The 72,089-nt window shown below is 39.8% G+C and overlaps 1 long non-coding RNA gene and 6 other non-coding genes across 7 annotated transcripts; 3 read left to right on the forward strand and 4 right to left on the reverse strand.

The window, feature by feature from the left end:
- Window positions 1-9,304: 9,304 nt before the first annotated feature.
- Window positions 9,305-9,394, reverse strand: trnar-ucu (transfer RNA arginine (anticodon UCU)). Its single transcript is given in 2 exon segments — window positions 9,305-9,340; window positions 9,358-9,394. It is a non-coding gene; the product is annotated as a tRNA-Arg (tRNA).
- A 4,647-nt stretch (window positions 9,395-14,041) lies between these two features.
- Window positions 14,042-17,109, reverse strand: LOC114659574 (uncharacterized). Its single transcript, XR_003717567.2, has 4 exons — window positions 16,957-17,109; window positions 14,911-14,962; window positions 14,366-14,492; window positions 14,042-14,271 (listed from the first exon to the last, which is right to left on the reverse strand). It is a non-coding gene; the product is annotated as an uncharacterized LOC114659574 (long non-coding RNA).
- A 68-nt stretch (window positions 17,110-17,177) lies between these two features.
- Window positions 17,178-17,269, forward strand: trnai-uau (transfer RNA isoleucine (anticodon UAU)). Its single transcript is given in 2 exon segments — window positions 17,178-17,215; window positions 17,234-17,269. It is a non-coding gene; the product is annotated as a tRNA-Ile (tRNA).
- A 2,162-nt stretch (window positions 17,270-19,431) lies between these two features.
- On the reverse strand, window positions 19,432-19,521 carry trnar-ucu (transfer RNA arginine (anticodon UCU)). Its single transcript is given in 2 exon segments — window positions 19,432-19,467; window positions 19,485-19,521. It is a non-coding gene; the product is annotated as a tRNA-Arg (tRNA).
- Window positions 19,522-20,724: 1,203 nt separating this feature from the next.
- On the forward strand, window positions 20,725-20,816 carry trnai-uau (transfer RNA isoleucine (anticodon UAU)). Its single transcript is given in 2 exon segments — window positions 20,725-20,762; window positions 20,781-20,816. It is a non-coding gene; the product is annotated as a tRNA-Ile (tRNA).
- A 387-nt stretch (window positions 20,817-21,203) lies between these two features.
- On the reverse strand, window positions 21,204-21,293 carry trnar-ucu (transfer RNA arginine (anticodon UCU)). The gene is given in 2 exon segments: window positions 21,204-21,239; window positions 21,257-21,293. It is a non-coding gene; the product is annotated as a tRNA-Arg (tRNA).
- A 2,322-nt stretch (window positions 21,294-23,615) lies between these two features.
- Window positions 23,616-23,707, forward strand: trnai-uau (transfer RNA isoleucine (anticodon UAU)). The gene is given in 2 exon segments: window positions 23,616-23,653; window positions 23,672-23,707. It is a non-coding gene; the product is annotated as a tRNA-Ile (tRNA).
- The last annotated feature ends 48,382 nt before the right edge of the window (window positions 23,708-72,089 follow it).

Genomic DNA, 72,089 nt, shown 5'->3' on the forward strand with positions numbered 1-72,089 from the left:
GCGGTGAGATTTACCTTTTGGAATATGTCCTGGTGTAGGTCCTTTTACATTAAAAAAAAAAAACACACTTGGATGCAGCTAAGAGCAGAAATTGCTTCCACGCCCAAATTTACTTGTTTTTATGGTAGTTCATTGTCCTATAATTTGGTGACGTTAATTGCAGATTTGGACTGTAGAGCTATAGGCTACGTTAACTTGTGAAATGTGTATCTCACCATCACTTTTTAATGTACTAAACAGTTTGTCCAGTAGAGGGCATATGAAAATCATAAATAGACTTGTACTACTCTGCAGTAAATGTAACTAAAATCTAAGCACACTTTTTATTGCTTGACACATCTCACCTTCTCTTCATTTTTCAATTCAGTGTTTTATTTTTGTCTTTATTTATGGTGTGTTCATTTCACAGAGTACAAAGACAGATATTCCACTGAAACAAGCAGTAATGGATATTTGAGACAATTATGCATATAATCCAAAGGAAAAGAGACTGGGTTTAAAAAAAAAAAAAGCCATTTTTTTTTTTTGTTATGATTGAAATCAGAAACTCTAACACTAATCTTACGTAGCCATTGTTTTGTTTTTTGTCAGTAAACATGCAGTACAGGTTGTGTCACAAACTTGAAAAATTCACACTGAATACAAAAAAAATTCTTTAGTCTGGGGAAAACTTTCATCATTGTTAGAGGATTGCATAATGTCTGAATCGCTGAAAAGCCTTAAACAGTATTTATATATTGAGGTAATTGTGGAAGCCAAGTTTTACCTGTGATTAAGCTGCATGAGGGCTTTAATCACATGGAATGTTTTACTTGTGGAAATGTAAGGGATTTGTTATAGTTTTATATAGTTTAATTTTATATAGCTATTCACACAACACTGTGATTACCAGTTACTGGCATAGAACTGCTAGAAGAGTTTTATGTCCGGACAGCATGACTAGCAACATTATTTTTGATTTCTTCAAACTGTGTTGTCAAGCTCATAGGACTTGATATTACAATCCCAATATACGGCACTGTCTTGAATGGTAATGAGGTAATTGCTTCATTGGGGTCATCAGGTGGGCCCCCTGCTTCATCTGTGTTTTGTTGATATGCCTGTGACACCTTCATAGGGCTCAACAGCGGCACCTAGCAACCCAGGTGCACTCCCCCTCCACTTTTACCCCTTATTCCAGTTGGGATCCTTTCTCTTCAGCCAAATCCATTTGCTGCTTTGTTGGGCAGGTTCTGATAGCGACTTGATGACTTATCGGAAAGCCTGCGCTCATACTCCAATCCCCTTCAGAAGCCTGATTGTTGACGTGGCTTCAAACCCCCTACAGTACACCGAATTTCTACCAGGAGCACCTGGGTAAACCAGCTATGTTGTTCTGCCTCGGCTGCTATGTATACCTAAGAATATTGCATTCATATGCATTATCAGCTGCTGCCTCCCATAGCCTGGTTAACTCCACAATGAACAAGAACTTATGCAAGGTTGACCACAAGACCAGGTCTGGCCTAAGACCGGATGTAATAACTTGTGGTGGAAAAATGAGATTCTGATTTAGATCAACCTTCATCTTCCATTCCCAGAAGGGTCACTTTCTTTCTTGTAGACATTTTCACTGTAGGTTTTCCTGCTCTTATGAATCCGGTGATCAGAGGAGGGAGGGAGTGCATTGGTGGTAGATCTGCTTTCTTCCAGGGTAATCACCAGTTGTTGTAGAATCCTGGTTGTGCATCCAGGTATAGTAGCCTTACGTCAGGTTGGTTTTGCAGCCAGTGAGGATGTGCTGTAATGTTGCTGGGGTTTGGCAGAGATAACATGATGGATCTTCTCCAACCCATTGATGTAGATTCATGGGTGTGGGAAGAACATCATTGGTGGCACTGATGATGAAACTAATTTGGCTTCATTCTATCTCCCACAGATCCTTCCAAAAGAGCTTCCAATGCTCCAGATTTTCCCAGCTAGTCCACTGGCCCAGTTTGGTCTGTGAGACTGCCCTTGCATGTCTCTCTGCCTCCTCTTTCTGCCAGACCTTGCCAGCCACCAACTTTCTTCTCTTGATAGATGTTGCTGTATGCCATTTTAGTTGACTTGTCCCTAACCCAAAGCTACCTCTTCCTTTTTACACCTGTCCAACTCTGCCTGAGAGCAGATATTGCTAACTGTACAGAGTCTGCTTATTCCCTGTTGCCTGTCTAGGAGCAGCTGTGTGTATTGTAGAATCTTGAGACTCCATCAGAGTCATGTCCAACCACTTTGCTGCATCCGTCGTACTCCGTGAGGCTTGAGATGGGCAGCTCCAGCATACCATGTCTATACAAGCTGATGCTACAATGTCACTGCAGTAGACCTAGCCACTTCTTAATGAATGAATTGATTGTCTTGTCCAGCTTCTCAATTTTGGAGATGTGGCTTCTAATGGTCTATGTGGTCTCCATCAGACTGGGGGACATTCCGAACTGCAGATCAATTTGCCAGGAAGCAAGGTTTTGTCTATACTAGTATCTCCTTTGATGATTTTTTTTTCCTTTAGTTGGTTACTGTGGTCTGAGTCTTTGATAATTGTGCTGTACCTCTGCCTCTAGGCTCTTGACTGGAATCTCTGACACTGTTTTTCTCTGGCGATGGATATGCTCCTTGATTTGCCTGTTTTTAACTTCATCCTCTCCCATGTTATTTTTTGCAGCGGTTGAGGTCAGGGTGGTGATGTAGGCATGAATGGGAGGTAATTGTTGTGCAGAACGCAGACACTATCCTCCTACAATCCATTTTGATGCCTGGATGATCACTTCCATTGCCATGGTGAAAGGTAGTGGGGAAATGATGCATTCTGCCATTATTCCAAGTTTCAGTCATTGCCATGATGTTGTAAACTCTATGGTTGTAATACAGAATTGCAAATCTTGGAAGTAGTTCCTGACCAAGTTTGTAATGGTCTTTGGCATATGAAAGGTTGATGGCTGTCCAGAGGAGAGAACGTAGGACTGATCCAAAAGTTTTGGGTAGATTCAGGAATAAGACATGTAGATCTCTTTCTTCCCTTCTTGCAGATTGGTATTGATGCCATATCATGTCTTTGTGTTCTAAACACCCAGGGAAGCCTGGTATGCCAGCTTTCTATACCGCTGTGCTGATCAAATTGTTCTGTTTCGGATAGGTCGTTATCCTTTGAGGAACAATGCTCAAGAATATCTTCCTTTCAACATTCAAGAGACTTGTCAGCATTGGTTGATGTTCAAGGCATCCTTTACCTTGGAGATTACTACTCCCCTTGCTCTTCACCAATTGTTTGGGAAGGTTTGCCTCTTCCATGCCACCTTCATTAACCTCCCCAGGACCTGTAGGGCATTTGGTGCATTTTTGTATAGTTGGTAAGGAACTCCATTTGGTCCTGGAGCTGAAGCTGCTCATGTTTCCTCACCACTTTTTCAACCTTTCTCCACTTAACGGGACTGTCATCCAACTGGTGTTCTGGTTGAGGAATGGGTGGATCTGGAGTTATCCCATTCTGCTCAAATAATCGGTTGTCCGTGTGCATTGTTTTCAAATGGTCCTTTATCTCCTTCTTTGGCACCTTATGTGACCAGCTCTTTTCCCTTGCAAAGAGAGTAATGTAACTCTTCACATTGCTAATGACAGTAGAGTGTTAGATTAACTTAATCAAAGCTAATTTTATATAACATCTTCTACAGTGACCACCAACACATTTTTTTTTTATTAAGCTAACAAAATACTGAACAACTCTGATAATATTGAAATAAAACATACATGTCAAAGCCATATTGATTTTCCTGGGAAGAGCCTGGAAACATCCTGGCAACATGTCAGAATATAAATGAATGACCTGAATGTACTATACAGAGGAAGTGTTGAACAGTCAAAGCTGACAGACAGTAACACAGAGTACATCAATATAGCCATGATAAAATGTGCAGTGATAAAAGAAATAAGTACAGGAAAGACAAATCTAAATCGAAACTGAAACTGGTTTTCAGCTGTGATTGAAAAATTAAAGTCTTGCTCTGCTTCAAAGATAGACTTTGGGAGATGTTGCCAACATAAATGTTAACAACTATTCACTGAGAATCCTGCAAAGGAATTTCAGAAGAGATGTCTAATGCCTCGCTGGCTAGCAGCAGTTTTTTTGATTTGTTGTGCTCTGTGAATACATTGTGAAGATAGGGTATTGAGAAGGAAATTGCATTAAATTGCTCAGGATTCAGTGAAGGCATTACAAAATATTACACATCTGTGAAGAAATGGCAGGGCCATACTCTGGAAATGTTTCTTGGTTAATAAAATGAGTTTTACTGAAACCTCACTAGTACTCATTTTAACTCGGGCAGCAAATGATACTCTCTAGAAGTCACCAATATGACAAGAATCAATAGCAGAGTCCACCTTTTTGACCATTAAGCGCAGGGAAGGCATTTATTTTCGATATTTTCATATTTCGCACATTCCTAATACTCATGGAGAGAATAGAGCTGTATGGAGTAAATACAGAATAAAAAGCATTTCTTTTTAACACAAATACAAACACAGATTAGATAAACACAGCGATTTGAAATGTGGAGAAAAATGAGTCCAAAATATACTCCGGTGGTACTGATACTGGCTGTAGTGTTATCGTTCTGCTTCCTGAAATCAAAACAACCTCACCGTGAAAAGTCCTGGCAATGGCTGGTATGAGTCCGAACCCCGGGGTTTCTTGGCTCTGGCTGTCGTGATGTTCAATCGGATGTTGAAAAAAGCAAGCAGTGGAATGATACAATAAACAGCAGTGAGTTTGTAAATGATCGGGTAAATTGTCTCCTTTCTCCTCCTCTCTCTTTCTCTTGCCTTTCACTCCCCTCGTTTAAATGTAAAATGTCCCGGATGTAACTGGTGGATCCAACAGGTGATTTTCTTCTCAGGGCTGCGGTCTCTCTCCATCATCCTCCCCACCTCTTCACTTGGGACAACATTTACTGACTCACATATAACGGACTGTAAACTGGACGATGAAAGCAAAATGCACTCGGCACAGACGAAAACAACTACTTTTGTATTTTGGAATGATTGTGTTGATCATTGTGATGGCAAGCTATCCCAGAACCACCCAAGAACATGTGATGTGCCATATCATAAAAGTGATATTTAAAGGCTGGTGGGTGCATTCTTGAAGAATCCAATATTTAGTTTTTCCTGGTTATGAGCTAGTTTTTGGTATTGAGGTCTTTGGTGTTTGATTAGCATTTAAAACTTGATGAAAGATCGATTAGAGTTTTGGTAAAGACATTGAGTTTAATTTATGAGTACATTTCAACTGCTGATCATCTTCAACAGTAATTCTCACTGTCTAACTGAGTGAGTTCCCTGGCCATCTGACCATAGCATGTATTATTGAACTAAACTATGACTTTTGCCCTTTGTAACTATTAAGAGACTTAAAAACTGGCTTGGATCAACAATTCTGCTTAATTCCATTTCATTAGGAACTCTCTTGTTTTTTATGTATTTATAGTAAGGTCCATAAGTGTTTGGAACAGTGATAATTTTTATAATTTTGGCTCTGTACGCCACCACAGTGGATTTGAAGCAATCAAGATATGACTGAAGTGTAGACTTTCAACTTTTAATTTTAAGGGGTTTACCAAAAAAATTGTATGAGCCATTTTAGAATGACATTTTATACATGGTCCCCATATTTTCCGGGGCTCATACTCATGAACCTGACTGCATTTGTCTTTGTATATTTTCTTTAGTGTTTGCAAAGCACTTTTAAGTACACCTTTTATATTAAAGTGTGCTATATGAATACACGTTGTTGCAGTCGTATGGACTGTGGCTGCTAGCTTGCTTTCTTCTGGCTGCACTTTACCATGTCCTTCCCATTTCCTTTTGTTTCCATTCAAACATTCAACTACTTTTTGCCTTCCACTTTTGTTCATTAGATTTGTATTGTGCATGGCATACTTACAGTATAAAGAATTAAGAAATTCTGTACAATCAATGGCTTCATTCAATTTCCCATATTTACTTGCTGCCTAGAAAAGAAACCTCAAATGGTTTGCTTGAGCTATATTGGGAAAAGCATAGCCTAGGGCAGGGGTGTACAGTGTCGGTCCTGAAGAGCCGCAGTGGCTGCAGGTTTTTGTTCCAACCCAGTTTCTTAATGAGAAGTCAATTACAGCTGATGAAGTTCTTATTGCTTAAGTGACATTGTAATGCTTCATTTTAGTGGTGTCACTTGCTAAGGTTCCCCACCCTTAATTACTTATTTCAATCTTAAACAGCTGCATTCACTGTTTTATTGGCTCCTTTTTATCAATAAGATGTAAATGATAAAGCAGTCAGCAGTTCACCATCTAGCTTGTTCATCACACACTGTTGGATTTAATAAAACAATTAATAGAAAATGTGACAGACTGAAAATTATCCATTTTAGGATTCAAATCATTTTGATGATATCCTTGGAAAGGAAAAAATCTACGATATAAGAACCTTACTTTGCAGATTAATAGACCATAAAATTAAATAAGGTCTGAGATTGGAAAGGATTGGTTTCTAATTAAGCAATTAGGTTAGAATGAAAACCTGTAGCCACTGCGGCTCTCCAGGACCGACACTGCTCAACCCTGGCCTAGGGTAACATAAAGACACCACATTTGTATAAGGATCATAGTGGTTCTCTTTAGGACGGAAAAGTGTGTGTTTAGCATGGGCTGGTAATTTACCTTAATCCATCCATGGTGATCCTCCCTTGTACAACTGAGGACACATGCACCTTTCCCCCCTCCCAATGTCATTTATCTTTAGGAGGTAATGTTCATATCAGAGATCCAGGCTAGTTCCTTGACTAGCTTAAAGTTTTGACAAGAATATCGTTTCATGAAAACCTTGGAGTGTATAGTACTAGCTATTTTATTCACACTTTTGATTCATTCCCATAATCAAGGAACTTGTTGTCATTTATGTTTTGTTGAAAATCAAATGTCTCATTAAACAGAACAACCACCTCATGCATATAAGTGCCAAGTTAGGTGGTTTCTTTGGTAGATTTTTAATTAAAAAGATCATGTGAAATATCTGTCACTTGTGTGTCATTATGGATAATAGACAATTTCTATCATAAATCTGTTTGTCTTCAAATTAATTTTTCTACTTTTTTTTTGGCTATGTGAAGAACAATATGCAGACTAGAACTGTCGTGTGTGCCATTATTTGAAATCGCAGCTCTCTTTGGAAAATTTCTATATTCAGTTTGCTGTAACTTGCATGACTACTATTTTTTTTTTTTACTGCTATATTTATTTTGAGTGTTAAATATGTGTAATGTTTTGAAATTGCCAAAATGTTGAACACCGTAATCTGTTTTGATGTTCTCCTCTGAATTGCTGCATCATTTTCAGAATCAATTCTTTGCTTTGCTATATCTATTTGAATATTCCAAAGAAAATGTTGGGATAATCGTGGCCTACAAATTAGGTAATATTAGGTCTTCATATAGAAATTGGTTCTTCCTGATCAGGGAAATATTTAGAGCAATATTATCTGATTTGTACTGGGGATTTTTCCAGGGAATGCACATCTATTTTAATTGCTTCATACCATGGAAAATTGTCTCTTCTCTGGTACCTAGCCTGACACACTGGAGTCCACTGTTGAACACTGATATTACAGAAACGTCACTAACCGGTGCTGAAAATGACATCCTGATATCTCCTAATGAAGGAATTTCCTCGATAATTATGCTGTTAGAATGGTCAATGTTATCAACTGCTGCACTCAAATCTATTTTACTACATAGGCTAGAAAACTACCATGGGCTCACAGACACTGAGCTTACCTGATCCTTATTTTGTAAAATCAATACCAGTACATACAGAAATGTGCTGACAGCAGTCCATACCTTTAGACCGAGCATTTCGTTTCATGATGACGAAGTACACCCTCTGAAAATCTTTTGTTTATCTGGGGCTTCATCTCTAAACTTTTCTTACTCTTTCATTACATGCGTTATGCTCATGTTGTGATTGCTCTCTCGCATAGTACCCTCAGACACAAAAGAACTGTAGGCTGGTCGCACAAACGTGCCATTTCTGCTGACGGCACAGCTGTTCTATGCAAACACGCAGCACAAACACTGCACAGTAAACACACTCCCCTTGAATTAAATATACACAGGCTGGTGTCCTGGCCATCGCAAAAGTACCTTTACCAAACGTTAAATGAAAGTAATAGATAACCGAATCTCTAGTGTCTTTAGGAAATGAGAAAATATTGTAGGAAATGCCGAATAAAAAGCAGGAAGAAATACTTGAGGTTTTCAGACATGAATGAAATGCGTGATCACTTTGTTTTCTCACTAAATAGATATGTGGAATTTTTCCTGCCAACACTTACGAGACACTTCCACTCGTACATCCACAGAAGGTTGACTTCAGCTTAAAATCCATAAAATGGAGATTTTGAAAAGTAAACATTTCATTTGCGTTAGATTACATCCAAGATGTTTTGTGCATGGTCTACAGAGAAGCCAATGTCAGTGAACGATTTATGCCAGAAGAGCTTTCTATTGAGATTTATTCTTTTCTTCATGCATTTCACATTGAATGACGAGTATGTAATGCAATGGATTACAAAAAACGTTACCTCCTCGTTGCTGTCTGAAATTTGCATTAAGACAAGTGCTTTCTGCACACACCGACCTCTCGAGAAATGCATATTAGTCCAAGAGCCGGCTTGAGCAAATTGCAATCAGTGCTATATATGTAATTTAGGTTTCAGCGAATGTCGTTCGAAAGATACGCACATTCATAGAGCTATTATTTTTGGCGCTTTTATCGGTGAGCTCCAGTGGCGCAACCGGTTAGCGCGCGGTACTTATACGACAGTGTCTGTGTGTAATGCCGAGGTTCAAGCCTCACCTGGAGCAGCTTGTTTCCAGGCAAGCATGTCTTCTGCTGTCTTGATTAATTCCTTTAGACCGAGCATTTCGTTTCATGATAATGAAGTACACCCTCTGAAGATCTTTTGTTAATCTGGGGCTTCATCTCTAAACTTTTCTTACTCTTTCATTACATGCGTTATGCTCATGTTGTGATTGCTCTCTCGCATAGTACCCTCAGACACAAAAGAACCGTCGGCTGGTCGCACAAACGTGCCATTTCTGCGGACGGCACAGCTGTTCTATGCAAACACGCAGCACAAACACTGCACAGTACACCCGAAGTTGCGGATTCTGAAGGCACATCGCAAGTCGAGGTAAACGTAGCAAGACGCACGAGCTATTGTCTGAAGGAGACGAGGTTCGCTAAAGATGCGACTCTGGTGGGACTCGAACCCACAACCTTTGAATCACTCTTCAGTGAGGACTAGAAGTCCAACGCGCTATCCATTGCGCCACAGAGCCAGCAGTACGATCATCACCCTGCATTGCAGGATTGCAAAGAAAGACCCATTTTTCCTCCGCAGCCAAAAATGCAGAATATAATGAAAAGGATCACAAAGCTGGTTTGCCGATATTTCAATCAGTGACAATCTCCAGTGTATTTTAAGGAGACGGGCTTCAACAGAGATCTTCCTTCAGACTTCGGTATATCAAGAGAAACAGAGCAAGAAAACGACAGCTTTCTACGAGGAGAAAATTAAATGTCATTTTTATACTTGAATTTGAGCTTGTGTTCTGAGTGTAAATGACATAACCAGCGAGAGAACATTCCAGAAACTCCTAGTATTTTCTTTCCATATAAAAAAATAAAGGCTAAAACTAAAAAACGAATTCCATCCAGAGTGTGAGCTGCAGAAAAAACGATAACGGTTAGGAACTTGGGCTCTGAATAAATGTAAGAAAAACCAGTATTCCGAATGAATTAAAGCAACCGGCGGCTTCCAATTTTCAGCACATCCAGACAAAACACACTCCCCTTGAATTAAATATACACAGGCTGGTGTCCTGGCCATCGCAAAAGTACCTTTACCAAACATGTTAATTGAAAGTAATAGATAATCGAATCTCTAGTGTCTTTAGGAAATGAGAAAATATTGTAGGAAATGCCGAATAAAAAGCAGGAAGAAATACTTGAGGTTTTCAGACATGAATGAAATGCGTGATCACTTTGTTTTCTCACTAAATAGATATGTGGAATTTTTCCTGCCAACACTTACGAGACACTTCCACTCGTACATCCACAGAAGGTTGACTTCAGCTTAAAATCCATAAAATGGAGATTTTGAAAAGTAAACATTTCATTTGCGTTAGATTACATCCAAGATGTTTTGTGCATGGTCTACAGAGAAGGCAATGTCAGTGAACGATTTATGCCAGAAGAGCTTTCTATTGAGATTTATTCTTTTCTTCATGCATTTCACATTGAATGACGAGTGTGTAATGCAATGGATTACAAAAAACGTTACCTCCTCGTTGCTGTCTGAAATTTGCATTAAGACAAGTGCTTTCTGCACACACCGACCTCTCGAGAAATGCATATTAGTCCAAGAGCCGGCTTGAGCAAATTCCAATCAGTGCTATATATGTAATTTGGGTTTCAGCGAATGTCGTTCGAAAGATACGCACATTCATAGAGCTATTATTTTTGGCGCTTTTATCCAATACTATCCACTTGCAGAGCCACAGCACCATACGTCACCGCAGTTTCAGACCCGCAGTTGTAGACCCGGAAGTGACGTTTCAGGACTGACTTCGTAACATTACTTTCGGAAGGTTTCGGCCGGTCTCGGCAAGTAAGTCTTCTCCAAGTCAGAACTGACGTCACCGCAGTTTGAGGACGGAGAATCGGAAGATAACTTTTGGAAGGTTTCGGCATGTTTCGGCAAAGCCCGGAAAGTAATGTCGGGTCAAGGACCCGTTCAGAAATTAAAAGATAAAACTGAGAAGGAAAAACAGTACAACAAACTAAATAATACACATCCTTGTGAAGTTCGGAGGGTTTCTGCCATCACCTCGTGTCATACATCAAACTAAACAATACCGATCGTTTCTGTGAAATACACTATTAACATTTACGTTGTGTTCGGGTGTGTAGGAACCATTTAACATATCGACAAAATTAAAATCGTTAAGATTTGTGTTACTTGAAAATAGTTTTTCGTTTACATTCATGAAACGAAATATACAATATAATTACAATGTTTGCACCACGTTAGATTTTAGTAAAACATTAATAATAAAAGTGATTACATTTTTTAAAATGTACTATCCATGCGTGCAATATTGTTCTAAACCAATTTAGAATAAACATTTTAGCCAATCTAATATTTTTAAACATGTATGTGAAGATAACGACAATCCATATTCTATATTATGCTATATATTAATTGCCTTACATAGAACTGCTCTAGTTTTTGTCACTTATTATTATAAGCCACCAAAAAAATACTATTAATAACCCTAATTTATTTATATAGCACCCTTCCTATGCCAAAAATTCAGAAAGAACATCAAGACCTATATAACATTGGCTACAAATATTTCCACTAAATAAAAATAAATACAGGATATACAAAACATTCAAATAGAATAAAAGACAATAATCCAGACTAAAATACAACATATAATACTACAACAAATTTTTGAACAAATAACATAATTTGTGATAATGCAAACCCCGAGTCCCTGGACAGATAGAGGGGGTAAACTGAAAGAAGGGGCAGAATGTCAGGTCTGTTTAATGTCTTCTTAATCAAATGAGTTAAAAACAAATGAATGGAGTCAGCTGATGTCATTAATTTTGGGAGGTCATTCCACAGTCAGGGCGCTATATACAAGTGAAGACCCTGCTGTCACCCACAGAGTGCAGGTTAGTGGGGGGTTCAGAATCGGAGGACCTTAGTGGGCAGGTCAGTAACAGAATTTGATATTCAATCCTGTAAGACATAGGGAGCAGTGAAGGTGCAGCAGGATAATAATAATAATTCATTACATTTATATAGCGCTTTTCCCAGTATGGCTGGGATGTGCTCCCTGTCGGTGGTCCGTGTCAGGACTCTTGCAGTTGAGTTTTGAATCAGCTGGAGCTGTGATATACGATTAGAAGTGGCACCTGCCAACAGTTACTTACAATAATCAATGCTGGATGTGATAACACCAGGGACAAGATTCTCACCATTAGAAAAGGACAGGAATGAGCAAACATAAGAAAGGTGACACAGGTGGAAGTTTAATATGGCTTACATGGGTGAAATAAAAAAGGAGGAATCAAAGTGACACCGAGATTCTTTGCAGTAAAAGAACGTCTGATGAGATCATCACCCAGAATGGCTGAAGAGGAGCTTGTTTTCTTAAGTTGCACTTTAGTGCCACTTTGCAGGAGTTCAGTTTTGTTGCAATTTCATTTTAAAGAGTTTTGCTCTGTTCAGGTTTTAATTTTACTTTAATTTCACTAAGGCAAGTTGTGAGCTGAGAAAGCTGTGATGAAGTGTCACTTTTAACACCGAAATAGATCTAAGCATCATCTGCATTAAAACGATAACCCAGTCCAAAGCTACAAATAACTTGCTCAAGGTGAAGCACAGAGATACAGAAGAGCAGAGGATGTCATTTCATTAACAAAGGGAAGTCAGATGGAGGAACTGCTGTGAGAAATTAAGGCGTGAGGGTTACCCTGGACATGACATAAGCTGCATGGCCACAACGCCATATGCAATAACTTTTACACAAACTGGGACAGGAGCTCCTCAAGATGAAGGTAACAATGCTTAGCACAATAAGGAAAAATAAGCCAGAGCTCCCATCTCAACTGCTGGCCACACAGAACAGGACAGTGAAGACCTTCATGTTTGTCTAAACAAATGACACATCCTTCGTGCACAATGTGACCTGCACAGGGATAGGAGATTCCATGGCCAGAAATGATAATGGACTATAATGCTACAAAAAGAGGAGTGGAGAATTTAGACAAAACATTACACTGGATGCTGGCCACAGGCAATTTTTTCAACATATTGAACATCTCCTAAAAAATACTTTTGTCATCTGGACAACCTTGAACCGAGACTGGAACAGGGAGAAGGAGACAGAGCCATCTTGGAGGAGCAGGGTAAACCATTGGTGACACCTCACATGCTACTGGGACGACATGTGCCAAAGACCCCAGCATGTACAGCCATTGTGTTAATTCAACAGTCCAATCCACAGAGGAACCAATGACGGCACCAGTAGTGTGTATGCATAGTGAGTGTGTTTGTGTGTCTCACTGTGTGAACTGTACAGGTATTACAGTATTGTGTAGAAAATGAAAATATTAAGTTCTGCTTGATAAACACACAGAATGTGATCTGAGAGTAAAGAGTAAACAAGTTATTTACATTGATTGTTAAAATAAAGTGACCATCTGATTTAAAAAAAAAAAAGTCCCTCAATAGTACATATGTAGAAAAAATGTCAACATAAATTGAGATTCAACACAATTACCTTTCATGCTTCTCAAAGAGAAATTAAAATACAATGTTTGTAAACTACTGTATTTGTGAAGGACTGAAGTGTGAGGCTATGTAAAACTATCATTGAGTGTACTTCAGTAATGTGTGTAGTGACGTATAAAACCACAATATTACATTATTGCACAGCAGCATCTTCATAATGTCCAAGACCTCAAATCTTTCACTGCTGTACAAAATTATGTTCTGTCCTCCAAGGAAACCCTCAAAAAAAAAAAACCACTACATTATTATTTCCAAAAGGAGACATTTTTACTAATTTTCGTGTTTGTTCTGTGATGAAATATTTTTAAAAATTATTTTAAAAGAGCCTTTAGATTGCACTAAGTGGGCTTTAAAAATACTAACATAAGTAAGAAGAACTAATATCAATATTTCAAAATGAGCAGCAGACCCAAAAAAAGACTTGCAGTTAAATTGTTTATTTTCAAAAACTATCCACCATCAAAGGAAAACAGAAAAATCAAAGTATTATAAACTGAAATCAATAGAGTATTAATGCACAATAAAATACAAGTAACAATCAATGTAGCAACAGACAATAATTATACTGATTCATTAAATATGCAGTTTACTTTGTTTCATTTTATCCCGACATTCCTGAGTGAAAAGTTCCATATCATCCCTAAACTGAAAAATAAATACAAAGGGTTCTTTTGCCAAAATTAAATCTTCAGTTTCGACTGCATCGATGATGTCCTGGAGAGCTCGGCTTTGGTCCTCCTCCTCCATCTCCAGAAAATGGGGCTCAGACACGGCACCTCTGAACAACCGTCTATGTTGGCGCAACCATTTTACTGCAGTGTGGAGGTCCTTTTTTATTAGTGGTTCCTTTAGATAAAAGACCACAAAGAGAATTAAACAAAACATGTATTTCTACATGCCCATTTAAATCATATTAGATATTAAGTGTATACCTCCTCACCTTTAGTGAACGCCTTTGTCCTGTACGAAATATTCACACGTTAGCCACAGAGAAAGAGATAACTTCCAACAGCAAAGTTCTCCAATAGAATAAAGCACCAGCACCTCCTGATCAAGGGTAAATCACACTGCCATGCAGAGGGAAAAAAACAAAGAACATTAAAACCAGTAACAGATATTAACAAATAATCAGAGACATAAGTGAAAGCTTACAGCTGTGAAGTCAAAGAGCGCATTCAAGACAAGGTGCAGAGCATATTGTGGAGCACACAGAATAATTATTTCAAATTAATATTTAATCTATTTGCATACAGTACAGTGCACTCTACTTACCGCAATTTATTTATAGTGGTTCTAAAGTATTCCCAACCTAAAAAATAAGTTTCTTTGATTGTCTCACCATCAACATGAATACTCCACAATCCACTCACCCAACCAACTGCTGTGGAAGATTCCGAAATTGAAATGGATTCATATCACCTACTGCAAGTTACAAAACAATGACCATTACTTGTAGTCCTCTCAATGACATCCCTATAAACTAACCTTGTTTTTAATTAGTATCCATGTGCCTGAAGATATTCGTTTTGTCTTGTTACTGTAACAAAAACAAATAAGTCTTTCACATACAAATGTAAATATCCAATATGTGCTGATAATTAGGTAGAGTAAGAAAATCTTGATGTAAGCAGAATACAAGCACAACTTCTTAAAGTAGGCATGTGTTGTTTATCAGTAATAGTGTGACTGCATTTTGCATGTGAATAACTTAAATATTTACAATACACACTTGAATTAATTTTAAAAAAATTGCAATGCTTAGAAACTTAAAACGTAATTAATATCAACCTCATTGTTTTAAATATTACATGTACACATAAATTGGTGATCAAAATTAGAGAACATTTATGAACACTTATTTTTTTCAAATATTGTTAATCTTAACTATACAAAATGATACAGGTGATCACCAGTACCTAATAATTCAATACGAAATACAAAATTTGCAGAAAGAAAATAAAAAGAAAGTAAAACAGGGGTGATATATACTGTGCATATTTCCTGGCTCTTGCTCTTGTAAGCTCTTCAGCCACTGTGTTTTGAATTAAATTAAGTCTGTTATCAGCCACAAAGCCTTACGGTGATCCATGTAGAAGTAATAAAAGCACAGATAAGTTATTTAGCATCATGGAATGCTAACATAATTTTTGCAATATTTCTTAAGTAAAATGAAGGCTACTCTAGATACATATTTAGTATGTGTATCAAATGAAAGATCATAATTTTCACTGTAGATATACCCAAGTTTAGAATTAGTGTATCTTGAGTGATAGAGGCAGCTTTCGAACCAATGACTAGCACTTCTGTTTTGTTAGATTTCAACAAATGAAAATTTCAAGGAATCTACTTTCTACTAGGTAAACCTCTATTTTAGAACACTGAGATGGTTCATGTAGTTGATCAGATGAATATCATGGTCTATAGTATCAAATGTGGCACTTACTGTAGATGCTATACTATGGGCCTAAAAATGCAACCATGGTCAGTGGATTGCAAATCATTGAATACTTTGACTAATGCAGTACCTGGGTAAAAATGTTACAAGAGATTACTTTTATTTGCAAAAATATAGAGAACCGCTTACCTACACCTTTCTCTAAATTTTAGAAATACAAGAAAGATTAGAAAATTGGTCTATAATTTGATAGATTACAGTTAAAAAGATTTTTTTTTTACCTTAAGAAGAGGTTATTAGCCAGTATAAATAATGTAGATACATATCCAAGATTTAAAAACTAATTTATAATACTTAAATGTGGCTTACCAGAGAGAAAGTAAAAGATCTTTCACAAATGTAGTAAAAAAATGAAGGAAGATTTAGATTTGTTAACTAATGCACCAAATTCTGAACATTCAATTTGGGCAAAGGGTTTTAATTTCACAGCTTTCTTAAAAACAACATCATTTGACAGTACTTCACTGGCTAAATAAGAAAACATAATTTATTATAAAGTGGTGTAGAATTTTGAAGCTTATCCCTAGATTACTTTCTCATTTAAAGACTTAATGTTCACTTCTTAACCGAACAGGAATATGTTTATTGTTTCATTTTCATTTAAAAAAGTCGCGCTCACCCCCCAAAAAAGAAAAAAATTAAAAGTTAAATAAACACTACGTTAACATTCGTTAGGAAATGAATGGATGGATGGCTGGATGAATACAATTTATAAAATATATAACACACAATAAAACGGAACTTAAAAGATCTTAATTTAAGTTAAATATCGTCTTAAAATACTGGGAATTTTCCGTTCATCAAGAACATAGACTGAACTTTGGGCAAAATGCATTTTTATCGTATTTTGCTGACAATGCAACATTAAGTGTCGATTTCCCCAGTTTTTATGAGGCAAACCACCGTAACCAGTGTTGCAGTCATTAACAATTAACTCGCCTGCCAAAGATTACATACATGTAAACGTAACGTTAACTTTTTAAACTGTTTTGAAAAACGTTTTGCAAAATGTACAGTTTTATAATTATAGTTAAGAATAACAGGAATAATAATAATAATAATAATAATAACAATACCGTGCTGTTTTCTGTCATATTTTGTTTGTGCTCGAAAATGCTGCGCTCGTGCTAAAAACCAAGACTTGTGTTCGATAAATGGAGGTGTTGTTTTCGGCTTGCCTAGAAATGGTAACGTCACTTCCGGGTCTAAAACTGCGGGTCTACAACTGCGGGTCTGAAACTGCGGTGACGTATGGTGCTGTGGCTCTGCCAGTGGATGCTTCTCCTTTTCTCGGTGAGCTCCAGTGGCGCAACCGGTTAGCGCGCGGTACTTATATGACAGTGTCTGCGTGTAATGCCGAGGTTGTGAGTTCAAGCCTCACCTGGAGCAGCTCGTCTCGAGGCAAGCATGTCTTCTGCTGTCTTGATTAATTCCTTTAGACCGAGCATTTCGTTTCATGATAATGAAGTACACCCTCTGAAGATCTTTTGTTAATCTGGGGCTTCATCTCTAAACTTTTCTTACTCTTTCATTACATGCGTTATGCTCATGTTGTGATTGCTCTCTCGCATAGTACCCTCAGACACAAAAGAACCGTCGGCTGGTCGCACAAACGTGCCATTTCTGCGGACGGCACAGCTGTTCTATGCAAACACGCAGCACAAACACTGCACAGTACACCCGGGGGGTATTTTTCGTACGTGGATTACTCGCTTAGCCGGATGTAATTGTTGACGATTTGGCCTGATCCTGGATCTGTCGGTTTTTTGAAACTCTTGCTGGAAGTGTTGTCATAGCAACACATCCAAATCCGCAAACCTAAACAAGGATTAGTTTACACACGTGATCAGTGACGGTGTGGAAGTCATCCAGTCAGGGCTTCGCCGTTCATGAATGAGCGACCAATTGATATTGGTGTGCAAATTATAGGAAGAGAATTTCATATAAAGAGGGTTTTGCGCGATCGGCAAGATCCTTTATTGCCCCCGGAGGAAATTCTGTACGAAAGATACCGCTTTAGCCGAGGGGGAATATTGTACCTCAAAGATTTATTAGCTCCGTATATTCGAAGTCAAACTCGGCGAAGTCGGGCTCTCACAACCACACAGACAGTAGGCATTGCTTTGAGGTTTCTTGCAAGCGGCACTTTTTTTATATACTGTAGGCGATGCGGAACAGCGATCGAAAAGTGCAGTTTGCCAGGCAATTCGTAAAGTCTGTTTGGCTCTGAAACATTTCCTTCAGGTTTTCATTGTGTTTCCTGGACACCTGCGTGTGCAGACAATAAAAGAGGCGTTTCATGCCATTGCAGGTAGGTAATACACAGGCTAAAACACCCACAGTTCCACGAAGAATCTCAATCAGCCTAACATTCTCATTACCAGGATTTCCAAATGTGACTGGGTCACATGGAACTGGTCAGAGTGGAGTTTGATCAAACATTATTTGGAAAATGTACATCTCCTCCTGATGAATAATCAGACACAGTGTCTTCATCAAATATTTGACCTTCGTTAATATCTCGTTGGTCAGACACAGGTTCAAGGGATATGACATTCCTTGCAACTGACCCAACAAAAAAGAGGGCTATATGGAACATACCTATAGCACACATGGAGGACAAATATGCAATGACCATCCTTTACCTGAAATGAAGTGACCACTGCATCCTGCCACTGGTTCTGAGGAGGAGCTTCCCCCTGGAATGCCCTCAGAAACAGGGCGATGGGCATTTTGCTGGAGAGCCAACTCTTCTGCAGGGGTTAGGTCTGGACCGCGTGGACCTCCACCTGTTTTTTGCTTGTCTGCCTCCTTATTAGCTTTAAAATTAATGTTTTTTATGTTATATATGATTCTTCATGTCAACAATTCTTTAAATAGTTATATACCAATATTTACCAGTTTTAAGTATATTCTTGTACTTCACTTTAACCTGTTCCCATGTTCTCCTTGTGCTCACGTTTGATCTGGAATTATGACATATTAAATAATAATTAATCTGACACATAGGAAATGAAACGCTGCATTCACTAAGTACAATGTACACTACTTAGCGTTTAATTTTTTCGGCCACTTTTTGCCAGCCGTCTTTTCTGGTCTGGGCTGCTTTTGCAGTGTTACCCCTTGTGTATATTAAATCTTGAAATTCTTCGTGTCCTTCGAATAAAAGGTCTTGCGCCACGTGTGTGAAAAAAAAAAATGCGCCCGTTCTTTCGTCATTTTGTTACAGCCAATCAAAGACTTGCTGATCATGTTTTCTAGACTCAATATATATGGGCTTTTCACTCAGCGCGGGCGCGCGCATTCATCTCGTATGATTAGATCCAGCTCAACTAGTCTAATACACAGCTGCGTTTGAAAAACCGACTTATCTGGATGAGATTCACTGGCATTAACTCATTCAAGATGAGGCACCTGATCTCGGATGGTTTAAGCGACGTACGAAAAATACCCCCCCGAAGTTGCGGATTCTGAAGGCACATCGCAAGTCGAGGTAAACGTAGCAAGACGCACGAGATATTGTCCGAAGGAGATGAGGTTCGCTAAAGATGCGACTCTGGTGGGACTCGAACCCACAACCTTTGAATCACTCTTCAGTGAGGACTAGAAGTCCAACGCGCTATCCATTGCGCCACAGAGCCAGCAGTACGACCGTCACCCTGCATTGCAGGATTGCAAAGAAGGACCCATTTTTCCTCCGCACCCAAAAATTCAGAATATAATGAAAAGGATCACAAAGCTGGTTTGCCGATATTTCAATCAGTGACAATCTCCAGTGTATTTTAAGGAGACGGGCTTCAACAGAGATCTTCCATCAGACTTCGGTATATCAAGAGAAACAGAGCAAGAAAACGACAGCTTTCTACAAGGAGAAAATGAAATGTCATTTTTATACTTGAATTTGAGCTTGTGTTCTGAGTGTAAATGACATAACCAGCAAGAGAACATTTCCAGAAACTCCTACTATTTTCTTTCCATATAAAAAAATAAAGGCTAAAACTAAAAAACGAATTCCATCCAGAGTGTGAGATGCAGAAAAAATGATAACGGTTAGGAACTTGGGCTCTGAATAAATGTAAGAAAAACCAGTATTCTGAATGAATTAAAGCAACCGGCGGCTTCCAATTTTCAGCACATCCAGACAAAACACACTCCCCTTGAATTAAATATACACAGGCTGGTGTCCTGGCCATCGCAAAAGTACCTTTAACAAACATGTTAAATGAAAGTAATAGATAACCGAATCTCTAGTGTTTTTAGGAAATAAGAAAATATTGTAGAAAATGCCGAATAAAAAGCAGGAAGAAATACTTGAGGTTTTCAGACATGAATGAAATGCGTGATCACTTTGTTTTCTCACTAAATAGATATGTGGAATTTTTCCTGCCAACACTTACGAGACACTTCCACTCGTACATCCACAGAAGGTTGACTTCAGCTTAAAATCCATAAAATGGAGATTTTGAAAAGTAAACATTTCATTTGCGTTAGATTACATCCAAGATGCTTTGTGCATGGTCTACAAAGAAGGCAATGTCAGTGAACGATTTATGCCAGAAGAGCTTTCTATTGAGATTTATTCTTTTCTTCATGCATTTCACATTGAATGAGGAGTATGTAATGCAACGGAGTACAAAAAACGTTACCTCCTCGTTGCTGTCTGAAATTTGCATTAAGACAAGTGCTTTCTGCACACACCGACCTCTCGAGAAATGCATATTAGTCCAAAAGCCGGCTTGAGCAAATTCCAATCAGTGCTATATATGTAATTTGGGTTTCAGCGAATGTCGTTCGAAAGGTACGCACATTCATAGAGCTATTATTTTTGGTGTTGTCTTAGTAGAGCTCCAGTGGCGCAACCGGTTAGCGCGCGGTACTTATATGACAGTGTCTGTGTGTAATGCCGAGGTTGTGAGTTCAAGCCTCACCTGGAGCAGCTCGTCTCGAGGCAAGCATGTCTTCTGCTGCCTTGATTAATTCCTTTAGACCGAGCATTTCGTTTCATGATGACGAAGTACACTCTCTGAAGATCTTTTGTTTATCTGGGGCTTCATCTCTAAACTTTTCTTACTCTTTCAATACATGCGTTATGCTCATGTTGTGATTGCTCTCTCGCATAGTACCCTCAGACACAAAAGAACTGTCGGCTGGTCGCACAAACGTGCCATTTCTGCTGACGGCACACCTGTTCTTTGCAAACACGCAGCACAAACCCTGCATAGTAAACCCGAAGTTGCGGATTCTGAAGGCACGTCGCAAGACGAGGTTAGCGTAGCAAGACGCACGAGATATTGTCCGAAGGAGATGAGATTCGCTAAAGATGCGACTCTGGTGGGACTCGAACCCACAACCTTTGAATCACTCTTCAGTGAGGACTAGAAGTCCAACGCGCTATCCATTGCGCCACAGAGCCAGCAGTACGACCTTCACCGTGCATTGCAGGATTGCAAAGAAGGACCCATTTTTCCTCCGCAGCCTAAAATGCAGAATATAATGAAAAGGATCACAAAGCTGGTTTGCCGATATTTCAATCAGTGACAATCTCCAGTGTATTTTAAAGAAACGGGCTTCAACAGAGATCTTCCTTCAGACTTCGGTATATGAAGAGAAACAGAGCAAGAAAACGACAGCTTTCTACAAGGAGAAAATTATATGTCATTTTTATACTTGAATTTGAGCTTGTGTTCTGAGTGTAAATGACATAACCAGCAAGAGAACATTTCCAGAAACTCCTACTATTTTCTTTCCATATAAAAAACTAAAGGCTAAAACTAAAAAAACGAATTCCATCCAGAGTGTGAGCTGCAGAAAAAATGATAACGGTTAGGAACTTGGGCTCTGAATAAATTTAAGAAAAACCAGTATTCTGAATGAATTAAAGCAACCGGCGGCTTCCAATTTTCAGCACATCCAGACAAAACACACTCCCCTTGAATTAAATATACACAGGCTGGTGTCCTGGCTATCGCAAAAGTACCTTTACCAAACGTTAAATGAAAGTAATAGATAACCGAATCTCTAGTGTCTTTAGGAAATGAGAAAATATTGTAGGAAATGCCGAATAAAAAGCAAGAAGAAATACTTGAGGTTTTCAGACATGAATGAAATGCGTGATCACTTTGTTTTCTCACTAAATAGATATGTGGAATTTTTCCTGCCAACACTTACGAGACACTTCCACTCGTACATCCACAGAAGGTTGACTTCAGCTTAAAATCCATAAAATGGAGATTTTGAAAAGTAAACATTTCATTTGCGTTAGATTACATCCAAGATGTTTTGTGCATGGTCTACAGAGAAGCCAATGTCAGTGAACGATTTATGCCAGAAGAGCTTTCTATTGCGATTTATTCTTTTCTTCATGCATTTCACATTGAATGACGAGTGTGTAATGCAATGGATTACAAAAAACGTTACCTCCTCGTTGCTGTCTGAAATTTGCCTTAAGACAAGTGCTTTCTGCACACACCGACCTCTCGAGAAATGCATATTAGTCCAAGAGCCGGCTTGAGCAAATTCCAATCAGTGCTATATATGTAATTTGGGTTTCAGCGAATGTTGTTCGAAAGATACGCACATTCATAGTGTCACAGGTGTCTGGTCACACTTATAGGTAATCTAACTTAGACACCATTAAAATATCCGACTACGCCACCCAGTTTTATTAAGAGACTGGGAACTCCTGAAACTTACCAGTAATAGCACACAGGTTTCTTTAAATTGGGCGGTGAGTAAACACACAATGAAAGACACAACAGTAATTTCAGAAAAAGGCAACAGTATATTCTATTGTACAAGGCAACATAAGGTACATTAAAAAGATAAACAAACATAACAGAACCTAAACATATCAGGAATTAATTTCCTTTTTTGTAAAAGGAAAATACACAGTCCACACTCTAAAAGTCCGTAAAAACAAGGTTTGGAGGATACAACCTTTAGTGGTGCAGAGTCCAGTTTGGGCACTGTGTTACCCCAACACTTAATTGTTCATGGATGCACTCTGTTCCTCGGCAGAAGTTGTGTCAAATTGTTGACTCCCTGTCAGCGTCTCTTCGTTGTCCCTTTTTCTTCCACTCTGGGCTCCTTGTTTGCTGGGACGTAGGCACGCCTCATTTCTCGTCTGTCAGCTTCGCTTGGTCCTCTCATGCTGCTTCCCTCTTTCGCTGGACCCACAACTGGCTTCTCCTTGTGGAGCTGTCTCTTCCACCCTGGAAGTAAATGTTGCCGTCCTTGTGCCTCACGTCGTGCCAGCCAGGTACCCTTGTCTGCCTGCGAGCCCCTGTGCCCTGTCCGAGTGTCTTGGCAGCGTTTCCTGTGGACTCTCCCTCCTGCCTTCTTCTGGCCAGCAGTTTATATTTACGTCACCCCTCTGTTGTCAGTCCTGGACAAACAGTTTAATCAATGGCACATCTAAATTGCCTGGGTTTAACAATTAATAAAAACACAAGTTAAGAAAATGTATGGTTACCAAACATTAATAAGTACAGATATGCTGATTAGGAACCAATATTTCCAAGCCAGGTAAATACAGACATTCTACCAAGGCCAGACTTCAAAGCAGTGACTCCCTGGCAAGACAGCAAATACCACTAATAAGTACAGATAGCCTTTTAACTTCTCACCCCCCAGTCCCAACAGTGGGTGCCTAATGGAACCACCCAGTGCACAAAAAAATGTAAAAGTGTCCCCCTCTGACACATAGAGCTATTATTTTTGGCACTGTCATTGGAGAGCTCCAGTGGCGCAACTGGTTAGCGCACGGTACTTATATGACAGTGTCTGAGTGTAATGCCGAGGTTGTGAGTTCAAGCCTCACCTGTAGCATCTTGTCTCGAGGCAAGCTTGTCTTCTGCTGTCTTGATAATTATTATAGAAGTTAAATATGGTGTTCTGCAGGGCTCAGTATTTTGACCTTTACAGTTTTCACTTGCATACTTCCTCTAGAAATGATAATTAGAAACTGTTGTGATGTGAGATTTTGCATACAAGTTGATAAATATTTTGTATGTCTTTATTTGTAACTTAGGCAAAGCAATGTAATGTGTTACATTAGTGAGAAGCATTCATGTTTACAACCCCCCACCCCACCCACATCAGGACTGAGTCTGTTTGAATTTTATGGCAGGATTTGGGGGAAGTGCCTGAAACAAGTTTGGTAAATGTTTCTCTGAAGTCTCAACTCCCACAGGAAATGCCAGGCTGCCTAACTGCCAAGCTTTACCTTAACATATGGTTTTAGGGGATGGCAGGTGTTAAGGTGTTCTTTACCCCATTGGTCTGAAGTGTGGCTGTTTGGAATTAGCTTGTATCAGAAGCCTTTAAGTACAATGATGCACTATTGGCTGTAGTGGTTGGACAGAACACCCATAAACTTGCTTGCTTTCTCACCCTCTCTCTCTCTCTTACCAAACTGCTGAATGACCATCTCACACCATGAACTGACAAGGGCAACACAATGAAGAGCACAGCTCAGCAGCCATTTTGAGACAGGCATGCGGCCTGTTCTGAAGAAAGCTGACCACAAATGATGGCGTAACTAGAGACATTTTAAGTAACTAACAAGTCTGTGTGCTGCCTGAAACTACACATCACCATTTAATCAGGTTGTATGGTTGCCAATATTCCAATGTACTTTGCATATTGTTATTATTTATGAATATTACCAATAATACATTGTTTAAATTGTAACTTAACTCCTGATTATCTTTTACTACACCTAATTGCCTGAGGTTATAAATGTAGAAGGGAAAGTGGGGAGAAGTTATCTATACATATTAATAAAAGGCAAAGCCCTCACTGACTCACTGACTGACTCACTGACTGACTGACTCACTCATCACTAATTCTCGAACTTCCCGTGTAGGTGGAAGGCTGAAATTTGGCAGGCTCATTCCTTACAGCTTACTTACAAAAGTTAGGCAGGTTTCATTTTGAAATTCTATGCGTAATGGTCATAACTGGAACATATTTTTTGTCTATATACTCTAATGGAGGAGGCGGAGTCACGTATAGCGTCATCACGCCTCCTACGTAATCACGTGAACTAAAAACAAGGAAGAGATTTACAGCACGAGTCAAACGCGGGAACGAAGGTAAATGACGTTAATTTTTGACTGTCTTTTAATACTGTGTAAGCATACATATTAACACATGTGCAATTAAACGTGTGCATTTACGGGGTGATTTCTCAGGCTTAAAAGCTCGCCTTTTATCAAACGCGGGAACAAAGGTAACTGACGTTGTTCACTGTCTTTTAATACTGTGTAACCATACATATTAACACATGTGCAATTAAACGTGTGCATTTACGGGGTGATTTCTCAGGCTTAAAAGCTCGCCTTTTACTAAAAAGGTAAATGCAAAACTATTTTCAATCATTCTATGATCTGCTTCTCACAACTGAAGGCACCGTGGCTGATGTTACGTCACTTGCTGTCCAACCATAAGCGTTACCTGGTAGGTAACCGGACACTCTCTTCACTCCCTTTCGGGAATCGAACCTCTGAGGTTTTCTTTTGTTCTTAATTAAAATTTAAAAGCAATACTTCACCGCTGCTAAGCCCCTCTAGCGCTGACGTCCCAGGTTCGATTACCGTAAGCAAGTGCAGTGAGTGTGTAATTACATTCACGGCATTCGTAGTCTGATTCACAATCTGATTGTATGGGTGGTTACCTACCAGGTAACGCTTATACTTGGCCACCAAGTCAGGTCAAAGTGATCACTCGAGTAAAGGCAGCTTCACAAAAAAACAGATCCTTAACAAACTGTTATTAGTATATTTTCCCTCAATTTAAAAACGTTTTATTTTCTTCTTAATAAAAATTTAAAAGCGGTACTTCGCCAGTGCGAAGCGCGTGGATTTGACCAACTGATACATACAGACATATTCATGAGTGCAGGTACTTCGGAAAGAAAGCACCGTGTAAACCTAAAGTTTAAATTAAGTTCATAGACCTACAAAAGGTTGCCATTCATTTGAGGCAAGATTGCTTTTCTTCTGTACAACTATACGTTGCATTCTCAAGAGTGTGCTTGCACGGCTTCAGATATAGATATATATATATATATATGTATGTCTATATATAAATATGTAAGCTTATAAGTACTGCCTTACTTCTCTTTAAGAAAGGAAGATGTAATGATACTTGATTTAAACGATTCCATGTCTTCCTGGGGTTGCGTAGCTTATTGTCAATATCTTTACACCTGTTTTTAACACTTATTGACTGAAACGGGCTTTCACGAAAAAAGTTAGGGCTTTGCTACAGGATACACCCTCCACAAGTTAAGCAAGTAAAAATAAAATATATATTTCTGTTTTATTTAAACCTTTTAAGTTCGTATGCATAGCCCCATTTGGCTGTTTAATTTTTTTTTTTCTTTCTTCAGTGATATTTAATCTCCTTAAAGAAAAAGAACATATCCATTTTACTTTTTTTGTATCTCATTAGTAGTATTTTAGTGTAAAAGGATAACCAGTATTTAAACCTTTTATGTTACTTTATACATTTATTTTACACAATGTTGAACAATTAATAAGAAAGCTACATATTTTGGCAGCTGCTGCTTTCATTTTCAATGAAATGAAAAAAGCTCTCCAAGACAAAACGTCAATGAAGAAGAAACAGTTTGCACTATCTAAAAATCAGAAACCCTCATTTATAAAAGTTTGCTGCAGATGACTTAGCTTATTGTCAATATCTTTACACGTTTTTTTAAGACTTATTGACTGAAACGGGCTTTCACGAAAAAAGTTAGGGCTTTGCTACAAGATACACCCTCCACAAGTTAAGCAAGTAAAAATAAAATATATATTTCTGTTTTATTTAAACCTTTTAAGTTCGTATGCATAGCCCCATTTGGCTGTTTAATTTTTTTTTTTCTTTCTTCAGTAATATTTAATCTCCTTAAAGAAAAAGAACATATCCATTTTACTTTTTTTGTATCTCTTTAGTAATATTTTAGTGTAAAAGGATAACCAGTATTTAAACCTTTTATGTTACTTTATACATTTATTTTACACAATGTTGAAAAATTAATAAGAAAGCTACATATTTTGGCAGCTGCTGCTTTCATTTTCAATGAAATGAAAAAAGCTCTCCAAGAGAAAACGTCAATGAAGAAGAAACAGTTTGCACTATCTAAAAATCAGAAACCCTCATTTATAAAAGTTTGCTGCAGATGACTTAACTGAAAATAAATGAATAGTTCCTATGTGTATAATACATATTTATCTATTTGACTTATGCCTTTATTCCACCAACTTACAACATCTGAGGTACAATTTGTTACATTACTTTTGTTTTTTGCAGCACAGGCAGGTGAAGTGACTTCCTCAGGGTCACACAGTGGTGTCAGTACCAGGATTTGAACTGACAAGCTCCGGGTTTGCTGAAATATTACTGAAGAAAGAAAAAAAACGAAAACGGGCAAATACGGCTATGCATACAGATGTCCATCCGTCCATTATCCAACCTGCCATATCCTAAATACAGGAGCCAATAAGTACATATGTATATATACAGTATATGTATATATATATATATATATATATGTGAATGTATGTATGTATATATGTATGTCTATATATATATATATATATATATATGTAGATATGTAAATTTGTATATGTATATATATGTTTATGTGGATGTGTATATGTGTATATACGTATGTATATGTAGATATGTGTATATGTAGATATGTATATATATATGTATATGTATATATATGTTTATGTGTGTGTGTGTGTATATTATATATATAAAAGACAGCAACACTCATAACAATGACAACACAATTACATTGACAATCATGTTACGTTATTTTTAAAATGTTTCCTTTTTTTTTTCATAACCTCTTTAACACACTACTTCTCCGCTGCGAAGCGCGGGTATTTTGCTAGTATACTATAATACCTTATAAACAGTGGTAAGTCTGGGAGATTTGACACATTCTGACAAAGGCTACATATTAATAATACAATAGGGGAAAGTAGAGTAAAATATTACTCTACCAAGACCAAACAGAAACCATGACATTTTCACTCCTCTGCAGATGACACCTAATTATACCGTTCTTTTAAATTTTTATTTCTTTTTAAATAAAAATTTTTCCAATGCTGTTAATGTAGTGGACGGAGGAAAACTAATTTTCTCTGAATACGGAAAACAGAAATGTTAGTTATTGGAGGGAATGATGCTTACCGCAACAACGTTCCATCACTCTAACTCTATTGAAATCGCCATTAATGTTAACGAGTTAGCACACAGTTTAGGTGTTACCTTTTGACTGTAACATGTCATTTAAAATACACATAACAATACTGTACAAAACCTGTTTTTTCCATCTTATAAATATTGTAAGATTAAGATGTTTTGTAAATATGCAGGATGCTGAGAAATTAATTATTGCATTTATTTCTAGTGGGATTGACTACTGCAATACATTATACACTGGCTGTTCTAATCACTTTTTTTTGCAGCTTTCGGTTAATTCAAAATGCTGCTGCAAGAATTATTACACAAACCAGAAAATATGGACACACAACTCTGGTTTTCATATCATTACAATGGCTCCAAGTTAAAATTGGGGCTTATTTCTATATAATCTCCTTTTAACATTTAAAGCATTAATGGGCAAGGCCCTGCTTACAAATTTGAACTTATTACTTACAAACCAAGATGCCAACCTACTTAAGTTTCCAAGGTTTAATAAAATAACAGTAGGAGGTTGAGCTTTTAGGTAAAGGGGCCATAAAGCTGTGGAATGATTGGTCTGCTAATACAAGAGATGCCCCATCAGTCTCCGCTTTTAAATCCCAGCTGAAGACTCGCTTTAGTCTGGCATACCCTGACTAGAGCTGCATTTGTTTGTTAGTCACTTGTGCAGAAATATGATTAATGCAATATTTATAAACTGTTACTAACCCTCCTCTATTATGTTTCTCTTCTCAGAATCTGAAGATGGCACTTGGTGCCACTGATGTAGTGCCAGGCAGATTTCCTGTGTATGGAAAAGTCATCTCGGATAAAGGAGCATTGGAAACTTTGGGTGGAAAGACTCCCTTATCAAATTGGACGGCCAGCACAGACTCCACTATGGAAATCCCATAAGGGGGTAAACTTCCAGTTGGCCATGGTCTCCAGAGCTGTAACTTAAATGTTTGAATTGTTCTTTTACAATTTTCATCTCCCCTGTTGTCAGCTGCCCATAGTTCATCAATTAATTAATGGACATTTTTAATTTCCATTTATGTTCAATCGGTTTCTACTTTTAACAAAAAACTTTATTTTTATGTGTAATAATTCTGTATTAAGTAATTAATATAATTTATACTTGTAGTTTAAATGAAAAGTGTTAACCATGTTTTGTGCCTGCACTCAGTGAAGAGTGCTGTACAAAAAATAACTTGTTCATATAATTACAGTGTCTTTCGTTTCAGTGGGGCCTTCACAGAAATAGGTATGAGTAATGTTTCTGTCCCCAGAGTTGTACAGAGGTCTGTGGCCCTTTAATAGAAAGTTGACAAAGAGGATTGCCGTCTGCACAGGGGTTCCCAAGTGTTAATCTTAGACTTTAAGATATACCTGATGTAATCTCCTGACCTTGGCAGCCATTCTTAAAACGAGATGATGAATTGGAGCAGGGAAAATTTTTATAGGTGAGGAATTGCGTGTGGAATTTTTGGTTTTTATACCTTAAAGCTGTAGTACCTATGTTGGCTAGATGCCCGTGCTGAATGCCAGGATGCATAGTTTTCACTTATGCTTTGAAATGGCTGTTAAAACCTAGTCTTGGCTGTGTTGAACTCCTGTGATTTAGGAGTAAGAAACAAAATATTTGAAGAAGTAGTGACAGCTCTAATTTTAACATTCTAATACACAAAATGATACCAGTGTGACTTTCGGCAATTAGTGGTGATTATAAAATAGTACTTTATCTCTGGGACGGTGGATCATTTAATGAGGAAAGGAAATGCTAAGGTAAGCCAACGTATTGATAAGACCTTACTGGAAGTAATTTGTCTGTTCCTTGCATAACATTATAGCAAACTTACTGATTTTGGTCAGCGTCTCAAAAGAAAGTGGCCTTCCTGAAATTGAATTAAAATTGTGTATTCTGTTCATGGGATAGTTAGAAAGAATGCATGTTCATAACAAGAAAAGAAGAAGAATGATGAGCAGAATGAAGTGTGTGTATAATTTTTTGGCTTCTTGTGTTGCATAAACAGGGGAAGGCATGTCTGGGGTCAACCACCATACAGTATATCCCAAATAATAAGTTAAAGCCTTCTTCTATACTGGACATAGCCCCACTTGAATTTTTTTGGGAACCCCATCAAATTCTCTGTTCATCATCGTTATGTGATCCGTCTCTAGACAGGTCTGAGGAATATTTTTCTCCTCCAGATTACTTTGTCCTTCTTTCCCTTCTGAATCTCACTTATTTTAATCTTCTTCTTCTTCTTTTTGGTCTTCTCGACAGGAGTCTTCCCTCAATCATTTTCAACATGAGGGTATTCCTGCCTAGCATTTTTTCCAGTTCTTCCTGTTCATGATTGATATAGCCTGAGTCCAAGCACTTCTCCTACCAAATGTTGACCTTCTTCATATGTTTTCCAATCTATCCAACTTACTATCACCACTCTTTACGGGGTCCATATTTCGAAAGCTTCCAGTCTCTTTACATTTTCCTTTTAATATTGTTCATGACTGTCACACATACTGTATTTTACTGATATAACTCTTTATTATTATCTTCAAGTTTATTGGAGCATTTATTTAGTATCTCTTTTTTTCTTCATAAATTGTTTGGCCTTTTCAGTTCTGATTTCTTTTGAATAGGATCCATCTGATATGATAAAGCTGCTACACTAGCTTTTGTGCAGTGATCTTTCTGAGTTTCCACATTTCATCGGTTATAATGAATCGTCTGCCTTCTCTTTTTTGATATCCTCATCACTTTTAGCCTTATTATTTTTATTTCTATTCCAAAATCTTTTGCTGTGTCATTAAGTTTGGTAAAACTTGACATCCTTCCACTGTACATACTAGCAAGTGCTGCATTGTCATCCGCTAATTTACATGATTTCACAGTTTATCCTCCAAATAAGATAACCACCTTCTACATCTTTACATGCTGTTTTTATCATTGCTTCTGCATGCACATTGAAAAGTGTTGGTGACAATATACACTCCCCTTTTAATCACAGTGTTGTCTGATTTGCGGGTTGGCTATTCTTACTGTCGTTTGAGTTATATACAAAGCTGCAGTCAAACGTCCGTTATTCTGGTCAATTCCAATAATTATGTGAACAGTGCGTAAAGTATTCTTACTTTTCTCAAACTCTATGCAAGTTTTTGGTTAAATACCCATTTCTCCATGTGGATCATTCCAGCAGTTTCACATGTCCCTTATTCTTTTCAAAACTAAATTGATCTTTAGAAATGTATGGCTTTGATTTGCTAAATCATTTTTAGCATTATGTTCAAGCTGATTGTTCTTACATCAGAGATGTCAACTGAATTTAGTTTCTTTGGGAAAGGTATTGGTACCGATCTTCATGAAGTGTTTTGGCCATTCTTTTCTCGTACATGTTTTGTGCGACGTATTCAAATCGTTTACTAATTCTTATCCTTGGAATTTTGTCATTTCTACATGTATTCCATTAGTTTTCCCCCTTTCTACAATAAGAAAGGCCAGTCAGTAAATGATATAACTTAATCCAACCACTTTCCAGGCAGATTCCTCACACAGGCAATTCACTGCAGTGCTGGACTAATTTATTTTCCTGACACTTCATACATTATGGCAACACTTTTGCCTAAAAGTGGCTGTCAATTTTGATACCAGGTTTAATTCTGTTAAAAAATAAAAAAACAGCTGGCAATTTATCCAGAGCCCTTATTACTAATGCATCACCCTGAACAAACTAATCATATGTGGTTTCATGAGGAAATTATGGATGAAATTTTGTTTTATGCTTAGTTACATGATTGCTCCCAGATGACAGTTTTATATTAAATTCTATAATTCTCGTCTGTTTCAGGTTGAAATCTGTCTAAAATAGTAATGTAGGGCATCACTTTGGCCAGCTGCTGCTCATTTATGGCACCTCCAGGATTGCCAGTTTGAAATAACATAGCAGATGGAATAAATGAAAGTGCAGTGTGATAGCCTATATAAATACTTATAATATATAAAGGCTTAGACATTATTGAATGTGAGAGGTAAAGCAGACAATCAGAAAGCAAAAAAACACCTTAGAAGTGAAGTGTGCTTTGCAGTTAATTGTATCTAACACAAAGAAAAATATTTTTTGCACATCCGACACTGTAATTGATGCTGCCATGTCATAAATGTCTTTTACTTGACCTAGTGTATAAATTTTATTTGCAATATTATATCTGGTGAAGGAGACGTGCATTCCCTAGAAGTTAAAGAACGAGTTGTTTTGTTTTACATACAGAAAAAGTTAGTGTTTTTCACATCCTTGTCTTGCTGTAATGGCTCAGTTGTATTTCAGCTCACCCATGGGTGACCACACATTTGCCACAGTAATCCTCTGATGCACACATCATGGCTGTGTGGCCTTTGTCAGCAAGAAAGTTCCACTTTTGACCTTTCTTTTGACACAGCGGTGTTCTTAGTATTTCTTCCAATCATCTCTGTGCATTTTGGTAAATTTCAGGTAAGCTCCTATGTCAGGCACTGTTGCTTTTTTGCTTTGATACTTTAAAACAATTTCCAGACTGATTATATAGTTACTTTTTTTTTCTCCCCCAATGTCTTTGTATGACGTGACACTAGAGCAAATTTAATTTGGCATGTATAACAAGTTCACTCTGATGATAAGTGCCAGAGCTAGTCGGATTTATTTTGTGCAGAAGCAGGCTTAATTCAGACATGATTATTAACTAAAGTATTGAAACAACTGACCCAAATTTCCCTTTAATTAGAGTGAGATCACTAACTGATGTTTCTGTGTTTATGAAGATGGAGAAGCACCAAAGTGTGACATCTGTTCTTTTCCGGATGTCCTCTATATACTCCCAACAGTCCCCTCTTCACCGTGAAAAATATGCAATAATGGGGAGAGAGAGCCCCCATAAATTTCCACGGCACTGTAATTATTAGAGACACCTTCTCGGGCACTGGGCCAGTACTTTGAGTGAAGGTGACTTTTAAAGCCAAATTTGGAAATGTTCCCATTTAATTTATGATAGGGTCATTACTGAAGTACATATTATTACTGAATTACACATTTCTGTAATGTTCATTTTCACACACTGTCTACTAATGCAGACATCATAGATCCACTGTCGTTACATTAAATATCTAAGGTTAGATATAACATCTCACATGTAGAAACTATCAAATTGAGCAGAGATTTTTATTTTTAGTAAACATTATAAACTTTTTTTTTTTGGTCTTCTACTGCTATCTGCTTCAAGGTCATTTATGTTGGGAGTTCAAAGATGCCTGTCAACTGTTATTTGAGTATCTGGGGCCTTTCTGTTGGCTTGAATGAATCTGGCCATTCTCTCATTAATGCTTTTTGTTTATGAAAGAGTTCTCAGATTCTAGAGAGTGTAGTACATTAAAATGCCAGAAGGTTAATGGTTTCTGTGATCTTGGGACCAACCCATCTTCCACCAACAATAATACCGCTGTCAAATATTCCAAGATCACATGTCTTTTCCATTCCACTCTTTGGTTTAACAACCAGAAACTTCTTAATGTAGTTTATACTTGCTGTGTATATATAGTGAGTTGTATCTTTGGAGGACCAGGCTATGCATGTTAACAACCAATTACCTCCAATAAACTGCAAATCAAATGTGTGCTATAAGAATCAAAATAAAACCTACCTAAGTGTTCCACTTAAACTCTTGAACAGTCATAAAGCATTAGGACCATTTCAGTTTGATCATCTCTGACATCTTCTTCTTTTTCCATGATGCCTCATGCTGCAAACAGTGAAGAAATGCAGAAAGAAGAAAAAAAGAAAAGTATCCTTGAAGCTACACAATTAATAGTGTAACGGCCCAAAGAAGTGTTTACCTTTGTGAAGTGCTCTTCTTCTTCTTCTTGACAGTTATTATTAAAATACTTGGGTAGTGGCTAGGTGTCCAGCAGCTGGCCTCCATGTATAGAAATGTTATTTTATGGAAGGCACGTGAACCCTCAATGCTTCTCTTTCTGGATTTACCTTTTCTGAAGTTTTTTTTTTTATTATTCCTTTCATTTGTTTTTTTATTATTCTTTATTAATCCCAAAGGAAATTACTTGGTTTTTCGCATACTCCTTGGGGTCAGACATTGTACAGTGCCCCTGTAGCAATTGAAGGGTAAGGGCCCAGCAGAGTAGCATCTCTTTTGGCAGTGACAGGGATTTGAACTGGCAACCTTCGGGATACCAGAGCAGATCCTTAGCCTCGGAGCCACCACTCCACCATCTTATTTATAGGTAATGCAGCCTTGTGACTTAACTATTGGGCCATTTTAAAACAAGGGTGTCTGTTAAATCCTCGTTTTATTGGATGGCCGAGTGTAGGTTAGTATGTGCTCACGTGGGTTGACGTACCCAACTGCTTATCTCCCAAACGTTAACATTATACAAAGTTATTGTCTGTTTTACCTGCATTTTTATCACTCTTTAATATTGTTTTTTATCATTATGCTGCTGCTGGAGTATGTGAATTTCCCCTTGGGATTAATAAAGTATCTATCTGTCTATTCGTTCGTTGTTCATTTCAGTAAAATGATAGCAGCATTTGTTTATAAATCTGTTTTTTCTGAAGCCTCCTTTTCTTCCTCTTGAAATGCGCAGGCCTTTATTATATGGACCCTGGAACTATAATGGGTGATATCCTTACTGTTTGGAGAAGGAAATGCATCTTTAGGTATTTTTTTCTTTTGTCTTTGAAATATACAACAAAAAGGTCAGAGAGACACAACACTTCTAAACACTGAATGAACACAATTGACATTTTATGTAGCCCCACTACAGAACATTTATGTCATGTAGAATGCCCAGTGGGGGCTGGACCTGGAACACCTGCAGATTTTGTTTCTGCAACTCAACTATTCATCCATCCATCCATCCATCCATTTTCCAACCCGCTGAATCCGAACACAGGGTCACGGGGGTCTGCTGGAGCCAATCCCAACCAACACAGGGCACAAGGCAGGAAACAATCCTGGGCAGGGTGCCAACCCACCACAGTCAACTATTTATTTTATTTTAATTTTGGTTTTTATACAAACAGGAAAATATTGTAATTGTCCAAAAATTCAACCTTGAGATTTCGATGAATCTCTGTGTTTTAGACCTCCCTGAGTCTGAAAATACCATTTTTGGAATTATGTCTGATTCTGTATGTGTGTATGTAAACATGATAACTTGAGTATGCTTTCACTTATGTCAACCAAACATAGATTTCTATCCACTTTTGAGCTACTTGTATTTCTGCTAACCGAATGTGGTACTTTCTTATTCATGCAGCTACAGAGTCTGATTTATTCAACTTTACTTTTATACTGATTGTTCAATATATTATTAATTTGATTTGATTTATTGTTGATGGTTCTTTAATGTACATGATATAAAAATATAATCATTGTCTTGCAGTTTAATTCTCAAATATCCATCCCCATATTTTAGGATATGAGTAAGTTTAGGGGACGACCACTCCCTTTTTTTTTTTTTTTTTTTTGGTTCACAATGGCCACCTGACTTTATCATCTGACTTGCCTTTTGAGAGTTAAAAAACAGTTTTATATCTGACTGTACGTCTCTTAATTATATATCTTGTTTAAGTGTGTATCATTTATTTTTTGTATACTATTTATTCATTATTATTCTTAACCAATTTAAATGTTTTTTTTTTCTTGTAACTATTTCTTTGACATCTTGTAAAACTCTTTAAGTCAAATCCTTAGTTAAAAAAAAGTGTGCTGTAGAAATAAATGCTGTTTTGGTTGTTAACTTTTGTGGGATATGACAAGGATTTGACACTTGGCTGTCTTTACTCATACTAACATATCCCATTCACTTTGAAATCAAATCAAATTTTGTCACATACAATTATACACACAATACAATACTGCATGTAGTGAAATGTTTGATTGCTAAACTCTGACTGTGCATTAGAAGAAGAATATAAGACAAGCAATAAAAATCAATATGTATAATGGCAGCATAAATAATAAATAAGAGAATTAACAACAGGGCATTAAGTAGCCCTTGGCATTGTTCATATTTAGGACGTAGATGGACCATGGAAAGAAGCCGATAATCCTCCCTCTCATTAAACTGGTATTCAAGCAGAGATGGCATTTCTCTAACTGCAACACAGATAAGAGGCCATTGTTGGGATGGCTGGTATTGCTAATGATTTGCTTTGCTCTGGTCCGATATCAGTTATTTTAGATATCCTGATAGTGAGAGAGCATACACCCAGTGATGCCTTCACCTTGTAGCAAACCTGACTTCTAGAAGAGCGAGGAGGTTCCCACCAGATTTGTGTAGTGATGAAGCCTCTATGCTTTTAAAATGAGGGACAGATAGAATCAGGCCAACACCCAAGCCCTACAGTATTTCCTCCCCGTCAATCGAATGTTAACAACACACCAGAAAAAAAATGTCCAACTAGATTAAATATATTCAACCACAAATATATATGCCTAGTTACTATAATAACTAATTAGAAATACAACAAAGAAAGGTGATGACAAAAGTGCAAAACAAATGCTATGAACAAACCCCCTTATTATATTTTCTGTCCTAGAAAAAGTCTTGGTAGGTGATGAAGGTGGATCTTGAACTGCAATCACCGGTTAATGGATGCAAAGATGTGTCAAGATACTCCCCTTTAGTAAACTGTTCCCGAATCGTGGATAGAGAACACAGTTCTACCACCAGAGTCCAGAAGATAAACAGTCTTCTGAGGCACGCTTCTTCACAAAGAGCATTGGTGGACTGGATTGGGGAACCTACCGCAGTCTCGATGTCTGGTGGCCACTGCAAACATCCAGTTGATTAAGGGGTTTAGCTGCTGCTAAGGATAAAGTCAATCGACAAATGTAAAAGTCCTGCCACATCCTTCTCTTCTCATTTTATGTATACAGTGCCTATAACCCCAAACAACATATCCCAAAAGCCCCTCCACATCTGTGCATACTTGTTTGAAGACGCAGACCCCATATTTACTAACAGGACATTGCACAACCAGTTGTGTTATCAACAAACAGGACATGGGGTTTCATTCGTTTATAGCTATGTTGCACCACTCTGTACAGCCATGCAGTCCTGCTGTGAGCCGTTTCCAAATCAGGCAATGATACTTCCTGTCTGAAAACTGTGGTGGATATCTAGAAGTTCCCTAGCATCTTGGAGGGGAGCCTGAAATCCTTGAGACACCTAAGGAGGTAAAGACATCATGCCTTCTTCACCAGTATGTCCGTACACTTGAATTGCTGTGATGTTGACTCTGATGTATCTTGACACTGTCCACTCTCTCCGCCTGAGTGTTGTTAATACTGCGCTTTGGGAGAAAACAGCAGAATGTGAGTAGAGGCAAAGTCCACAATCTGCTGCTTTGTCTTGTTGACATTCAAGAGATGTTTTCCTCACACCAGTGTGACAGACTACTCACTTCACCCAGGTAAGCCTGTTCATTATTTTTACAGATCAGAACTACCACAGCTGTGTCATCCGCAAAGTTGACAACTATGTTCGAGTCAAGTGAAGCCTTGCAATCACAAGTCAGTACAGGCAGTGGGGTGGGAACTCAGCCCTGTGGAGCACCTATCTTGTGAGTGGGGAATGATGAAGTGTGACCACCCACTCTAACCACTTGGGGTCTGCCTGTCAAGAAGTTAAAAAAAAAACTCCACTGCACAGGTCCCTGAGCTTGGATGGTGTTGAGCTAAATAGGGTTTATTGTGTTAATTGGCAACTACAACCTATAAACAGCATCTATATATATAATTCACAAAGTCGACGCCAGAAGAGGAAGACACCCATGAAAGCACGCACAACAAAACAAAACACCCATGAAAGCACGCAGGAAGAGGCGTGGATTCACTAAGCCGCCGACAAGTAGGAAAGAGCCTCGCCCACCAACTCTATGACCATTGGATACGACGACAACTCGCAGAGCCACGCCCACTAACTGGGACGCGACGCCTCGAAAAAAACGCCGTCATTTATGTTCATCTGTTGTACGCTACACATGGACCTCTGAGCCACCTTGAGTTGGGGGCAGCAAGTCTTTGATAGGCTGCAACAAAATGATAAAAGTACGGGCGCATTTTTTCACACAAGCTGTGTGTGTGTGGGTGGGTGTTAGTTAATTTGTTACTCGAAGGATTTCAAGATTTAATATGCACAGGCGGTAACACTGCAAATGCAGCCCAAACGAACCAAAAATCTTCCACAGTCTCCTTACTGTAAAGCAGCAACACTACCACTGCGCTACAAGACAGAGAATGCAGTTAAAGAATGCACCAGGCTCGATTTTACTTTCACTTCTGTTTGGACAACTGTGTCGTTCAGAAAGTGTTCACCCATCAATACATAATTATGCGACATATGATACGCCGTGAGTTGGCAAGAGCCACGAGTGTTCAGCGGTGTTTCCCAAACTCGGTCCTGCTGAACCCCTGTGGCTGCAGTGTTTTGTTCCAACCAGATTCCTAATCATTAATGCCGGTGAAACTCATCTGGGATAAGTCGGTTTTTCAAACGCAGTCGTGTAGCAGATTAGCTGGATGTAATGATCCGAGATGAATGCGCACCTCCGCGCTGAGTGAAAACACAATGTATATTGCTGCAACAAAATGATGAAAGAACGGGCGCATTTTTTTCACACAAGCTGAGTGGGTGGGTGTGTGTTAGTTAATTAGTTACTCAAAGGAATTCAAGATTTAATATGCACAAGCGGTAACACTGCAAAAACAGCCCAAACCAGGAAAGACAGCTCGCAAAAAGTCACCAACAAACTAAACGCGTGTGCATTGTACTTACTGAAAGCAGCGTTACGGTTTTTGCAAATGTTCATTTTTTTCCCTCTGCTTAAAAAACATTGAAAAAGCGGTGTATACTACACCGCGGGTTGGTTTGCAGCGTGTAAAACAGTTTGCTTGTCGCGGATAATTTGCTATCCACACAGGGAGGAACCAGGAAGCGAACCCACAATCTTCCACTGTCTCCTTACTGCAAAGCAGCCGTACTACTACAGCGCCACAAGGCAGTTAAAGAAGTTATATTTATATTTTTTACACATCACACACTAGAAGCTGCTGACGAACCCTTCTCTTCGTTGTCAGTCTGTAGCTGCGAAAAAATAAAAGCAATACGAGTTTTCTCAGACGTCATTCAAGTGTATCATAAGTTTCTGTAACGTTAATGAAAATGGCCAGGAGGTGTCACTAGAGAGGTGAGTGTCAAACGCTTCGAAGCTTCGATACGATTTCCGACACAATTGCTTCAAACGTGTTGATGCTTCGCGAGGCTTCACCCCGCCCATCACTACTCACAGGTTACTGAACGAGAAATCAGCAGACTAGCATGACGGATGGGGCGTAATGGGCGTCCTTCCCCTCTCCTCCGGATTTTTCAAATGTTAATTTTTTCCCTGTGCTTAAAAATCATTAAAAACCCAGCCTGATTATGCGGCGTATGGTACGCCGCGGGTTGGCTAGTTTACATATAATTCAAAATGGGGGCATGGTGGGGGAGTGGTAGTGCTGCTGCCTCATATTACGGAGACATGGGGTCGCATCCCAGACCCTAGCTGTGTTAAGTTTGCAGGTTCTCCTCATGTCTGTGTGGGTTTCCTCCCACTTTCCAAAGTGTGCGGATTAGCCCTAGTGTGTATTTGGTTTGCAAGTATGTGTGTGATGGTCTGGTGGCCTGTGCAGGGTTTGTTCCTGCATTATTCTAGCTAGGAGAGGCTGCACCTCTCCTTGTGACCCTGGTCTGGATTGAGCAGGTTTGAAAATGACTGAATGCAGATTCTAATGGATCCAGCTCTTTGCGCAGTTAAGAGCATACATAATTTTTGACAAGCCACTAGAAAAACACCTAATCGCTATAGGGGTCAGTGCAACGGGATTATAGATATTCAGGCGGGTTGAATGTGGCATCTTGGGTACAGGGACAGTGGTGATTCTCTTAACATCCGCGCAGTGGTAGTGCTGCTGCTTTGCAGTAAGGAGACTGTGGAAGATTGTGGGTTTGCTTCCCGGTTCCTCCCTGTGTGGATAGTGCTTTGAGTACTGAGAAAAGCGCTCTATCAATGTAATAAATTATTATTATTAAAGCAAGTTGGTTTGGCTGACTGGGTTAAGGAGAGATTAAAGTATTACTGCAAACTGATCAGCACCGTTTTAAAAAATAAATAAACATTCGAGAATGTTGTCTGGTCCTGCTTCTTCCTGATGGTCACTTGCCTGAAAGCTTTCCTTAAATCGTGTTCCAACAAAGTGAGCACTGTTACCTTATTGGGAAGAGCTCCTGTTGCAGATGTGTTGGGCCGCCGGCTGGTGTTAGTGGGAATCAAATGGAAGTGCACATAGAAATTATTAAGCTTGCCTGACGGGGAGTTGTCACTCCCTGTTATAGGGGTAGTCATTTAATAGTTTGTTATTGTCTGTAGACCTTGCAACATGTGCTGCTCCAGGTCAGGAGGATTAATTTAACAAAACTGGCAGTGACCTCAAGTGCCACCAATAGCACCCTAATGAGATTCCTACTGCTGCCAGGCTAGGATACAGAAAATCAGTCTGACATAATCTGAGTAACCCTATTAAAGACAAAATGTGTCGCCAATCATCATGTAGTGTGCAGAACTAGAAATGAATACCCCTAATTCCAAACTGTTTCCTTTGCAAGGTCTGGCACTGGAATGCAGACAATATGGCAGCCATCCAGTTGGCTATTTAATGGACAGACGTATTTTTTCCCATTTGCTAAATGCACTGCTTTTGGGATGTGCCACCTTTTATAAAATTGCACATTTTCTTTTTTTAATTTTTGACAACACTTCAGTCATTAGAAGCTGCCCAACCTGACTGAGTAAGGCAAACTTATTTATAATTTAAGGCATGTTCACCGTAGCTACGTAAATGTGATTAAAACCAATTTTCATCATATTGGCACATCAGTGAAAACCAGCAAGGTATAATTAAGCTCATTAAATTCTTATATGAAATTGTTTTTTTTTAGTGTTGGTTGGGCAGAAATTGATTTTTCCCATTGGCACAAGAGCAATAGCAGACTCTTAAGTGGGGAAAAATGAATGATTTGGTAAATGCACTCGCTGTAAATAACTATTTTAATTGTAACATTCAAATCTCTTTCTCTGTTACATACATTTCAGATGAAAACCTTCACTTCTTAAGTGTTTAAACGCAGGAAGAATAAATATCTTGCTTTGTTGAATGGCATTTCTTTCATTAAAGATTATATAGTGCTTTTGAGGTGGTCTTCAGAAAAATGTCAAACAGCTTGTAAAAGATCTGTCTTTTAATGCCGAATAACAATTTGATCTATCAAATGTACTGGGAAGTAAATGTAGGATGAAAAGAAAGGATTGCATGGTGAGCTCTATTTGCACTATAACTCTATTTTTTTTTGTACGTCAAGCGAGTTTGTCTTCAAAATTGGGTCAGAATCTCGCCTACTAGTTGTAACGATTGGATAAAAATGCACAGTTTGCAGAGCAGAAATAAGCTAATTATAATGTCCAGTTGACATTCAAGTTAGAGTTTCAGGAAGCAAGTGCAAAATATGCAGTTTTTTGGTTAAAATATGAAAATTTTGACTGTATGAAAGGATAGCGGACATGTACATTATCTGACGCAAGTTGTGTAGAATTTTTTTTTTCTCCCATGGATATTTTTCACATATTTTGCAGTTGTCCAGAAGTGGTTATTGGAGGGTCCCGTTGAGTTTAAATCTTCAATATGTAATTTCTCCATTAAACATGAGATTAACATTTTTTCTCGACCACCACTGCACTATGTGGGGTATGTAACATATGAAAACAAATACAATCTTTGGGTGGGGGGCATTTAGGGCAGAGGTCGCCAACTCCTGTCCTGGAGGACCACCGTAGCTGCGGGTTTTAATTATAACCTTTTTCTTAATTAGTGACCTGTTTTTGCTGCTAATGAAGTTCTTTTGAATTAATTTTGGTTGACTTGTTTTTTTAAGATTTGTTTCCCCTGAATTTCTTCCTCGTTCCTCTGAATTTCTTCATTTCTTTCCTTAAATGGCGCTCGAAGTGAGTGAGCCAACAGAAGACCAACTAAGTCAGGGCCTGAAACTCCAAGCAATTTCACTCCAACCAGTTGCTTAATTAGGTGCTGATTGTCATTGTTAATTAAACCCGTTCTTTAATTCAGTGGCTTGTTGCTGCACTCATGGTGCAATAGCAGACATTTCCAAAATTTTTGATTTTGTCTTTTTTAAGAGCTCTGTTGAAATGTTTTGTGGACCTAAGCAGATCAGCATTCCTGAGACCTTCATTTTTCCTTATTTTCAGATATTGTGTGATGGACACAGTCTGCTGGTCATATTTTGGCTCATTTTGTATCTCATTATTGTTTGGTGGCTAATTAAGGAAAAAGAAACAATTAAGGGGTCTGAGTCTTCAAGAGCAAGTCAAATACAATGAATTCAAAAGAAGTTCAATAGCAGCAAAAACAGGTCACTAACTAGGAAAAGGGTTAGAATGAAACCCTGCAGCCACGGTGGTCCTCCAGGGCCGGAGTTGGGGACCCCTGATTTTAGGGCATAGCTCACTGGTAACAGTCAAAAAGGTTAGGCTAGTTAAAGAGTTTTTTTATTCCCTGAACTTAGGGTTAACAACACTGGCCCAGGGAGGTTTATGATTTTAATATTTATACTTTTGTAGTTCCCCAGGGTTCACACCTCTCTTATATATCTATTAATTGATGAAATGCCCCCTTTTTTAACTTTCAAACTTCTACGTAAGAAGGACCCCCCCCCTTTTTTCTCTGTTAAAGGTTAAAGGTTAAATATGTCCATATAGAGGGCAGTGTATTCTGATTGTTGAGCTGTTGCATGATGTCAGTGTTGTGTGTACGTATGTTACCACAAGGCCCCTTCTTCTTCTTCTTCTTCTTCTCAAGTCCTTAAAACCAAAACTTTCAAATGCCATCGCAATGGCAAGCACAGGCTATGACTCTGTCGGTGGCCGCGGTGAGGTCCTCCATGGTGCATGGTTCGTCCAGGATTTGGCAGATCAGGAGATGTTCCATGGTTGGTCTGTCTTTTCCCCGCAGTTGCACAGGTTGCTGTCGTCCGAGTATCCCCACTTGGTCATCATGTTGACTTTGGATCTGCCGGTCCAAACAGGCAGTTAAAGCTTTTTCATGTTGGCCAGCCTAGGTTACCACCAGCAGGTTGTGGAAGAAAATTTTAAATACAGACACCCAACTGGAATGTCCCGACCCACTGGAATGTCCAGATTTAAGAAATAAAACACATGGTAGGAAAAAACGTCAGTCATTATTCTTTAACTAAATCACACAAGAGGCAACACGTCTTATTAGCAACATGTTACAAAGCAAAAAAGTGTCCTCTTATATTTATACAATTAGGTCACTACTCAAAAAAAGGAATTCATTACATAATCATATGCCATGCCATGATGATGACATATTGACGTGTGAAATGTACCTCAACATGCTTTACCCACAAAGTCAGTAATATAAATGATAAAATTCACTCTGACACATAATCTATTCTCTTTTGGACAAGATTGCTACTTGCAACAAATGGGGACTGCAATGGGATGTCGGTTTGCACCTCACTATGCAAACTTATTTATGGCAAAATTGGAGGAAGATTTCATGTCAATGTGCATCGTAAAACCAATGTTGTATCTCCGTTACATAGATGATATCTTCATAATCTGGACTGCCAGTGAGAAGGACCTCCTCCATTTTCATAATGAATATAATTCTTTTCACCCCCAACATAAAGCTGAAGCTGAATTACTCAAAAACAGAAGTCAGGTTCCTTGACACCACCATTCAACTGAAAGACAACACCCTTGTAACGTCTGTTTTTCACAAACTGACAGACAGACGGACCTACCTGAAAAGTGATAGCTTCCACCCCAAGCATATAAGGCGCTCCATTATTTTCAGCCAAGCAATACGGTACAATCGTATTTGCTCAGACCCAACAGACCGGGATGAACAACTGCAGGAGCTCAGACAAGATTTCATCAGACAAGGTTACATCCACAAAACAACAGACACTAAAATAAGAAGAGCTACTGCCATACCGAGAGACAACCTTCTGGAATATAAAAACAGACAACAAGAACCGCATCCCCCTTGTTGTCACCTACAACCCACATCTTGAAACACTTCGAAAAATTATAAAAGAACTTCAGCCAATACTAAACAATGACCAAACACTGAAAAATATATTTCCTGAACCTCTCCTCCTGGCATACAGACAACCACCAAACCTTCAGCAACTAATTGTCCGAAGCTCCCTAAGTCAACAAACAGAAAATGGCACATCTCCATGCCTACAGAAAAGATGCAAAACATGTGCCCACATTTATGATACAGACCGTACAGTTATACCACACTGCCGACTTGAACATCACATAAAGGGATCATTTTCCTGCAGATCATCTAATGTAGTCTACTTAATTCTCTGCATGAAATGTCCTGACACTGCACTCGATGTGGGAGAAACTGGACAAACACTCCGCCAGAGAATGAATTTACACAGGTTCCACATTAAACGTGGCAACACAGATGTTCCTGTGGCGGCCCATTTCAACAGCCATGGACACTGTGAGAGGGACTTTAAAGTCACAGTGCTTATGGGCAACTTCAAAACACAGCAAGAGAGAAAAGAATGGGAAGTTAAACTTATGCTAAAATTTAATACATTACAACATGGATTGAATAAAGACAACAGTTTTATGGCCAGATATGAGGATTGTTTACATCTCTCAGAATGACAGACAACACACAACAAATTGGGGTGGAGTGGTGGCTCTGAGGCTAAGGATCTGCGCTGATATCCAGAAGGTTGCCGGTTCGAATCCCCGTCACTGCCAAAAGAGATCCTACTCTGCTGGGCCCTTGAGCAAGACCCTTAACCTGTAATTGCTCCAGGGGCACTGTACAATGGCTGACCCTGCACTCTGACCCCAAGGGGTATGCGAAAACTAACAAATTTCTAATACGAGAAATCGTATAAGACGAAATAAAGAACAAAAAAAAACCTCTCTACAGATCCACATTGTTCTGAAAAACTCATTACAAACTTCAAAAGACTTTGTTGGACAGTTATCCAAAGATCTTGACCATACATTGTTCTTCTCTCTCTTGTTAAATTAACCCTAGCCTGAATTAATCTATTAATTTTTTACATTTAAAATTTCTCATTTAAATATTTACCAATGTTGTTTCTTGTCCTAGAGTGTGTATATAAACACAGGGAACTCCAGTTTCTGTTTTACATCTTGCCTGAAGAAGGCACCTGAGTTGCCTCGAAAGCTTGCATATTGTAATTTTTAGTTAGCCAATAAAAGGGATCATTTTGCTTGGCTTTTCTCTACATTACATAATCAGAAAATGTTTAACATGATTGGTTATACTGTACCTAGTTGCTAACAGGACATGACAAACGTTGATACCTTAAATGACCACAATTTGATTGATAGTCCTACTAGCTTAGGATGTACGTGACATTTTCAGTCAGTCATTATCCAACCCGCTATATCCTAACACAGGGTCACGGGGGTCTGCTGGAGCCAAACCCAGCCAACAAAGGGTGGAAGGCAGGAACAAATCTCGGCCAGGGTGCCAGCCCACCGCAGGGCACACCAAGCACACACTAGGGACAATTTAGGATCGCCAATGCACCTAACCTGCGTGTCTTTGGACTGTGGATGGAAACCCACGCAGACACGGGGAGAACATGCAACGTGCCGCCTTACATGACATTTTAAATGTATTATTTTTATTCTTATTTTAGGAGATTCGTCCTGTTTTTTTTTTTTTAAAAGAAAGAGGAAGAAGGTCTAATTTTTTTCTTTATGATTTCAGCTGGGTTCAAAAACAGGAAACTTGGTACTAAGTGGAAATATAGAAAATGATTATGCCATAAAATGTAACATTTTCTCTTAAGGGGCTATATAAAATAACAAGAAATACGTTTATCATAGTGAACAATAAAATAACAGCATCAGCTTTTAAGCATAAGCTCAGAAGGAACTGAGACTCGGACACATGATGGGTGAACATTGGACCAGGATTCAAATTCAACTCTTACAGGGTAGATGTTCTCTCACTTCTGTGCTAATGCCGTCGATTGTGTTGATGTTACTGATGCGTTTGAGCCAGAAGTCCAACCTTGTTGCTGTTGAATCTAGAGGTCTTTATGAGATCTGAGGCGTTTGTCGACATTGATATGGCCGTACAGTGGGTGTCTGAGGTCCTCTAGTTGCTTTAGTTTTTCCTGTTTACTTGCTACATTTCTTCTTGCATGTGTGGGGAAGCATTGCCGGCCAAGATGTGGAGGGCATTGACAGGCCCCTTGACAGAACTCTAATAGGTGGGCATTTACTTCATATCTAACACTAGGTGTGTGTGGTCTTCGGGACAAAAAACAACCCAAACACTCCCTAGCAGTTTTATTATATTTGTGAACTTGGAGAGGTGTCAGCTAACTCTTAAGAATGACCCAGTGCTGAGGACGTGGACCCAACCTTGTGCTTGCTGCCCCACTGGCTTTCATAAGAAGACACTGCCGATAATGTATCTTAGCCGTATCGCTGGCATATGAGTCCAATTGGTCTGTGTCTCGAGAAAATATCCCCAGCTCGACAAATGTTTTTAGTGAAAACTTCAAGCTTTGCCCTCTGTTGCTGAGGTGTTTCACTTGCACGTTGTGGAGCTGCGGCGTTTGCTTCATTCTGATGTTGTATCTCTTCATCTTTGTCATTAGCACAACAGATCTTTCGTAGTGAGAAGTGAGGTGCATGCATGCGCCATCTAGTGACTGTGGTTGAGTGTGAGCAGAGCGGACTGCTCCAGACACACACACACACACAGGGCTTTCATTTATATGTGTCAGATAGTAGAAAAATGTGAAGGTTGGCTATTGAGTTGCACTCTTAGCTGCCTCTGTAGTTGTGTTTAAAATCTAGCGACAAAGGAAAGGGACATTCACGGACCATGAGACTGCAGCAGTGTTGATGAGAAGACACTTGTTTGGTTATAGCTCTGAATATCCATCCATTATCCAACCCGCTATATCCTAACTACAGGGTCACGGGGGTCTGCTGGAGCCAATCCCAGCCAACACAGGGCACAAGGCAGGAAACAAACCCCGGGCAGGACACCAGCGCACTGCAGTTGCTCTGAATATCCGACACAAATTTCTATATCTTTGAAATTCTCAAATACACAAGTTTTATTCCACAGAACACAATTATTTGCAGAAATGGTCTTAAACAAAGTAACAAATCACTGCATATAAAATGAATGCCTCTAGTTATTTTGCTGTTTAAACAGCATTTTCATTTTTTCCTTCGAGCCAATGATGGCAATTGGACAACTTTTGAGGCATTAACATAATGTTTTTTTTTTCTTTTATCTTAAGTATGCACACTGTTTCTATTTTTGTTATTGAAATCATATTCATTTCAAACCGTTTTACAGAAGGGGCTTGGTGTGGTGTGGGCGAGTTGTTAATTTTCACAGACCCAAAAAAAAAGAATATTTTTTTAAAATGCAAATTTTAGACAAAATGTTTTTGAATAAATATAGCAGACACAGCCACCAAGCCTCGCTTTAAAGAATCTCCTCTTTGTATTTAATGTATTGGATATATTATAGGGTGGCGCAGTGGGTAGCGCTGCTGCCTCGGAGTTGGGAGACCTGGGGGCCTGGGTTTGCTTCCCAGGTCCTCCCTGCGTGGAGTTTGCATGTTCTCCCCGTGTCTGCGTGGGTTTCCTCTGGGAAACCAGAATTGAAAAATAACTGATATTCTGATTTGCAAAGCGAGGACAGTTCTTCTGCGTGGGTTTCCTCCGGACACTCCGGTTTCCTCCCACAGTCCAAAGACATGCTGATTAGGTGGATTGGCATTTCTAAATTGGCCCTAGTGTGTGCTTGGTGTGTTTGTGTGTGTCCTGCGGTGGGTTGGTACCCTGCCCGGGATTGGTTCCTGCCTTGTGCCCGTGCTCGCTTGGTTTAGTTCTTACTTATCAAATCGATTCCAATATGTACAGAAATGTGCTGACAGTACTCCATCATTATACACAGAAATTCAATATGGTGTCCCGCAGGGCTCAGTACTGGGACCTTTACTGTTTTCACTGTACATGCTTCCACTGGGATCTGTCATTAGGAAACATAATGTTAATTTTCACTCGTATGCAGATGACACCCAGTTATACCTTTCATTTAAATCAAATGAAGTTTCTCCAATGTGGTCTTTAATTAGTTGTGTTAGCGAATTAAAGGAGTGGATGAATAAGAACTACTTGTCTTTAAATACAGATAAAACAGAGATGTTAATTGTTGGAGGGAATGATGCTGATCACAATAATATTTTGTCATCATTTAACTCAATGGGAATCCCAGTCAATTTTACTGAATCAGCCCGCAATCTAGGAGTTATCTTTGACTCTAGCATGTCATTTAAAGCGCATATTACAAAGTTGTCCAAAACATGTTTCTTCCATCTTAAAAATGTTAGGAAATTAAGGCGCTTTTTAAAAAAACAGGATTCTGAGAAACTAATTCATGCATTTATCTCTAGTAGGATTGACTACTGCAATGCGGTGTTCACTGGATGTTCAAACTGTTCTTTATACAGCCTCCAGTTAATCCAAAATGCGGCTGCGAGAATTATTACAAGAACAAGAAAATACGAACACATAACTCCAGTTCTTAAATCCTTACACTGGCTCCCGGTTAAGTTCAGGGCAGATTTCAAAATCCTTCTTTTAACATATAAATCATTAAATGGTCGAGGTCCGGCTTACTTGTCTGAACTTATCATGACTTACAAACCAGAGCGCACATTAAGATCTCAAGATGCCGGTCTGCTTATGATTCCAAGGATTAATAAAATAACAGTGGGGGGTCGAGCTTTTAGTTACAGGGCCCCTAAACTGTGGAATGGTCTGCCTGCTACTATAAGAGATGCCCCTTCGGTCTCAGCTTTTAAATCACGGCTGAAGACTCACTACTTCAGTTTAGCATATCCTGACTAGAGCTGCTGGTTAACTGTTCAGACTGCATCTCTGTTGTTAGTCATTAGCACTTAAACATAAGTAACATGACAGTTATAATTGTATACTAACCCTCACTTATTCTGTTTTTCTTCTCGGTACTCAAATGTGGCACTTGGTGCCACGGCCCACCTGCCAAGTTGTTTTGCCTGCCTAAGGTAAAGTCATCCCTGATGGAGGATGGCAGGAATCATGGGAGAGAGGGGTCCTTTCATCGGATTGGCTGGCCCAGCACTGTTTCAGCTGTGGAATGGCCAAATGGGGGAGGCAGCTTGAAGGATGAGGTCTCCATGACTCTATACAAATACAAATCTTATTATGGGATATATCATCTACTGTTAAATTCTGCTCTGTACTTCTAAAATTTATATATTTTTTTTTATTTTTTTTTATTTCTTACTATATTGAGAAATTGTTCTGTGTACTGTACTGTATTGTATTGACCCCCTTCTTTTGACACCCACTGCACGCCCAATCTACCTGGAAAGGGGTCTCTCTCTGAACTGCCTTTCCCAAGGTTTCTTCCATTTTTCCCTACAAGGTTTTTTTGGGAGTTTTTCCTTGTCTTCTTAGAGAGTCAAGGCTGGGGGGCTGTCAAGAGGCAGGGCCTGTTAAAGCCCATTGCGGCACTTCCTGTGTGATTTTGGGCTATACAAAAATAAACTGTATTGTATTGTATTGTTGGCTGGGATTGGTTCCAGCAGACCCCCGTGACCCTGTGTTCGGATTCAGCGGGTTGGAAAATGGATGGATGTTTTTGAATAAATATAGCAGACACAGCCACCAAGCCTCGCTTTAAAGAATCTCCTCTTTGTATTTAATGTATTGAATATATTATATGGTGGCGCAGTGGGTAGCGCTGCTGCCTCACAGTTGGGAGACCTGGGGGCCTGGGTTCGCTTCCCGGGTCCTCCCTGCATGGAGTTTGCATGTTCTCCCTGTGTCTGTGTGGGTTTCCTCCCACAGTCCAAAGACATGCAGGTTAGGTGGACTGGCGATTCTAAATTGGCCCTAGTGTGTGCTTGGTGTGTGGGTGTGTTTGTGTATGTCCTGCGGTGGGTTGGCACCCTGCCCGAGATTGGTTCCTGCCTTGTGCCCTGTGTTGGCTGGGATTGGCTCCAGCAGACCCCCGTGACCCTGTGTTTGGATTCAGCGGGTTGGATAATGGATAGATGGATATATTATACCAGCTCTAGGGCCCTGTGTTCAGTTCCTAGCACGATCACTCGCTCTGCATGTTCTTTGTGACTTGGTTTGCGTTCATGTCTTGCTCTTGAGGATTTTGTAGTGTGCCCTGTCCATAAGAGCATCTAGAAAATGGATTTATGTATGGCTGGATTGTGTATTATTTTATTCCAGTGCAGCTTTGAGTGGCTCTGAGGCTAAGGATCTGCTCTGGTATCCAGAAGGTTGCCGGTTCGAATCCCCATCACTGCCAAAAGAGATCCTACTCTGCTGGGCCCTTGAGCAAAGCCCTTAACCTTCAATTGCTCCAGGGGCACTGTACAATGGCTGACCCTGCGCTCTGACCCCAAGGGGTGTGCGAAAACTAACAAATTCTTAATACAAGAAATTGTATAAGGTGAAATAAAGTACAAAAAAAAAGCTTTTGTACACAAACTGAGGGCCTGTAAAACAAATGGTGCAGTAGACTATGATACTTGAATGCTGATAATCTTTCTATCCCCCGACTAACTGTCTCCTAATCTACTGAGAGTTAAGTGTAGTAGGCAGCCTGCTGAGGCAAATGAACAGTCTTCTACCCAGGGAGGCTATCACTCCTCATTTCATGTGTGAGGATGGTGGGGCTGTCATCCTGTTCCACAGTGAGTTCTGGTGCATTCTGGGAAATGCTAGCAAAGTGAATATGACTCCATACACAGATGCCGGCTACTTCCTTTTTGAGAATGCAACCATCACATACCGCCCACTTCAAGTTTGTGTTTTACAGACCTGTGTGAATGAAACACAATACATTTTAATCGGTAGGCAAATCAAAAATCGATCAAATGGGATGGCCTGAGCCCAGCACTAAAATGAAAGGGGCTCTGTGTGTATGAAGTTCTCCAACTGGTCTCATAATTGCACAAGGAGGGAGGGCAGATTTAGCACCGTAAAATACTCCATTAATGGCGTGCTTCTGGAACATTCTGCTTATTTTGGATTATGAGACATAAGGTGTTGGCTGATGATTACTGCTTTATGAGTTGTAAGTGCTAAAGATGGCTAAAGGCTCAAGCTAAAGTAAACAGGGTATTTAACAATATGTTTGTGGTAGCTTCACACATGATGGCACGTGTTTATTGTGGCTGTTTCATACTGCGTGCTTGTACTAAATTGATTTCCATTTTCTTATTATCAATGTTGGCACTTAGTCTGCTGTGAGATATGGCCGGCCATTCATCCCGGCCAACACCCCCAGGCCGCCAGATGGAGCCCTCTTTGCAGCATGGAAATGCCCCGAATACCAGCAGGTAATTATGGACAGTGGACTTTTAATGCACAGCCCTGCTGGATACCATGGGGGCTGCCAGGAGTCGCTGCAGGGAGGCCCAGGGACTATTATGTGCCCTATAACCCGGAAGTGCATCTTAGTCACAGCGACAGAGGGAATGACGTACTTCCGGGATGAAAAGAAGAGCTTTTGATCTGACCCGGAAGTGCTAGGAAGTCACATGGACTGAGGGTTCAGCAGCACTTCCGGGTCACGGACTATAAAAGGACTGTGGGAGATCCCAGATGTTGAGCTGAGCTGGGTGGAAGGGTGGCAATGCATCTGGGAGACTGAAGGATTGTTTATTGATCATTGTTTATTGGAGTAGTGTGGAGTAGTGGTGCTTTGTGCACTGTTTATTAATAATTCAATATTTTGGACTTTTATCTGGTGTCTGACGTATTGTCCAAGGGTTCAAGGGAGCGAGAGCGCCCCCAATCTGTCACACTGCCTTGAAGTGGCGACTGTACATCATGTATGATGGGCCTAATTTCATACACCTTCTATCCCAATTGAATATCTCTGGCCAATGGGATCATCCTTTTCACATCTGTTTGCTGATGACCTTGTGATGTGTAGCGATAGTAGGGAGCAGGTCAAGGAGACCCTGGAGAGGTGGAGGTATGCTCAAGAGAGGAGAGGAATGAAGGTCAGTTGGAACAAGACAGAATACATGTGTGTGAATGAGAGGGAGGTCAGTGGAATGGCGAGGATGCAGGGAGTAGAGTTGGCGAAGGTGGATGAGTTTAAATACTTGGGATCAACAGTACAGAGTAATGGGGATTGTGGAAGAGAGGTGAAGAAGAGAGTGCAGGCAGGGTGGAATGGGTGAAGAAGAGTGTCAGGAGTGATTTGTGACAGACGGGTATCAGCAAGAGTGAAAGGGAAGGTCTACAGGACAGTAGTGACACCAGCTATGTTATATGGACTGGAGACGGTGGCACTGACCAGAAAGCAGGAGACAGAACTGGAGATGGCAGAGTTAAAGATGTTAAGATTTGCATTGGGTGTGACGAGGATGGACAGGATTAGAAATAAGGACATTAGAGGGTCAGCTCAGGTTGGGCGACAAAGTCAGAGAGGCGAGATTGCATTGGTTTGGACATGTGCAGAGGAAAGATGCTGAGTATATTGGGAGAAGGGTGCTAAGGATAGAGCTGCCAGCTAAGAGGAAGGGCTAAGAGAAGGTTTATGGATGTGGTGAGAGAGAACATGCAAGTGATGGGTGTAACAGAACAAGATGCAGAGGACAGAAAGATATGGAAGAGATGATCCGCTGTGGCAACCCCTAATGGGAGTATCCGAATGACAAAGAAGAAGAAGTCACAGCTAGAATTAGTGCTTAAAACCGCTCTCTCCCTCTGTGTGTGTTTTTGATGGACGGACCAAAGTCCCAACTGGGCTGAACCTTGCTCCCTTACCTGGCCAGGAAGTCATTATAAAGGAAGGGAGCTACGATATTCCCCTTCTGTGCTAGGAGGTGGGCATGGATGGGACATCATAGTTGGGGAATCAGCTCAACTAGGTTGGCTGGCAGTCCCCTACTGGTCAAGAGTCTATCGGGACAGTGCGTAACTCTTTGCTATGGGCAGAGCGTGTCCGATTCCCAGTCCCCCCCACCTCCAGTGAAGTTACCACCTCATAAAAACAAGAAGACCACATCATCAACAAAAGCAAAAATGTGATCCTGAGGTCACCAAGCTGGTCTCCCTTCACCACCTTTGGCTGTGCCTAGAAATTCTTTCCATGAAAAATATGAACAGGATCGGTGATGGGGGCAGCCTTGGCAGAGTCCCACGCCCACCAAAAACAAGTCTGACTTGCTGCCACCAATGCAAAGTGCCTTTCTGTTATTGACTAATGAGTGGGTCTGACACTGAAGCAGTTGCAGCCTTTCATCATTTTGTGTTGTTCACCCGAGTGTCTGCTTTGCTTTTTTTTTTTTAATCGTCACTATTAGGATAACATGAAGGGAGCAGATGACACAGAATAAGGGAAGAATAATAGGAAAACAACAAAAAAAAGAGTTACGCTTTTAAAGCTATTACAATACTACTAGGGTGTTGTACTGTGTTAGCCATTATGAATGTTGTGAGAAGTCAAGAAAAATTACACCTTTTATTGGCTAACTAAAATATTACAACATGCAAGCTTTCAAGGCAATTCAGGCCTCTACTTCAGGCAAGAGAAGGGGCCTCAGTTGCCTCGAAAGCTTGCATGTTCTAAAGCTATGACAGAAATAGAACTACTGTAGTTCTAAGTGTCTTGTAATGTAAATATCATGCTGCTATGCTTTTCTGAATAAGAGAAGAGGAAAAAAAAGAGCAGCCCACTAAATTAGATCAATCATTATCAATTATTATGTACTTATTGTGCTTCTGGAACAAAAACCTGCAGCCACAAGGAGTCCCCAGGACCAAGTTTGGGAACCACTGCTCTATGGTTTTATTTTACTTTACTTTCCTGAAATGATCACCTCAGTCCAGTAGGGGTCTCCACTATGCTATATGTTGGGTGCATTTATGAAAGGGTATTCACTACAGTTGGCTGTCCCTGACTTCTGTAAGCAGCTAAGAAGCGTTTAAAAAAGAAATTACCAAAAGTAGTTCTGGAGTATGCAACTAATCTAAAAACATTCTCATACCTTTTAAAATGTACTTACTTATACATAACTTTCAAAGAGTTCTTATATTCCTTTATATCTATAGAACCACAATCAGTTATTCAGATGACACACAACAAAAGTACACCTATGGTGAGTGCTGATCACTGTCCTCCCAATTGCAGTTTGCCATGTCTGAGATACAGTAATCCGGTCAGGTCAGGTTGGGGAGCATGCACTGGTACAGCACTTTGCCGCACCACTACACATTGGAACAGATCGGGATTATGGTTGGCAAAGCATGTGGTCTGGTCTCCCCCCTCCAGAAATGACCAACTATCTTTCACAGCCAGGTGTTATGTGGGGTCCAGCCACTTGGGTCCTCAACAATGAGGGTCCTGAGAGCCGGATCACCTCCGGGGAATCGTGCCACATGGCTACAGTGCTATAACTGATGCTTCCTCACAATGCGAGTCATTAGATGAACGCGTGATTCCAAAATGCTTTCACCAAGTCATTTTTCATCATTCCAGAATCAACTTTTTCCAGGATTGTTAACTTTTCTTTAAGTGTAAACTGACAGTGTTTCTCTTTTTTTTTTCATCTCAAAGCTCAATGAAACTCAAACAGTACAGTATCTGAAAACAACTCAACTACCCACACCGATGCTCGGTGGATCACCAACTCAGAATTCAGCTCTGTGTATGATGTTGAGCCTACACACTCGCCGAGCTTGCCCGAGACCGGAAATTTCACAACAAGACTGTCTGTCTCTCTCTTTGCGACAACCTGTTGCAGCGTTCCCAGGAGTGGAAAGTGCACGAGTGGCATTAAGTATTTCTTTGCATTGTATTATTATCTTTGGTAACCATTTTTGGTCGAAAAAACGTTTTGTTATATTGAGATTTAAATTTCATTAAAACAAGATTAATTTAAGGTGATATTCTATGAACGTTTGTCCGATTACACAAAGAGTATTCGTTATTCTGAAAATTTTGTTACTTTGGTATTGGCTATAAAGGGATTTTTGTGTGTTTGTGTGTATGTATTTGTGTATATATATATGTGAATATATATGTGTATGTGTATATATGTGTATGTGTGTGTGTTTGTGTGTATATATATATATATATATATATATATATATATATATATATATATATATATACAGTAAGACCCCACTGCTCCATTTAACACTGTTTCAGTATTACGCAGTTTTTTTTCGAATTTTAATTTTTCATCGATTCGCTTTGTAGTCACATAAAAGAGTGTTTTTTGCCAAAAATGTCAGTTTTCGTTGTAATTGCACAACTTGATTAGATACTCGTGTGAAGTCTCGCGGCACATTTGATATCAGTGCAGTACAGTACATTACGTATGCCTGCTGCGTCACTGTTCATTTATGATTGGTCATCAACGTTATCGTGTAAGGATATAAACATAGCATTTTATTTTAATGTAATAAATAACAGTTATTCCTTTTTAGTTTTAAAATGAGTGGTTGCAAAGAAAAAGAAAGTAAAGTGACAAGAAAAAGCATTTCACTGGAAACTAAAATGCAGGTGCTCAAACGATTAGATGTAGGTGAACGCCAAATTAGCGAAAATAGAATTTCTGAAGATGAAGAACAAAAGGAACTTTCAATGGATTTTCTAAAAAAAAAAAAAAGTTTACCACTATTACGGAAATTATGGATCAGTTTATAGAAAACAATCCAAATTTTGCTAGAAGTTCAAAGGCAAGACAATAGTGTCATTGATGCGATGTCTTGCTATCGACAATTGCTTGCTGAACGACAGAGAAAAAGGCAAACGACGTTAGATGACTTCTTCACTAAAAAACAAAGTGTCAAATGAGGAAGAACCTTCCTTATCACAAACGTAAATTTTGTATTTACTTGAATATGTTTGATTTTCATGAATGATTTATGAATAAAAATTGATATTAGCAATAAAAAATGTCTATAATTAATGTTATAAAGTATTTAATTATACATGTTACATAATAAAACAAAAAAAATGAAACTTTTCTTATTCTCTGTCCTGTTTCACCTATCCCCATTATTTACGTGTTAAGATGACATCGTGTAACGCTGTTTCGTTAAGAGCTGGGAATTCTTGGAACGTATCCCCCGCGTTAAACGGGGTCTTACTGTATCTTTAATCTTGCTTTAAAATGCAGCTGTCATTCCCAATATACAGTGTGGTGTAATCATTTTATGCAGACAAATCCAGGCAGAAGAGAAGCCATTGAAACAGTACAATTATCGTCCAGTTCTTGAGTGGGGAATGCTGATTACTGCAGTTCTGGTTTGGCCAAACAACTATTATAACAACCCAGACGTTTTACATATTCAGTAATCTATTTGTGACAGGACGAAGTGTTGGCTCCGAGGCTACGGATCTGTGCCAGCAAGCACAAAGTTCGAAGCCGGTTTGAATCCCATAAACGCCAGCAGTGACTCTACTCCGCTGAGCCCTTGAGCAAGGTCCTTAACCTGCAATTGCTTTGTCCTCCAACTTGCAGGGAAAACTTGGGTGTTGGTGGCAGGATTGGCACTGCAGCCACCATTAAAAACCTTGTGCTGTTCCAGTGTGGTGTTGAGGTTTCACCTGCTGCACTCATCCCAATTCAGGTCGGTTGTCATGTAGTGGGTATGGCAACGCTCTATCAGCACATCTCCCCAAACACTATGTGTGACAAATGCCAAGTATGGGTAATTACCATTCATCCATCCTCTTCCGCTTATCCAAGGTTGTGGTCACGGGGGCAGCAGCTTGAGCAGAGATGCCCAGGCTTCCCTCTCCCCGGCCACTTCTTCTAGCTCTTCCAGGAGAATCCCGAGGTGTTCCCAGACCAGCCGGGAGACATACTCCCTGCAGCGTGTCCTGGGTCTTCCCCGGGGCCTCCTCCCGGTTGGACATGCCCGGAACACCTCACCAGGGAGGCGTCCAGGAGGCATCCCGATCACATGCCCGAGCCACCTCATCTGACTCCTCTCGATGCGGAGGAGTAGCGGCTCTACTCTGAGCTCCTCCCGGATGACTGAGCTTCTCATCCTATCTTTAAGGGAGAGCCCAGACACCCTGCGGAGGAAACTCATTTCAGCCGCTTGTATTCGCAATCTCGTTCTTTCGGTCACTACCCATAGCTCATGACCATAGGTGAGGGTAGGAACATAGATCGACTGGTAAATTGAGAGCTTTGCCTTACGGCTCAGCTCCTTTTTCACCACGACAGACTAGGTAATTACCAACTGAGCTATTTGAATTTATATATGGACTGTGCTTTTCTCAATTCTCTGCACACAAGTCACCTGTTTTAATCCCTCATATCTTCTGCCTGAAAGTGATGGGTCAGGCCTAATGTAATCATTTAGGGACCCTATTGAAAGAACTGTCCTCGCTTTGCAAATCAGAATATCAGTTATTTTTAATTCTGGTTACAACCTGTCCAATATAAAGTGTCTTCTTCCTAATTGCCAAGACTCCCCCAGTCCCGTCTATGTCACCCTTCACAAGAAATATATTAAAATAAATGAAAAAAAAAATAATAATGGATGCCATTGACACACCAGCTTCAGCAATGCCATCTGTTAATCTGATGGTAAATGTCAGCTAAAAAAGAAAGAATGAAAAAAATGTATCAATGACAGAAATGTTGACACCAAAAAAAAAAACATTTGTACACAAAGCCGTGCATTTAGAGCAGGAAAACTTCTCACTGGGACACAGGTAGTGTTTATCAGCGCTGATAACAAAAACCTGCTAGACATGATAACTGAAGTGCACAATGCCAGGGATATCAGGGATCACTCATACGAAAACTGCATTACTGACACAAAGAAGGCATCGAGACAAGGCTTTATTTAACAATCTGATATGTACAGGATTCTCATGAGTTCCTTGTTACTGCTGCAGTCCATCAATACCAATAAAAGGTTGCCTCTGTGTGCGTACATGGATTGCAGACTGCACTTTTTTTATCCAAAAATGTTCAAAAGGAAGCAAGTAACCTTATTAGGCTGGCAAAATTAAAGAATAAAAATGATATCTCAAGAACATGCTGGTCAGGAGATGAGCAACAATTATTTCTGTCCAGTATGGCCTGTTGTGGTGGGCACAGTTCTAACTGTATTTTCTAGTTTTGCCCCGTTTTAAACTCTTTGCTTTTTTTTTTTACTTTGATTTTGCTTCTCATCAGGGTTTTGGTCATTACAATTTATTTGTGTTTTATTTTGTTTTGCCTTTTGCTCGCCTCTCTCTTATCCCTTATTAGTCCTTAACCCGTTTTCCTGATGATTCAGGACACTCCGGTTAAGTTTAGGGCAGATTTCAAAATCCTCCTTTTAACATCCATCCATTATCCAACTCACTATATCCGAACTACAGGGTCACAGTAGTCTGCTGGAGCCAATCCCAGCCAACACAGGGCACAAGGCAGGAAACAAACCCCGGGCAGGGCGCCACCCCACCGCAGTCCTTTTAACATATAAAGCTTTAAATGGCAGAGTCCCTGCTTACTAGTCTGAACTTATCATGACTTACAAACCAGAGCTCACATTAAGATCTCAAGATGCCGGTCTGCTTATGATTCCAAGAATTAATAAAATAACAGTGGGAGGTTGAGTTTTTAGTTACAGAGCCCCTAAACTGTGGAATGGTCTGCCTGCTACTATAAGAGATGCCCCTTCGGTCTCAGCTTTTAAATCCTGGCTGAAGACTCACTACTTCAGTTTAGCACACCCTGCCTAGAGCTGCTGATCAACTGTACAGACTGCATCTCTGTTGTTAGTCATTAGTACTAAAATATAAGTAACATGATAGTTATAATTTGTTACTAACCCTCACCTATTCTGTTTCTCTTCTTGGTACTCAAATGTGGCACTTGGTGCCACGGCCCACCTGCCAAGTTGTTTTGCCTGCCTAAGATAAAGTCATCCCTGATGGAGGATCGCAGGAATCGTGGGGTAGAGGGGTCCTTTCATCGGATTGGCTGACCCAGCGCTGTTTCAGCCGTGGAAAGGCCAAATAGGGGAGGCAGCTTGATGGATGAGGTCTCCAGGACTCTAAACAAATCCAAATCATATTATTTGATATCATCTACTGTTAAATTCTGCTCCATACTTCTAAAAAATGTTTATTTTTATACTGTATTGAGGATTTGTTCTGTTCTATGTATTGTATTGTATTGACGCCCTTCTTTTTGACACCCACTGCACGCCCAACCTACCTAGAAATGGGTCTCTCTTTGAACTGCCTTTCCTAAGCTTTCTTCTATTTTTTTCCCTACAAGGTTTTTTTTGGGAGTTTTTCGTTGTCTTCTTAGAGAGTCAAGGCTGGGGGGCTGTCAAGAGGCAGGGCCTGTTAAAGCCCATTGCGGCACTTCTTGTGTGATTTTAGGCTATACAAAAATAAATTGTATTGTATTGTATAGTACTCCTCATAGGTGAGTTCATCTGTCCGTCAGAGTTGTCATTCCTTGAATTCTAGGTCTTTGTTCTTGCCCAAGTCCATTTTGTGCCTTCTGGCTCAAGAAGTCTCTGCGGAGAGTCATCTGTAAAGATGTCAGTGCAACTCTGACTTACACCTTTGCTGTCAGATGAAGTCCAGGCAGATCTTAGAGCAAGCAGCCACTTTGTTTGGAATGCAAGTGGAGGTTTTGTGCTACTGGATGCCTGTTACGTCTGCTGCCTTTCAGGCCTGGTGTGCCACTAAAGCCAAGCAGAATGGGCAATGCCTGCTTTGTCCTACAGTGCCACGGTGCTGTGTCAATAGACAATGAAAACCAAACATTACACTAGCTTGACAAATCTGATTGTCATTTGAAGTTAATACTTCTGCTCCAGTGATCCTAAAATGTGAAAATGGCCAGATAAGAAAAGCCAATATGATTGATTTCATTTTTGCATTAAAACCAGTGAAAACAGATGCCAGAGTTTTTCCCTAAATCTTGTACAAAGGCATTAAGGTGTGTAACTAGCATGTCCTTGACTTGTCTTTCTGCATGGCTGAGCCCGGCTGGCACTGAAGGCACCTAATGCTTGCTTTAACCTCCTAACTGTCGACTTCCTCTCTCATTCCACACTTTCCTTTTGGTGTCCAACAGATTGTTTCCCACTCACTGGGGTCCGGTGAATTGTCCTTGGTCACCTTATCTACATGATGTTCTAAACGAGTGTCGTTTTCAACTGAGACAAAGGATTTCCTTAAAAAAAATGAAACTAGGAAATTGTGGGGTTGCAGTTCAGTCAAAATTGAATCATTTGTTGTACAGCTTACAAGATTATTCATTTATTTCTTAAACACCCTGTCAACAGGGAGCCAAAGATTATCACAGTGGTATAAGGCACAAACCTACCATGGGCTGGATGCCATTCCAACGTAGGGCACACTTACAAGACCACTTTAGTTTTCCCATTCAACTTCACTGTATGTTAGATAATAGATCACCCACACGGACACTAGGAGAACAAAGGAGATCAACACAGACAGTGAATAGATCAGATTTCAAACCCTCTACAGCACGGGTGTCGAACTCCAGTCCTGAAGGGCCGCAGTGGCTGCAGGTTTTCATTTTAACCCTCTTCCTAATCAGTGACCAGTTTTCACTGCTAATTCACCTTTTTCCCCCTTTATTTTAACAGCCATGTTAGAAGGATTCAGTCCTCTGAATTGATTCGTTTCCTCATTAAATGACAGCCAAACAGAAATGAGATGTGAAACGAGCCAACAGATGACCAGCTAAACTGGGGCTTCAAACTCCAACCAGTTTCTTAATGAGAAGCCGATGCTTGCTGTTAATTAAACCCGTTATTTAATTCCACGGCTTGTTGCTGCTCTCGTTCTACAATAGCAGACATTTCCAAAGCTGTTGATTTTCTGTTTTTTATAAGAACACCGTCAAAGTGTTTTGGGGAGTTGAGAGATCATCCTTACAGAGACCTTCACCTTTCTTTATTTTCAGATATTGTGTGATGTGGTGGCTTGTTTTGTGTCTCATTATTGTTTGGCTGCTAATTAAGGAAAAATCGTCGCCTCAATGAAGCCTTCGGGCTCTCCGGACGATGTGGTGCCGCCCAGACTCCTGAAAGATGTGTTTCCTGCGATTCGATACGACGTCCTAAAGATCATAACTAGTAGTCTATCTTCGGCTATAGTTCCTCGTGCTTTCAAACACGCAGTTGTACATCCAATTCTGAAAAAATCTGATTTAGACCCTGCCGTTCTTTCCAATCTTCGTCCAATTTCCAAACTACCATTCTTGTCAAAAATACTAGAAAAAGTAGTTTATGAGCAATTAACTCATCACTTACAGGACCATCAGGTAATGGACCTTTTTCAGTCAGGCTTTAGGCCCCAATATAGCACAGAAACCGTGCATTTACGTGTCCTAAATGACGTCCTTTTGGCATTGGACTCAGGACTTCATGTGATTATGGTTCTTCTCGACCTATCTGCTGCGTTTGACACAGCTGGTCTGGTGTATCTGGCTCAGCCCTCGACTGGTTCAGGTCATATTTCTGCAACAGGACTCTTAGAGTCATGTTGGACGATTTTTCATCTGAATCAGTCCTACTCCCATGTGGGGTCCCCCAGGGTTCCATTTTAGGGCCACTACTTTTTTCAATCTACATTCTGCCTTTAGGTGCAATTTTTAGAAAACATGCAATTTTATATCATCTATATGCTAACGACTGCCAAATTTATTTTTCCCTTAAGCCAACTGACTCCACCAAACCTCTCCTCGACTGCCTATCTGACATTAAGGATTGGCTGGCTGTAAATTTCCTTCACCTGAATGATTCAAAAACCGAGGTCATTGTTTTTAGTCCCGACTACAAACAGATTCCATCTTTTGGCCTCGACTCTCTTCCCACTCCAGTAACTTCATCTGTCTTTAATCTTGGAATCAAAATGGATTCGTTCCTGAAAATGAATGCTCAAGTCAACAGCACAGTAAAATCTTGTTTTTTCCAGCTCAGGCGTATCGCCAAACTCAAGCCTATTCTGTCTAACCATCTCCTGGAATCAGTAATCCATGCATTTATTACGTCCCGGCTTGATTACTCTAATTCCTGCCTTTATGGTATCAGCAAAGCCACTCTTTCTAGACTACAACTGGTTCAAAATGCGGCTGCAAGGCTTCTAACAGGGAGTGGCAGTGGCCAACATATTACTCCAATTTTAAAAACCTTACATTGGCTGCCGATTAGATTCAGAATCGATTTTAAGATACTCCTCCTAACTTATAAGGCATTAAATGGTCTAGCCCCCACCTATTTGAGTGTTTTGCTCCATCGATACAATCCCCCTCGCGTTCTTAGATCCGCAGATCAGCTGCTTCTAACCGTTCCCAAGGCACGTTTCAAAGCTCGTGGTGAAAGGGCTTTCTCCGTCAGTGCACCCAGGCTCTGGAACTCCCTACCCTTAGTGGTTAGGCAAGCCACTTCAGTTGCCACATTCAAATTACGCTTAAAAACGCACTTCTTCACATTGGCTTTTAATTCTTAACTTGTTTCATTTTCTACTTGTTTTTCGCTATTTTCTCTATTTTATTGGATCCTCGGACCTGTTTTTAGTTCTTAGTTCAAATTCTCTCTTAATGTTTGCTTTAATATTTTGTTTTTAGTCCTGTTTGTTTTAACTGTACAGCGCTTTGGTCGGTTGTAATGCTGTGTTTTTAAGCGCTCAACAAATAAATATGGTATGGTATGGTATGGTAAAAAGAAACAACTAAAGGGCCTGAGGCAAGTTAATTAAAAAAAGTAATTAGCAGCAAAAATTGGTCACTAATTAAGAAGATGGTTAGAATGAAAACCTGCAGCCCTTCAGGACTGGAGTTCAACACCCCTGCTCTACAGCATATGACAGCAGCACTAACTACACCTCCATCTTAATCTTATTTTATTTCTCCAAGGTATTGATGAACAATAGATGAGGGACAAATTTATTATAATGTGTTATTATTTTACTAGCTGTGCAAATCATCTAAAACGGGTTAAAATCTAAGTAATCAAAGTAGACCTCAGTGTTGACATTTGCAGTGCGCCATCTATTGGAATGCTTGTTGTAATTGTTGCATGTAGTAATAAAATATATTGCATTTTTCATTCCAACAGATGGCAAATCACAAACATTTGTACTAATGAAATGATTTACTAGAAATGTGTGTGATGCACCATCAGTTGGAATAACAAATGTAATGCATATGTCTCTGCTATATGCCATTATACCAGTGGATGTATGTCATTTGTTTGGCTTTTGAAGGCAAAAGTCCATCCATTCAAGTCTTGGAAATGAAAACACTCATCATATACAGTATGTGGTTTGGTACATTGAAGAATTGTCAGGCCCTCGGGTCCTCATTCAGACCCCAGCAGCTTGACAGAGGGGCCAAGGCCAGTGGAAAAGTAAGAGAGGCAGACACAGAAGTACAATTTGAAAAAAAAATGAAAAAAGTGTAGTTTATTGTTCAATGAATACTTCAGCAAATAGATAAAAACAGTTTGAAAAGTGCACTTTCCAAGATGTGAAAATAATAGTTGGTAAAATGAGCTATAAAATGCCCAATAAATCTCTCTATAAGTCGAGACGAGACTATTTCCAAGAGATTTTATGAAATCCCGCCCTCCTCTCAACCATTTACGGTTTACGGCCCACTCCCGCGGTCCTCTCACTTTTCATTCGTGTGAATGCTTCTGTCAGACTCAGTTCCTGCACTCTCAGCTCTTATAAATTTTTAAGTTTTCCTCACTTTAAGTTCCCAATAAAAGAAGACATATTATGTCCAAATTTTAATGAAGAATTTCATCCCGAAGGGTTATCAACAGAAGAAATGAGTACAGGGGCAATCCTAGCACTGAGAAACGATGAAGTCAAACAAATTTACGTGAATATTGTCGATCGGTTACACGACAAATTGGTTAAATGCGTATCAATAGACTATGCTGAACCATTTGGTGGTGACCTGCATTGGGCAGGCGCCCTGCCCGGGGTTTGTTTCCTGCCTTGCGCCCTGTGTTGACTGGGATTGGCTCCAGCGGACCCCCTTGACCCCGTAGTTAGGATATAGTGGGTTGGATAATGGATGGATGGATGTTTAACTCTTCCTGATACCTTTATTTATTTTTTTTTGCGGATTTTTGTTCTTCATATCAAATACTGGATTAGGATTCTTCCCGCAATCAACATTGGTGGCTTAGGTTTCAAAATACTTTGTGCTTTGTCAGTGTTTTGGGGCATCTTGAGTGCCGTCCGGCTATGAACTACTAGCGGGCCCTGACTTAAGACAGTGTATCGTGACAAGATCTGTTTTCACTTTGACATTAACTCTTTGAGGGCTGAATATTTTTTCCAAACAAACACCGTTTTCTGAAAAGCACACAAAGTAACGGTTTCACACATAAATCAACATCAAAACATCTGTTGCTGCATGCTGTGGCCGCCACTTTGCTGTCTCTTTTAGTTATAGAATATTGTTGATCAGTTACACGACAAATTGGTTAAATGTATTTCAATAGACTATGCTGAAACTGTTGGTGGTGTCTTGCGGTTGGCTGGGATTGGCTCCAGCAGACCCCCGTGACCCTGTAGTTAGGATATAGCGGGTTGGATAATGGATGACTTGAGCCACTCAGGGGCAGTCTGGCAGCTGGCAGGCTGTCTTCATACGGCAGTGGTGGTCATGGTCGCAGTGCAATCTGGTTTGTCCCTCCTGTCATCTTAAGTGGTGGTCCTCCATTGCAAACACTGCCGTAGATGCGTCAACTACTCAAGTGCCTCATTTGCTTTTTCAATCTCAATCTCCAGATCACTTACATGAAAATCGGAGTCCGACATGTCAGATTTCAATTCAGAGATAATATGCAAAATGCCGCCCACGGAGTATTTTGCCTGGGCACTTTTCGTCGATCTCTCGTCAGATGTCGATGCCATTTTTGATTTTGTTTGCTCTTCACTACTCACAGGAACGCAGGGAATCTCGGTCAAACCAACAAGGCTAACTTCCCTTCTAGCAAAGTGAGTCAAACTAAAATGTAACGGCAGGTTTTGTCACCGTTTACAGTTCATCATCACCCTCAACCCCTCCTGTTGACAAAAGTCAAATCCGCCCTGACAGAGTTAAACAGTCTTTGTCTTTTGAACGGTGTCAAAAAAAGCCAAGTTAGGTCCAGTGTGATTCACTGTGGTATAATAATAAAAATGTGAAACCTTCCAATGGGTGGTGAATAGTTTCTAAAGGCTCAGTGAAAGTCATTTAGAGGGTAAGTTGATTACCTAAGTGGCATTAAATTTGACATAAATATTTGTAAAATAAACTCCTCCTTTGTTAGCATCTTGTGTAATTCATTTCACAATGGGGGACAGAACATCAGAAGTGTAAAATCTGTTGGGGGGAAAAAAATCAAAGGTATGATCTTGTGTGCACAAAATAATCTGCTCAGTAAAGCGTGCTTTCATCTAAATGATTTCATGCCACCTATCAGAGCATCAGCAGCATTGGAGATGAGCTTTGAAGTTCTATTAAAATGAACAAATTCTTAACAAAGGAGGAGGGTGCAGCGTAGCTTGCATTTATGGATCAGTATAAACACGTGGAGACCGAGTCTCATTCAGCATTTTAGTTCAGCCACCAGACACAATAAAACAAAATGCAAATTTGAAATGCCCCCAACAGGACAAACATTTCCTATTTGTTTTCCGAGTCAAAAATAATCAGTTTACTATTGTTAAGAGATTCTAATGAGAATTACGCTCCAGCCCACATCATTTATGTAAATTAATTCTGTTAATGAATCAAGATCACTCGTTTTCCAATGAAACTAATGAAAATCAATTATCTATCCATCCATTCATTATCCAATCACCTATATCCTAACTACAGGGTCACAGGGGTCTGCTGGAGCCAATCCCAGCCAACACGGGGCGCAAGGCAGGAAACCAACCCCGGGCAGGGTGCCAGCCCACCGCAGGGTGCACACACCCACACACCAAGCACACACTAGGGACAATTTAGGATCACCAATGCACCTAACCTGCATGTCCTTGGACTGTGGGAGGAAACCGGAGCACCCGGAGGAAACCCATGCAGACACGGGGAGAACATGCAAACCAAAATATAAATGGCACTCTCATTTATATCAGGGTGGTATCAGGAAAAGGGTAGAAACCAAACAAGGAGAGGATGCCAGTTAACTAGGGGGTGCAGTCACACACTTTGACTTGGGGACAGAATTGTCAACTAACCGAAGAAGCAAGTCTTTGGGCTGAAAACTGAAATACGAGGGGCAGTCAAAAAGTTCCCAGAATTGTGATATAGCGGAACAGTGAGAGATCAGATTGCGCACACATTGTTATGGAGGGGAGTGAAGCACGTCTGTAGACCAGTTACCACAGGTCTGGGCTGGTTTTGGCGTGTAGTATTGTTTTAATTACCATTTGAATTAGACGTGGGCACAGTCATTCGGTGCAATGTCACAGTTCAAACAACGTGCTAACATCAAGTTCATGTGGAAATTGGGGAAATCAGCTTCAGATGTGCAAGTTTAGAGTGTGCTATTGTTAGATTTATTTTTGGAAAATTAACTGGCTAAAAAAATTAATAAAGAGTAATATTTAATGGATTAGTCAAAATAATTAAAATTTAAAATGTCAGAAACTCTTAGTGTTTGAATATTTGTATGTATTTATCCTAGTTTTAAAGTTTCCAGTGTGAAATCAAATTTGTCCATTTTACATGAATTCTTTATTTCAGATCTTTGTTTTGACGTTTACACGGCGTCTTACGTGACTAATCACACTTTGCCATTGCTTGTGCCTGTGCACCAATCCAAGAATTTGAAAATTAATTGAGCTGTCATTGCCTGTACCCAATAAATTTGTCACTGTGAAACAGCATTAGATTTTTGTGAGGATGCAACTCCTTTCACAATTGTTTAGGTGCAAATGTGCCCTCCACCAGCTTTCTGCGGGACAGTACAAGTTCTCTCTGTGGTGTCCTGCTGAATATAATTAATTTTGCCCTTTTAGTCTTCAGCCTTTGAAATAAAGATCAGAGAAGTGGCACATACCTGCATCCTTTCAGGAGTGCACATGAAGGGGTTGTCACGCACGCGCGATTAGGGAGTCGCGGAACGATCCAAACTGTAACACGAAAGCATATACCAGACGGGAATGGCGGGGTACTAACCTCTCTCTCTTTATCTCAACAGAAAGAAAGAGACAACACCGCCATGAATCTTCCTGAACACGGAATCTCAACACGCCACTTCCGCCTTCCCTCTGGGTGGAATTGAAGAGTTGCATAGTTTGGGGGAGGAACGATCTCCTCAGTCTGTCAGTGGAGCAGGACGGTAAAGGCATTGTGTGTGTTGGCCAGGACTTGAAGGGGTGATTGGTGCTGAGGCACTGGGCTGTGCTCACTATCTTGTATATAATTAGTGTAAATAAACGTGTGTGTGGTGAAACAACATGTCTACCTGTCTGTGTCCGGGTTGGTTCCCACAGCTTATATATTTCTCTATATTTATTTATGCTAATACATGAATACACTAATTTTACTTTCCATACATTACATCATCTTGACCTCGTTGTAACAGTGCCTCTGCTGTTTCTGCTGATTCACTATTTCAGCTGGCTTCTCACGTGCCTACCAGGATCATTTTTCTATATTGTGTCATTGGTATCGTTCCTCAGTTTCCTAACCTTGAACATAGGTGTCCATGTTTTCCCCTTCTTCTGTCCTCCATAGTTTCTGTGCGTCATTCTTTTACTATTCTGTCCTTCCTTTCCCAAATTGGTAATGCTGCTTCAAGCTTAAAAATAATGCAATATGGCTAATGTTTTTTATTTAACTATTTGCTTGACATATCGTATTTGTTTGACATTCTAATTTATGCTAAATCTAATGCTTCAGAAGCTGTTAATTACTTTTATGGCTATTTATGCTAATATGCTATTTATGTTAATACAGTAATCCCTCCTCCATCGCGGGGGTTGCGTTCCAGAGCCACCCGCGAAATAAGAAAATCCGCGAAGTAGAAACCATATGTTTATATGGTTATTTTTATATTGTCATGCTTGGGTCACAGATTTGCGCAGAAACACAGGAGGTTGTAGAGAGACAGGAACGTTATTCAAACACTGCAAACAAACATTTGTCTCTTTTTCAAAAGTTTAAACTGTGCTCCATGACAAGACAGAGATGACAGTTCTGTCTCACAATTAAAAGAATGCAAACATATCTTCCTCTTCAAAGGAGTGCGTGTCAGGAGCACAGACTGTCACATAGATAGAGAAAACAATCTCTAGCAAACAAATCAATAGGGCTGTTTGGCTTTTAAGTATGCGAAGCACCGCGGCACAAAGCTGTTGAAGGCGGCAGCTCACACCCCCTCCGTCAGGAGAGGGAGATAGAGAGAGAGAGAGAGACAGAGTTTGTTTTTCAGTCAAAAATCAATACGTGCCCTTCGAGCTTTTAAGTATGCGAAGCACCGTGCAGCATGTTGTTTCAGGAAGCAGCTGCACAAAAGATAGCAACGTGAAGATAATCTTTCAGCATTTTTAGACGAGCGTCCATATCGTCTAGGTGTGCGAACAGCCCCCCTGCTCACACCCCCTACGTCAGGATCAGAGAAAGTCAGTTCAAGAGAGAGAGAAGAGTAAGCAATCTAGCTTCTCAGCCATCTACCAATAGCGTCCCTTGTATGAAATCAACTGGGCAAACCAACTGAGGAAGCATGTACCAGAAATTAAAAGACCCATTGTCCGCAGAAATCCGTGAACCAGCAAAAAATCTGCGATATATATTTAAATATGCTTACATATAAAATCCGCGATGGAGTGAAGCCGCGAAAGGCAAAGCGCGATATAGCGAGGGATCACTGTATATAAATTTTGCCTCTTCCATATGTGTCACTGTGGGCGCAGAGCCTTAATCACACGCCGCAGGAAGCCAATGAAGCAATTGAGAACGAATGCACCTACACGTGCAGGTGCGACTCGCTCCGACTACCTCATTAACTCCCCGTGGTTGTTCAATCGCACCCATGGAGAACGACACGGCTATAAAGATTTAAAACCCGGCCATTTTTAAATCCACGGACCTGCTATACCACAGTGTACACAAAGGTTTTTCTCGCCATGCTTGATCGCTGATCTGAATGTGAAGATATTTAGATAGATAGATAGATAGATAGATAGATAGATAGATAGATAGATAGATAGATAGATAGATAGATAGATAGATAGATAGATAGATAGATAGATAGATAGATAGATAGATAGATAGATAGATAGATAGATAGATAGATACTTTATTAATCCCAATGGGAAATTCACAAGTGAACAAATCCACATAAAATAAAGTGATAGGAGTGATCAATAAATAAAAATAGAAAAATAAAAGTAGAAAAGTACACATATACATACAGTCATACACGGAGCTGCTGAAAAGGCTGCCACTCTCAGCGGCGCCGGATGTATATGTAATGTATATGTATATGTATATTTGTGATTATGTTGCCCCCAGATGGCATTGGACTCGGCCACAGCTCAGCTCACCTCTTCTTCTTATGTTGCAGGCTGAACAGCCTCTCTCGAAGTGAAAATATTCCAAGCCAGTGTCTTGCCGACCTCTCATGACGGCACCAGATGCGCCAAAAGCACGACTAACAGGCAAGCGTCTCACTAGATCAGCCGCAGAGAAGACGTTAGGTTCCTCCGCTTTAAAATTCTGGAGGTGATGCGAATGTGGTGCTGCCTTCCCGTTCTGCATTATGCGTCTGTCAGTGGAGTCTTCACACCCACTGGGATGCCACAGATCTACGGCATTGTAGGCACTCCTTTACGTTTACATTTATTTGCTTGGCAGACGCTTTAATCCAAAGCGATTTATAAAGGAGGTAAACATAATCGAGTGACATTAGGCCTGGGCCTGTTTGTTCAGTCAGTGTAGTAGGACAGGTGACAAAAAGTTGATTGCCACAAGTGAAAAGATATAATAAGTAATACATTTACAGTCATAGATTTAACAATTGATTAAACAATTAAACTTAATGTAATAACAAATCAACCAACAATATGAAAGACCACAGAGAAGTTTTCTTCCAATCAGTTAAACAGATATTAATAGAAAAGGTGGGTTTTCAATCACTTCTTAAATACACTGAGGGAGGCAGCGGTTCAGATGGAGGTGTCCGCTCGTTCCACCAGTTAGAAACTGCTGTCACACACATGTGATTAGGAGGCAGCTAAAGGGCCTGAGTAATTGTAATACCACTAACGACCAGGGGGTGGCGGAGTGTGCGGACTGTCTCTCTCAGTTACTTGCAGACCATTCCCAGGAATTCCGACCAGGTTTCCGGCACCCTCGATGATGTCACTTCCAGGTCCGGCCCCAGAGATGACGTCACTTCCGGTCTCAAGGACATCAGTCCCAGACCCAAAGATGACGTCACTTCCTCAACGGACCTTTAAAGCCGCTATCTTTCCTGTCTTCGATCAGTTCTGTTTTGGACTCAGTCTTGTGAATATCTCTGTTCAACAATTTCAACTTTAGCAGCCAGGATATATTATACAGGTGGCTGCCCCAAACCTTTTATCATGTCTTTTGGTGTTCTTTATCACACTACACAGGAGAACAGTCTGGATTGAGACTTGACAGCACGTAGAGATGGCATCTCTACCAGACGCTGTTCCCTGGCAGACCTGAGTGGGCGAGCAGGCGTCTCCATACACTCAGGTGCTGACCCACTGACTACTCTGTAGGCCAAGCATCAGGGATTTGAGCTCAGGGTGTGCTGAAACAGGGAGCCAATGTAGCAACCTGAAGAGAGGAATGACATGTGCCCGTCTCGGCTGGTTAATACAAGATGGGCTGCTGCATTCTGGACCATCTGCAGTGGCTTGATAGTACATGCGGGTAACTCCTGCCAGAAGATCAGAAGATCACTCACAATTATTTCAGACAAACTTCCATAACTGGGCTTTTAGAGAGAGCTAAACTCTGACTGAATTATTACCTTTCAGCATCCATTGTATATCGTTGAGGCAGTCCCCTCATATCTGCACATTAACAGTGGCTTGCATATTGACATGTTAGCTAAATCATTAGTTCAAAATGTCTGTAGTGCAAAGTTGTTAGGAATGTATTGGTACCTGTGAATGCTGTACAGCTCCGCAGTATCATTTGGCTTTTGCAGCAGTCGCATCCCTGGATTGGCGGAGATGTCTCTTCAGCCTGACATGCAGCAAAAAACTGAGACGGGAGAAGAGTGGCTGAGGCCGCAGGCCATGTTTTGATTGTCTGCTTTTCTCTTACTGAGATGACACAAGGAGGCATCTTATGTTTAACAGAGAGGAGCGTGGCAGGCACTCTGAGGCACACTTCATCTTCTTCACTTTGCTCTGGGCATTCGGATTCTTAACATTTTATCTTTCTTTCTTTCTTTCTTTCTTTCTTTCTTTCTTTCTTTCTTTCTTTCTTTCTTTCTTTCTTTCTTTCTTTCTTTCTTTCTTTCTGTCTGTCTGTCTGTCTGTCTGTCTGTCTGTCTGTCTGTCTGTCTGTCTGTGCATCTGAAGGCTGTCTACTAGAAGTTCCCTGTGTGGTGTTTTATGTGCTTTTTCATTTCAAAATAACTGGGTCTGTTAATTATGCATTTAAAACACAGTAAGTCTGCTAATCAAAACACTGCCACTCTCTCTGCACATTTGGGGCCATTATCGGACTGTTTCTGATTTTGTGGACATTTTATGACAAAATAATAACTATAATGAAATTAACTTAAATATG

The sequence above is a fragment of the Erpetoichthys calabaricus genome, chromosome 10, assembly GCF_900747795.2.
Source record: "Erpetoichthys calabaricus chromosome 10, fErpCal1.3, whole genome shotgun sequence".
Lineage (NCBI taxonomy): Eukaryota > Metazoa > Chordata > Cladistia > Polypteriformes > Polypteridae > Erpetoichthys > Erpetoichthys calabaricus.